The 70,808-nt window shown below is 33.5% G+C and overlaps 10 protein-coding genes and 1 pseudogene across 12 annotated transcripts in view; 4 read left to right on the top strand and 7 right to left on the bottom strand.

Moving 5' to 3' along the window:
* Nucleotides 1-815, top strand: part of LOC18607905 (polyadenylate-binding protein RBP47B) — a 4,676-nt gene extending 3,861 nt beyond the window's left edge. The window contains exon 6 of the mRNA XM_007042315.2: nt 309-815. Within this exon, the coding sequence (XP_007042377.2) occupies nt 309-449 (141 nt within the window). The 3' untranslated portion in view covers nt 450-815. The remainder of the gene's footprint in view (nt 1-308) is intronic.
* Nucleotides 1,885-12,403, top strand: LOC18607904 (annotated as a pseudogene).
* Nucleotides 16,025-17,494, top strand: LOC18607903. Its single transcript, XM_007042313.2, has one exon. The coding sequence runs from the start codon at nt 16,174-16,176 to the stop codon at nt 17,335-17,337; it is 1,164 nt and encodes a 387-aa protein (XP_007042375.2). The 5' UTR covers nt 16,025-16,173; the 3' UTR covers nt 17,338-17,494.
* Nucleotides 22,315-25,184, bottom strand: LOC18607901 (zinc finger protein ZOP1). Its single transcript, XM_018116614.1, has 5 exons — nt 24,842-25,184; nt 24,373-24,573; nt 24,207-24,288; nt 23,175-23,270; nt 22,315-23,064 (listed from the first exon to the last, which is right to left on the bottom strand). Exons 1-5 carry the CDS (start codon nt 24,848-24,850, stop codon nt 22,700-22,702), a joined length of 753 nt encoding a protein of 250 aa, XP_017972103.1. The 5' UTR covers nt 24,851-25,184; the 3' UTR covers nt 22,315-22,699.
* On the top strand, nt 25,941-29,179 carry LOC18607900 (putative nuclease HARBI1). Its single transcript, XM_007042310.2, has 2 exons — nt 25,941-27,862; nt 28,646-29,179. Exon 1 carries the CDS (start codon nt 26,459-26,461, stop codon nt 27,839-27,841), a length of 1,383 nt encoding a protein of 460 aa, XP_007042372.2. The 5' UTR covers nt 25,941-26,458; the 3' UTR covers nt 27,842-27,862; nt 28,646-29,179.
* Nucleotides 29,248-32,700, bottom strand: LOC18607899 (pentatricopeptide repeat-containing protein At5g39710). Its single transcript, XM_007042309.2, has 2 exons — nt 29,934-32,700; nt 29,248-29,825 (listed from the first exon to the last, which is right to left on the bottom strand). The coding sequence occupies exon 1, from the start codon at nt 32,448-32,450 to the stop codon at nt 30,213-30,215; it is 2,238 nt and encodes a 745-aa protein (XP_007042371.2). The 5' UTR covers nt 32,451-32,700; the 3' UTR covers nt 29,248-29,825; nt 29,934-30,212.
* LOC18607898 (CDPK-related protein kinase) lies at nt 32,802-39,234 on the bottom strand. 2 transcript variants are annotated; one of them, XM_018115463.1, is made up of 11 exons: nt 38,318-39,231; nt 36,223-36,353; nt 35,904-35,945; nt 35,689-35,797; nt 35,224-35,302; nt 34,846-35,142; nt 34,648-34,760; nt 34,046-34,150; nt 33,820-33,882; nt 33,544-33,711; nt 32,802-33,347 (listed from the first exon to the last, which is right to left on the bottom strand). In XM_018115463.1, exons 1-11 carry the CDS (start codon nt 38,810-38,812, stop codon nt 33,207-33,209), a joined length of 1,743 nt encoding a protein of 580 aa, XP_017970952.1. In that variant the 5' UTR covers nt 38,813-39,231; the 3' UTR covers nt 32,802-33,206. The 2 variants fall into 2 exon arrangements, with proteins under 2 accessions (XP_017970952.1, XP_017970951.1); XM_018115462.1 differs by having other exon boundaries at nt 34,846-35,302; nt 38,318-39,234.
* On the bottom strand, nt 47,172-49,165 carry LOC18607897 (sodium channel modifier 1). Of its 2 annotated transcripts, XR_001926363.1 has the most exons (4): nt 48,929-49,165; nt 47,776-48,219; nt 47,482-47,616; nt 47,172-47,335 (listed from the first exon to the last, which is right to left on the bottom strand). XR_001926363.1 is itself a non-coding variant. In XM_018114725.1 (3 exons), the coding sequence occupies exons 1-3, from the start codon at nt 49,103-49,105 to the stop codon at nt 47,569-47,571; spliced, it is 669 nt and encodes a 222-aa protein (XP_017970214.1). In that variant the 5' UTR covers nt 49,106-49,165; the 3' UTR covers nt 47,172-47,568. The 2 variants fall into 2 exon arrangements, 1 of the variants encoding a protein (XP_017970214.1); XM_018114725.1 differs by having other exon boundaries at nt 47,172-47,616.
* Nucleotides 60,491-62,310, bottom strand: LOC18607896 (alkane hydroxylase MAH1). Its single transcript, XM_007042306.2, has one exon. The coding sequence runs from the start codon at nt 62,268-62,270 to the stop codon at nt 60,717-60,719; it is 1,554 nt and encodes a 517-aa protein (XP_007042368.2). The 5' UTR covers nt 62,271-62,310; the 3' UTR covers nt 60,491-60,716.
* LOC18607895 lies at nt 65,940-66,944 on the bottom strand. The gene is made up of 2 exons (XM_007042305.2): nt 66,642-66,944; nt 65,940-66,399 (listed from the first exon to the last, which is right to left on the bottom strand). The coding sequence occupies exons 1-2, from the start codon at nt 66,904-66,906 to the stop codon at nt 66,140-66,142; spliced, it is 525 nt and encodes a 174-aa protein (XP_007042367.2). The 5' UTR covers nt 66,907-66,944; the 3' UTR covers nt 65,940-66,139.
* Nucleotides 69,409-70,362, bottom strand: LOC18607894. Its single transcript, XM_007042304.2, has 2 exons — nt 70,075-70,362; nt 69,409-69,983 (listed from the first exon to the last, which is right to left on the bottom strand). Exons 1-2 carry the CDS (start codon nt 70,322-70,324, stop codon nt 69,724-69,726), a joined length of 510 nt encoding a protein of 169 aa, XP_007042366.1. The 5' UTR covers nt 70,325-70,362; the 3' UTR covers nt 69,409-69,723.

The following is a 70,808-nucleotide window of genomic DNA, read 5'->3' as shown; positions in this document are numbered from 1 at the left end:
TCTGGCGCTGGGGAAAAGGAATAGAAGAAAGTTACTTCATATTCTGCACGTCCTTCAGAATGAAAAGTAAAATGTGGAAGTTCTTTGCTAAGTCCTAATTAATTTGCCCTTGATTGTATATTTTATAGAATAGCATGAGTTATACTACAGTCTAATAAAGGTGGAAATGCAGCCTTCCTTTCTTCCCCCACCCTTTCTGCAATTGTTTTTCTTTGTTTGTTTTCCCCTGAGTAACTCAGCTTAGCTTCTCATCCAAGTTTTTGTTTGTTTATATATCATAGCTTACTTCTTAAAACTGGTTTTGACAGTGGAGAGGTGATTCTGGTAACCAGTGGAATGGAGGATATTATCGAGGGCAAGGCTATGGGGGTTACGGTTATGGCTATGCTACACCACCAAATCAGGACCCAAGCATGTATGCTGCGGCTGCTGTTCCTGGTGCTTCTTAAGAAGGGTGGTTTGACAACTACCAATATCTTGTAATCTGAACTTGCCGGAGAGAATTTAAGTTTATTCATCAGATTCATTATTTAAGTAGGATGGGTTTTGCTTGCTGCTTTGGCTCAATCTTCACAGAATTTTGTAGCTGGATTTTATTTTAAATCTTGGAGTTGTTTTAGAACTGTATTAATATGTCATTGACAACTTCGGTTTTGTGCTTGAGAGGTGTTTTTTTTATGTGTCGGGAAGCTTCCTTCTTTTTATTTTTTTTTTAATTTTCTATTTGTTCAGAATTGAATTTTACAGACAATGAAGAAGGGTGGACTTAGTCACCAATTCCTACATGTTGGAGCAAATACAAATCTATGTTCTTATGGTGTTTGCAAGTCATAGTCTTTTACTTTTGTTGCTTCATTGAGGGGCTTGGGTTGGGTTTCTCTGTGGTGTTGCAGCTGTCATTTGTTTAACATTACTTTCGATCTCCTATGCTCCATGACCATGTTATAGGCAGCCTCATTCTATGTACAACACCAATTTGGTTCCTGCTTTTAGTACTTGCTTTTTACTTGATGAAAAGCTACTCTCGACATCTTTGAATGTGACCTAATGAAATTTAACATCCAACATATTAAATACAATATTACAATTTTGATAATCTAATTGCTTGAGTATACGTCTGACGTCATATATCTAAAACTAGTATTATCCACACAATAAAAATTCAAAATTGATTCCAGAAAATTTTACAAGATTCAAGTTTAAATTATAAAATATTCTAGATCAATCTAACAGCTTACATTTGACCACGATGGTATGCTTATCAAGGGATTAGTCAGCCATGAAACCATAAAAAATTTTCATGCTTTAGTCAAAATATGAATGATACAATTTTCTTAGATGTTCATTTAATGATACAGTTTTGTTAGTAAATTAATCTCTCTATACCAGCACAAATCACGATTAAGGTTATATGAAACCTTAACCGTTATGTTGTAGATGTTGCAGGTAATTTACATTTGTGTCCTAAACTTTTTGACAAGAACATTAAAGTTGGTTAATGCATAGACAAAAAAAATGTTTCTTTAAGCTGAACAGACTATTGTGATTGCCATAATATATTAGTACTGGATAAATGTGAAATGTCCATTTATGTTATAGTGTCTACTGTCTAGAGGATTAGGTTTTGGTTAAGTCAGTTCACATCTCATGTAATGAACATGATCAGTTGAAAAGTGATTTAATTATAAAAAACCCAGTGTCTCAAGTTGTTCTAAAACTAGAAATGCAATGTCTTTTCATATTGGGTGTTAGGTGGGTTGGCCAGATGACAAAATCAATTTCGCTTAAAATGCAATTTTCCCTGCTACACAGACTACTCTAAGCCTTTCAAATAGACTTTTTTGTTCACAAGATCTTTGACATAGATAACTCATTGCTGAACTCATGAAACAGAATTCCCTTGATTTGGATTCAGCAGTTACTGAGATGGTTATGTGTTAGTGTGAAGTTATGGACACCATCTTAAAGAAAGTGCTCAGCTCATCTTGGCATTAATTTCTGAGAAAGTTTTCATGTACCCATGATCTTGTAGAAAGCTTTCTTCTTTTCGTGGCTTGTGTTACTTGAAAATATTCCTAGCAGAAAAGACTTTTTATCTTTACTCTTTATGGAAAGTTGAAATTTTGCAAAGGATTTCATTACTTTTAGTTTCTTGGAAGATAGCCTCTCATTGCAGATTATATTCTTGATGTGTAATGCGATTACCATTCGAGCTTTTTACTTGACTTGTCCAGATGACAGGCTCTCCTAAGTAAATATGTTCATTTGTCATCATCATTATGCCCTTGCTTACTGACATTTTGTCTTTCAAAATCCAGGTTTCTTCTGTAAGGATTATACGCAATAAGCAAACTGGTCAGTCTGAAGGATATGGCTTCATTGAGTTTTACTCACGTGCAGCAGCTGAAAAGGTTTTGCAAAGCTTCAATGTCTCTCTAATGCCAAATACAGAGCAGCTTTTTCGTCTGAGTTGGGCTTCATTCAGTGTGAATGAAAGGCGATCGGATGCTGGTTTTGCAAATCTATATTTTTATGGTGTTTACAAGTCATAGCCTTTTACTTTTGTACTTCATTGAGGGGTCTGGGCTGGGTTTCTCTGTGGTGTTGTAGCTGTCATTTGTTTAACATCGTTTATGATCTACAATGCGCCATGACCATGTTATAGGCAGTCTCATTCTATGTAGAACACCAATTTAGTTCCTGCTTTTAGTACTTGCTTTTTACTTGTTGAAAAACAGATACTCAAAAGTAAAATCCTACTATCTGGTTAAGGATAAACAAATGGTTAAAGTTCACACTACTAATTCGAATATTGTGTTGAGATAAAAACTAGCTTGAATTATATTTTGGAGTGCTTTCAGAATCAAGAAGTGGACATGTGTCCATTTTGCTTTGCTGTACTGGTTTAATAAACCAGAACCTATGCTGCTCTTGATGTTTATGAACGTGTAAGCTTTGCATGTTAACTATAATGCTTTGTTAAGCACTTGGTGTTATTGTACAAGTGTTAATCATGCATATTGTGTACAAAAATGCTTGTATCTCTCCTGAGTTAATGATCAGCTCGATGTCTACAAAGTCATTTTTCCTCTTAACTTTGTTCTAAGTTCTCTGCATTACTGTTTCATAATCCTTAATGATTTGAACATCTGTTTTTTGATATCAACCATAACATATTGTTCCATATAAATGCAAAAAGCTTGCTTTTTATTATTTAATAAAGTTAAATTTCCAATTTTTATTTTTCAATAGTTTGGTATTATATCAAGCTGTACTTTTTCTTTCTTATGTTTAGAAGAAAAATAAGTTGTGAAAGTAATAAGCTAGGGTTTAATTTTCAGATTGAAGATGAACAGATAATCTCCAAGGAAAAGAAATGGAGGACAGGTCTCACAACACATTTACAGTAGAGGGAAAAAGACTGAGAAAGTCTTTCTCTAACCATATATATCAGTAATTAGTGCAACACCTCTAGAAATTTCAAGGCAAACGACTTGCCATTGTCAAATTTTTAGGCATCCAACTTCTTCCAACAACTCTAGTGCAGCAGAGACAAAGCATTTGCTGGATTTGGCTCAAGCTAACTGATAAGCTCACTTCTTCCTACTCTGTGTATTCTTTTGGCACTTGTTTATCTTGTCTAGATTTAGATGGCCAATTAGTAGCCATCCGTTCCAATTTACCATTTTAGCTGTAAGCTTTGATAAGATTAAGATGAAGCACTAATGAAATATCAACATTCGATTGAATATATATCACCAAGCTGCATATTCAACGGGGCCATCATTATTTCATTCCACCGCCAACAGTTGAAAAAAAAAAAAAACAGATTATCACTAAACCAACTGCGACTTCATATTTTGCTGCTTATACAAGCAACGTTCAATGCAAAAGAAGCATGCACCACAAGAAAACGAAGGCCACACTCTTTGTCTTTGTCTTGCTTTTTTCGTGTTTTGTGCCCTTTGGACTGTGTTTTGGGGGGACAAGATTTGATCCTCTTGATAAATTCATCAAGGCTCGACGATCGAAAGGGGTGTACATGTCTTCTCTGTCTTAAGGATACAAAAATTTCAAATGTTTATGTCGGACGTCAAGATGGCTTGAAGGATGCCGACAAAATGAATGCTCTGCCAGGCCAACTTGATGGATTCAACTTCAGTCAGTTCTCGGGGGATGTGACTGTTGATCCTGGAACTGGGAGGGCACTCTTCTTTTATTTTGTTGAGTCTCGGAAGAAACCTGACACGAAACCTCTTGTTTTTTCTTAATGGTGGTAAAAACTTTTCTCGTTACCCTTGAAATATTTCCAAATACTAAACTTTTTCTATGGTTAACAAAGGTAAAAATCGTTCTAATCTATGTTCTTTTGTAATCTTCATCAGGACCTGGTTGTTCTTCATTTGGCAATGGGGCAATGTTAGAACTAGGACCATTTAGAGTTAATCCTGATGGTAAAAATCTTTCCTACAACGAATATGCATGGAACAAAGGTAAATCCCGCCCTAATTACTTGAATCTCACTAGAAAAAAAAACCTTGTTATTATTCCATAATAAACGAGATTTCCATCGTTACATTAAACATATATTCATTCATTTTGACCAAAACAGTGGCAAATATTCTCTTCTTGGAATCTCCGGGTGGTGTTGGATTTTCTTATTTAAATACAACATCTGATATTTATGATCGCAGTGGAGATAGCCTAACAGCGGAAGATAAGTATACTGTCCTGATTATTTGGCTGGAAAGGTTTCCTGAATATAAAAATATATAGAGATTTCTTCATAACTGGAGAGAGCTACGCTGGGCATTATGTCCCTCAGCTGGCACAAAAAATCCTTCAAAATAATCAAAACACAAACCATTCTGTCATCAAGTTAAAAGGAATTGCTGTAAGTTGTCTGAATCGGCTCTAATTAATCTTACTACTTTCCCAAGACCTAAATGAAATTAATTAATTTGACGGCCTAAGAAACAGTTATTAAACTAAATAAAGTAGTCACTTTTTATTCACTATGACGGATGATACGAGCATGTGGTAGTTGCAGTGGTGATGTTATAATACCAAGTCACCTCGAACATGAGTTATCATGTTATCACGTAAGTTACCATATGATTTCATTATTAAATCACATTATATATCAAGTAAATAAAAAATGTCTATTGATATTTTATATAAATTAAAAAATAAAAAAATTAAATATAATAAAAATAAAAGCTTAATATCATAAATAAATATAATTCAAGAATTCTTTTTAATATTTAAGCTTGTGTATATTTTATACAGAATTGTACCATTACACTATTATACTAGACAAATATGTCTCTTAAAAACTTACAAGGAAGTGTTATTATATTTTATTTTCAGATGGGTAATGCATTAATCGACTCTGAAACTTCATACAAGAGGATGCAGGATTTCTTTTGGACGCATGCTCTTATATCAGATGAAGTTCATGAGGGAATTACTTAGAGTTGCAGTTTTTCTTCCCCAAAAAATTCAGAAGACTCTGACTTTTACGATGGTGAAGTTGGGAAGCATCTCTCCAACAACGACATCTACAACTTCTGTGCTCCTCTCTGTTTATCTAACAAAACACGACGGGCATTTATGAATGACTCTTGGGACATATAGCAGAACAGTGCCATGTTATTTTCAACTCATTCTTTTGTTTGAAACAGGGCTGCGGATTTGATCCATGTTCAGAAAATTACGTTGATTTCTACCTCAACACTCATCATGTACAAAAATCTCTTCATGCAAATGTTAGAAAAATTAGCAACAAAGGAAAATAAAACAAGTAAAAATAGTAATTGGTTTGAGGCGTGGTATCACTGTCCTTAAAGATAATTTTTATCCTTTCTGAGTATAAAACTTTGTGTAGCAAAAAGTCACTTAGGCACAACCCACATGTATATTTTCTAAAAGTTTAGCCCAATTTTGTGTGCGCATGAGCCTATTCCGTTTTCCTTATTTGCAACAAGCCCATGATTGGTTTTCATATATAAAGCATTCACCTTTTATGTATCTTGACAATATGAGATGTTTGAACCTTATGAAATACACTATTTTTCAACAATCTTTCACATATTTCATAAGGTTTTAGAAGAAGTTTCGTTGGATTAAATTTCATTTGAGTGTAATGCATCGTGACTGGTGCTTTTTAAGCTATGAACCACCCATAGAAAGAATAAAATATAAGTAACAGAATTTTGGTGAAATTTGTAACTTATATGAACCAAAATTCTTTATGTGAAATATAGTTTTCATCAATCGCATTACACCTCCACAATTTTTGCCGTTCAACGCGATTTTGCGCAAATAGGCCATGCGTGTGCCTGGTTATTTATAAGTGCTCTAGAGAATTTACCATAATTCTCATAGGAGCGGCCCCACTCCACACTTATATAGGTTGATTCCATCAAGTGCATACTGCAGTATAATATACGATCCAAAAGGGATATGGAATGCATTAAAAATTTAACTCAACCTCTCTTACATTGCAGTTTTGCACTACTTACACACTAAATGAGGGACAATAATTTCAATAGTGCATTAATTTATCAACAAATAGCTTGTTATTTCCTATATGAACCTAATTCATGGGATTTCCAATCACATAGGTTGGGTTACTATTATTTGTTGATTTCCTCATTTGGCTTAAGTCCCATTCCCCTAGATGTAACATTAATTAATTTTCTTCCCAAAGGCTTAGTTTGAGGATCGGCCAAATTCAGCTTTGACTTCACATAATTAATGGATATAATTCCATCTCTAAGCAGCTACTTTACTACACCATGTCTCAAACGAATGTGTCTATTTTTACCATTGAAAGTTTTATTCTTTGCAATGGCTATTGCCGCTTGGCAATTACAATGCATGGACACAAAAGGTGTTGGTTTCATTCTCAACGGAATATCTGCTAAGAAGTTTCTCAACCACTCAGCCTCATTGCCAGCCAACTCTAAAGCAACAAATTTTGACTCCATTGTAGATTTAGCAATTATTGTTTGTTTGGCTGATTTTCAAGTTATAGCACCCCCACCAAGGGTGAATACATAACCACTTATAGATTTTGTCTCATCTAAATCTGAGATCCAGTTAGCATCACTGTATCCTTCTAATACAATGGAAAATCCATTATATAAAATACCATAATTTATGGTGCATTTCAAATATTTCATCACCCTACTCAAGGCAGTTCAATGATCCCTATTAGGACTTTGTGTATATCTGCTCAATTTACATACAGCATAAGCTATATCTGGTTGAGTATAATTCATCAAATGTATCAGACTCCCAATAATCTGTGCATACTCAAACTGAGCTACACTATCACCTCTATTTTTTTTTAATCGGATGTTACTATCATAAGGAGTACTCACAGGTGTGACATCAAAATGTCCAAACCTTTTAAGTAGCCTTTCAACATAATGCTCTTATGTTAGTATTAAGCCATTATCACATCTCATTATTTTAATACCCAAAATAACTTTGGCTTCTCCCAGATCTTTCATGTCAAATTTAGAAGCTAAAAAGCATTTTATTTTATTGACCACATCAATGCATGTACAAAAAATAAGCATATCATCAACATATAAGCTAATAATCATACATCCACTATCAACAGTTTTTGTGTACACACATTTATCAACTCCAATAGTAGAAAATCTATTACTAACAAGAGCTTGATCAAATTTCTGATTGCATTGTTTTGGTGCTTGTTTCAACTCATATAATGATTTAATCAATTTACAAACTTTGTTTTCTTGACCAGGAAGAATACATCCCTCGGGTTGTGCCATATAAATTTCTTCTTCTAAATCAACATTTAAAAAAGTGGTTTTTACATCCATTTGATGAATAATAAGTTTGTAAATTAAAGTTAAGGCAAATAAAACACGAATTGATGCAATTCTTGTTACTGGAGCAAAAGTATCAAAATAGTCAATATTTGGTTTTTAAGTAAAACCCTTTGCAACTAATCTAGCTTTATATTTATCAATAGAACCATCAGGATTAAATTTTCTTTTAAAAATCCATTTGCAACTAATTGGTTTGGCTCTAGGTGGTAAATCAACTAATTCTCAAGTTTGATTTTGTAAAATCGAATCAATTTCATTTTGTATGGCTTCTTTCCAAAATAAACTTTCTTTAAAAAAAATTGCATCAGCATAAGTTAAAAGGTTATTATATACAAGATAAGTATAAAAATCATTACCAAAAGAAATTTCCTTCCTTGGACTTTTACTCCTTCTCAAATCATCATTTTGTATTTTAAAATCATTTTTATTAAAAGATGCATGAGAAATTGTATCAGCTTTTAATGAAAAAATATGTTCAAAAAATTCGGCATTCTTTGTTTCAACAATTGTATTACAATCAAGAACATCACTTTTTAATACAATAAATCTATATGCAACACTATGTTCAGCATAACCAATAAACATGCAATCAGATGTCTTAGAACCAATTTTTCTCTTCTTAAATTCAGGAAGCATTACCTTAGCTAGACACCCCCATACTTTTAAATATTTTAAATTAGAAGAATGACCTTTCCATTATTCATAAGGTGTTTTACCAGTTTCTTATAAGGTATTCAATTTTGAATATAACATGCAGATAATAAAGCTTCACCCCACAAAATTTCATGTGCATTGGAACTAATAAGCATAAAGTTCATCATTTCTTTTAATGTTCTATTTTTTCTTTTAGCTACACCATTTGATTCAGGAGAATATGGAGTAATTTCATGAATTATTCATTCTTTTTCACAAATATCATTAATCGGTATATATTCACCCCTTCTATATGATCTAACTCTTTTTATCTTTTTATTCAGTTGATTTTCTACCTTAGCTTTATATTTAATAAACATGTCAAAAGCTTCATCTTTATGCCTAAGTAGATAAACTTTAGTAAATCTAGAATAATCGTCAATAAATGTAACATAATATTGCTTACCACCTCTAGTCACAGTTTGTTTTAGATCTCCTAAGTCTATATGAATTAAACTTAATAATTTAGATTCCTTATTTACTGAAATACAAGTTTTCTTAGTTGATTTTGTTTCAGCACATATTTCGCATTTATTAAAGCATCCATTTTTAATACTAGAAATTAAACCCAGTGATTACATTTTCTTAATATAAGGAATGCTAACATGTTCTAGTCTACCATGTCATAAATCAACAGAGTCAATCATGTAAGCAGAAGAATTGCCATTTTCATTCAAAACATTGGAAATGTTAAGTACAAAGAGTCCCTAATTACAATAACCCTTACCCACAAATACATTATTTTTTGTCATCACGATCTTGTCAGATTCGAATGACACTTTCACCTCAACCTTGCCTAATAAGGCCACAGATATCAGGTTTGCCCTTATATTGGGAACATAAAGAATATCATTTAGAGCTAGGGTCTTGTCAAATGTGAGCTTGAGAATGACTTTCTCTTTACCAAGAACTTGAGCAGTTCGAGAATCACCAAAGTGTATTTTCTCTTTTCCTTCCCCTACAGGAGTATAGGAGGTAAAGGCATTTTTGTTTGCACCAATATGCCTGGTAGCACCTGAGTCTACCACCCATTCCTTCACACTAGCCACCATATTTGCTTGTGAAATGACCGCAACAATCATATCATTGGATTCATCTACTTTGACCAAGTTGCCTCTTGGATTAACAGGTTTGTCATTTCCCTTTGCTCTTTTCCTGCATTGTGCTACATGATGCCCTGGCTTTCTACAAACAAAACAACTACTCTTCTTTTTAAAGGTGGGATGATAAGTTTTGAGTTTATGATCAGGTTTGTAAGGGTACCTTTATTGACGCTGGGTTTTGCCTTGCACCAGATTGGCTTTAGTTGCAATTTCCTTAGCTTTGGAGGCCTTAATCTCCCTGCAGGTTATGTCTTCAATGATGATGTGCACAATCAAATCTGCAAGTGACAACTGCTTTTCCTTGTGTTTCAGTTGTTGCTTGTATCCATTTCAGGATTCTGGTAGCTTCTCAATCAACAACCCAGCAACGAACTCTTCTTGCAAGTTGATTTTTTCAGCCTTCAAATCATCTACCAGCTTGTGGTATTCATTGATCTGACTCTTAATGTCCTTATCATTTGTCATCTTTCAGTGATAAAAGTTGTCAATCACGAACTTCTGTTTCCCAACATCTTCAGCAGTGTATTTGGCTATCATTGACTCTCATATTTGCTTTGCTTCTTTGTAAAGGTTGTATACATCAAACAACTCATTAGAAAGTGTGCTAATGATTATATATCTGCATACCTTATTTGCATGCATCCATGGTTCCAACATCTTGACATCATCTAGCTTGAAATCAATTAATGCAAAAGCGACCCCATGAACATCAAGATTGAAAAAATCCTTTCTTGCCACCTTTTGAAATTTCTACCATCAAAGATTTCTATTTTGAAAATATCTGAAAATGGTTTGGCATATGAAGCCAAAGGCATAGGAGGAATGGTTATCGGAGTCGGAGCTATGGGGGAACCGTTGATAGTGGTGGTGGCAGTAGGGACAGAGGTAGCATTAGGAACAGTGGCAGCAGTATTATCAACGTGGGAATCCATTATCCTTAAGAATGTTAAAAAAATTAGCAACAAAAGAAAATAAAACAAGTAAAAACAGTAATTGGTCTGAGGCGTGGTATCATTATCTTTTAGGATAATTTTCGCCCTTTCAGAGTATAAAACTCGATGCAAAAGAACTGTAGCAGTTATCCTCCAAGATTCAATAGACCATTCCTTATAGTTTGCACAAACAATTAAGGGATGACAAGAATAGCAGAAAAGTGAAAACCCAACTAGAAAAGAGAGAAGGCAAAGAAAGCTTAAGAGAAGAAAGAAGGCAGAGGAAATTAGTCGAGAAAGCTTAAGAAAAGAAAAGCTTTGGTGTGTGTTGTGAGTGAGGGTGTGAGGCTGTATTTATAGGCATGGAGGGAAGTGAACGTTACACCAAATAAGGTGAATGTTGCACCAGATCAAGGAGTTGAGAAAAACCTGGTCAGCATTTAACTAAGTCAGATAAATGTTGGAGCAAAACTAGGATAAATATTGAGCAAAACTAGGAGAACCAAGTAAGCATGATAGAGTTTGAGTTTGATTTAATCAAAGGCTGGAAAAGAGAGCAAAATGATGGTGAAGAAGAAATTCTTTCATTCTTCGTTAAAAGGAAGAAAATATCACCAGTAAACTATTTATAATAGTTTGTTTCAAGTAACTGACTAATGACTAGGCTAACTACATAATTACTTTACAGTGGAATGGTAAAATAGTAAAATATATATATATATATATATATTTACATTAAATAGTCACATGACTTGCACATGGCTCTTGTTACTAAGCCTTTAATATACTCTGGCATTTGGTATTCAATCCTCTAACTTCTTAAGGCTTTAGTCTTCTAACTTCTAACTCTAGTTAAGCAAATTCTCCAAGATGAGCTTGATTTAATCAAAGGTGGGAAAAACTTAAAAATTAAAGCCAAGGTACAAAAAGTCACGTAGGCTATATATTAGCAAACAAGAGGAAAATTTTGAAATTTCTAAAAGTTTGACCTAATCTTGTGTGCACACAAACCTACTTTATTTTCCTTACTTACAACAAGCTTATAGTTGGTTTTCATATATAAAACATTCACCTTTTATATATCTTGATAATATGGGATGTTTGAACCTTATAAAATAAACTATTTTCCAACATCAAATCTCACTAGGATTCCATATCGATGGCAGTCATGCAGGTATTAAGCTGCCTTATTCAAATACTGAAGAACAAAAGCCTGTGAATGGTATCCAAGTACTAGAAAAGTTTTTTGGGTATTTTTTCACAGCCGCAGCATTAATCAAGCTTGGGGGGACTCACCCTTAACAGTGTTGCCCACCATTCAGCGGTTGATGGCTAGCGGGATAAACGTTTGGCTCTACAGGTAAACAGTCTCTGATGTTTAAATTTTGCTCTGAATCCATTAATAGGTAGTTCCAATTGTTTGAACCTTTTCTGCAGTGGAGATGCAGATGGCAGAGTGCCGGCATCATCAACTAAATATGCAATAGAACAACTCCAAAAAATAGATCATATATCAGTTGAGACTCCCTGGCATCCCTGGTACACCGATGGTGAGGTAAAACATGGCCTTACTTTCATTCCTAATTGCTTTAATCGATTCTGTTAATCAGCTTTTCAATACTAATATATATATAACCAAGTATGAACTCAATTTCCTTTCCTTGTTAAGGTTGGAGGGTATGCAGTCGGGTACCAGAATCTTACGTTTGTGACCGTAAGAGGAGCAGGGCATTACGTTCCAAGCAATGAACCAGCTCGGGCTCTTGCTCTATGCTCATCCTTCTTGAATGGAAAACTTCCACCTTAATTTGAAACTTAATTAACTAGTACCACTAATTAATAAAGAGTGAAGTGAATATCCTGTGTGAAAATGGATCTAGAATAATAGGTATGGTATTGAATGAAACAGAAATATTAGATATATTCTCATTAGTGAGTTTATCAGCAAAGTTATATCATAGTTTATAATTTTTTTAATATAAAAAGAGAATTTACTATAATTTAAATATAAAATTTTTGCGGTATTCTTATCACATGAGTTAAATCCAAATGACATCACGATTACATTGCTCATGGAGGATGAAAATTGTTGGACTAAGCCTCAAATTCCAGTTCCTTAAAATGAAAGTAAAGGAGTTGAGCTTTGTATATCCCCGTAGTTGATCAAATTTGACATTAAAAATGTTCAGAGTTGACATAAAAATAAAATCACATGTTGCAAAATGTATACATTACTAAGAATGTTTTGTTGAAGTCAAATTGGGGATTTGATTAAATGGATTGTTTGGGTAGGAAAAAATGGAAACCACGTGTTGAGAAGCCCAGCAGCCAATACGGGAAGTCAATCAAGAGGAATGTACGTTATGTTGATTTCAAGGCAAACAATATTTAATTTTCCTGAATTATGTAAATTATTTCTATCAAAATATAATTCCGTTAGGTTTTCATTTTTATTTTGAGATAAATAAATTTTTATATCTAATAATTAATTATTTATTTTTTAATTAAAATATTATTTATTATTATATATTATGTCATATGATGTTAATGTGATATATTGACATGTTATAATGATGATAATATAACATGTTAGTGTGACTATGATAATATAATTATATGATTTTTTTAATTTTTTATTATCTATATTAAGGTCATGTAAGTATAAAATAATTAATGATATTTTAATTGATAGTATTTAATCAATTATTAATTATAAAATTATGTTTGATTTAAAATAAAAACACAAAAAATTAATTTAACATAATAAAAAAATAAAATTCATTTAAATTTTTTGAAATAGTTTTAAAAAATTTTCCAATTATATATCATGATATTTTTACCACGCCGATGAAGTATCTATCTACTAGTATATAGATATATAAAGAGAAAAAAGAAATTGCAAGTTGGGTGTCAAAATCACAGACTATAGCTATCCTCATGGTAAGAGCGGTCACAAAAATCAAATTAAGAAGCAGGACCAGAATCAATTGGGTGGAAACGGGATCTTACAGGGCAAAAGACACACATCCCAATTTCTTGTCTATAATTACTGCGATTTCACTTCGGGCCCAAGACAAGCAAAGGGAAAACCCTCCTGTCCATAACAGGACAAAGCATTTCTTCCATGTTGTCATGGTGGACAAGGATATTAATGTCTGTCTGTAAGCAGAGCCATCTTGTTTGATATTTCCTCATGTTCTAGATTAGTATGTCGCTGGAAACATTAAAATTAGACAGCCAGTACTAAATTGTTTTAAAAAAGTTGAGGAAGGTATGAAATGGGTTGGCCGCAATTTGGAATTCCACTGGGTCCTTGCAATGCATGTGGAAAACTGTTAATAAGAGAGAAAATATTTCATTGGTAGACTAGTTTTATAATGGTGAAACAAAGATTGCATCAGTCTGTATATCATGTTGCGGCCTGAAAATTATGGTAATTACAGCTTAATTGCCGTTGCAAATAATATGTTGTTTCTATGGAAACTCTGCTGCATGCTTTGAGCCACATGTTGAGATGCCATGAATGCCAACTTAGAATTTTTGGGTTTTCATTGTTGAGTCAGGATATTTTACAGTGCTTACAGCTTTGACTAGCTCCTATTGGAAGCCTAGTAGAATTGGGTTGTTCACTTCAAAATATAAAATTTTTCCAGCAGAATTGCTAAACACTGTGACGTTGAACATGCAACAGCAATTCAATGTCTGCTACCACTTATGGCCTGATGGCCTTTTGGGCATGTGATTGGCAAAAGGTGAACATGATGATAAAATCTTGTGAGGGAAGTGAGAACAGGGGATGGTTGTGGATGACTTGACTCCATTACCCAACAAACTCCAACAGACCAGAAAGTCAAAATCTTGTCATAAATGAAAAATCTGCTGGCTAAGGTCTTTCTGGTCTTGTCTGAACTGCGTGAACTACAAGATCAAATTAAGTGAAGATTTTAACGAGATTCAAGTACATTAACAAAATAAATGAAAACAGTTTGCCAAGAGTATTGACTGCAAATATGTCGTAACAATTGGATGGGAAAAAAGTATCGAATAATCATATAGGTAGGCCGACCCCTATTCACAAAGCTTGAAAGTAAACTAAAATCTAGCAGGGTCCATAGCTATCAAATTTTCAAATGATTTCTAGTTGTTACCATGGAATATGGACCCTCTAATCGCCCTTTTTAAGAGCAGTAATTGAGCAGGACGTGCATGATTCAACTGTTCATGGAATGGTAACCAGTTTTTCTTCATTGGCTGCAGCACATGACAGGAAATGAGATTTTAAGTGTTAATTTGATCTAAATACAAGATTATTATCAAGGTGCCTTACACATACTTAGGCCTGTTAAATCCTGCAGGAGCCTGGATTGCCAGTTTGAGTGCTTGAAATGAAACTCTTCCGGCCATAGCTAGTTTTCATTTTTGGATCAATCAAGAGATGTGCCAAATGGCACTCATTTTGTCCAACCTAATGAACCCCATTCCAGCCAAATGATGCAGTGAAAGCCCAGGCTAGAATAAAATCTTCTTTCACCAAGGAAAAAGATGTTCCAAACCAATTATATTTGTGATTCGCATACACTGCACGATGATGGATGCTCTCACCTGTCAAAATAACAAGTACTCATCTTATTACACCAAATCAGCATTTTAATATTTAATAACTCAGGGCCTTACATGGCTGCCTACTTTTTAAACGTCGTAATCAAATTAATCATCATCTTTTCTCCATTTAATTAAATCCACAATAAAAAAAAAACATTAAAGGGGAAAATAAACAAAGAAATATTATGCGGCCATTTTTGGTAGCTTTTGATTTTTTATAATCGAACCTTAACTATTATCAATAACCATTCATAAATTTGATGTTTTAATTTGGGTACGGCTCCTTTCGTTGCATTTTTAGATAAATATTTTTTAATATAACAATTATCCTATTGACATGTGAAAAATTCATGATTAATAACTTAAATCTTACATATACATGTGAATGGTAATTGTTATATTAGAAGTATTTATAACAAAAAAAAATGTGAACAAAACCCAACCCGTTTCATGTGGTATAAGGAGAACTAAGGTCCAGGTAATTAAATTCAATTTTAATTATCATAGGAGAGCTAAATATTAATATATGTTGATTTAGAAATTAAACCCATGAGCTAAAAGTTATTTTATGGTAATCTTGAGTTAAAAGATAAAACAAAAAATGTAATCCCAACATTTAAAGAAAGCATTATCTTGAACCTGAAAAAGGTTCTTAATTAACTCATATTTTAGTCAAAAATATAATGAAAGGAAGGATGGCTAAAAAAAAAAATGAATGGTGAGAGTTGAAGCAACAATGCAAGCTTCAACACCTAGATTAGAAGACAATAATTATTATATCACATTTAACAGTAGGTAGATTTATAAAGGCGGCTCCTCGTGAGTCATAACCAATTTCCCCTTAGTCAATTTTTCTCCCCCCCTCCTCCTTCCCCTCTCCTTCCTCCCTTTCTCCTCCTCGCTCCTTCCTCCCTATCTCCTTATAAATTTCCCCCATTTCTATCTTTACCCTGGTTCTCAAAACCCAAGTAGGCAATGGAGATGGAAGTGGTGGTGCCGGTTCCCGCAGTGGACTTCAACTTCGATAGCACATGTTCATCTCCATACATGACTGCTCCTTCAAGTCCTCAACGCTTTGGCAATTTCTTCTTCAGTGCTCCAACCAGCCCCACTCGTGCCTCTTCTTTCTATCGTGACGATGTATCTCATGCCACCAGTTCTTCATCTGCGGTTCCTTTCCAATGGGAGGAAAAGCCTGGTACCCCCAAAAGAAAATGTTTCGATGGCAGAGTCGACAGAGAAGATAAGAGCAACAATGATGATGATGATGGTGATGGGTGTGAAGATTTCGAGTTCAACTTTAGTGGGCAGTTAGAGAGAACTTCTTTGTCTGCTGAGGAGCTTTTCGATGGTGGAAAGATTCGGCCTCTGAAACCCCCGCCTGGCTATGAACAGTTTTCAAGTACCGTTTCTTCTCCGAGGTCTCCAAAGTCTCCAAGATCAACAACTTTTCGGAAGAAAGATGTTGATCCATTTGAAGCAGCGATAGAGAAGACTCGTAGAAGAGGGCTAGTACTCAAAGAACCGCCACAACAGAAGCAAGAACAGGAGCAAAAGAACATACAATCACAACAACGAGGGAGAGAAAGAATTTCTGGTTCGTCTTCATCATCTGTGAGCTACAACTACGTTCACAAGAAGAGCAGATCTTTGTCTCCTTTTAGAGTGTCTGACATTATGTTCGAGCAAGAGGAAAATTCATCACAATCCGAAAAGACTATTGCTTCCACCACAAGCAATCCTAAATCTTACGTTTCTTCAATCCTGTCCGCTATTTCATTTTCAAAAGGTAACAGAAAATGGAAGTTGAAAGACTTTTTGTTGTTTAGGAGTGCATCAGAAGGCAGAGCAACAAGTAAAGATCCCCTTAGGAAATATGCCCTGCTGTCTAAGAAAGAGCCAGAGGATGTCAAAGCTGCGAGCTTCCGCTCCACTGAGAGCCTTGGTTCAGTGTCCAGTTCCAGGAGGAGAGCACCGGTTTCGGCTCACGAGTTGCATTACACGGTGAACCGGGCTGTCTCAGAGGAGATGAGGAGGAAGACTTTTCTGCCTTACAAGCAGGGCCTCCTTGGATGCTTGGGGTTCAACCCTGGAATGCATGAGATTTCCAGGGGTATTGGGTCTTTGACACGTGGATGATCAAGATTTCCTGATCTGGTGTTTCTTTGTTGAACATAGAGTTTTCAAATCTCTTTCTTTCATGTTTCAAAAATGAAAAAAAAAAATTACATATGGTTATGAATCACAATCTATTTGTTTGTTTATACAGTGTCTCTATCCATGAATTGGACCTCAACTCAAATTGTATGAAATTACATCACAGATAAAAAGGACAGCTATAGATTATATGTCTTAAACTACTTCTTTGTTGGGTTTATTCGGGTAGTTATGTATTAATGTTTAAACAAAAGGCAAAACCTTGTTCTTAACTGTTCATCATCAAGTAATTAACTTGACGACCTGCCAATAACATTTTCTTTTAATGTCAACTATAGCAGGTGCTAGTATTTCCAAACAGAGCCAACATTAATGGCATTTTCTATATTTGAAAGCAGATGTTAAAGATCTGCTTGTCCTTGAGCTGAGGCAGACTTTCAATGCATAGAAACCAGGCTAGTTTAAGCAGCCGCTGGTTTGGTTGAGTTGATCGGTTGGGTTCCAAATTGCATATCTGGTAGGTGTGAACTTTCAATTTCAGATTAATCAATCTACACCGGGAAAATGGTTGCTTGATTAGTTTTCCTCTTTAATGAAAACGTTAGTTTACGCATTCCAAGCTAGATCTCAGGAAAGTTGAAATGTTGGAGAATAATATCACACAGCATGGCTTAGCCAAAAGATAAGGGGAAAAAGGGGGAGGAAAAAGGAATATTAGCACCACACATGGGAGTGGGGAAAGCTAGTTCTATACCATAATCATTAGGTTGTGGAATAATGATGTTTATACAGTGTAAAGTAGTGTAATTGGGTTTTTGCAGTCAAACAAAAGGTGGAAAGAATCAATCAAAACAGATAATCCAAACTACCAAAACCTGCCTTTTTCCCTTCATTTTGTGACCATTAATATGATTTTTCCATTAAACCCCAAGCAGCAATGATGAACTGTTGGCCAAAACGGCCTCTTATTTTAAAAATGGCTCAACGCATGTGCGTTGCCTTAAAAATTCAACCCATTTAACTTGCTTTCGTCCTTGGTACTTAAAAGTTTCAAGGAAATAAGAACAAATTGTGTGTAAAGAATGGTAAAGCAGGCATTTGAAAAATTTGCACAACATCATCTCAATTTGCCTTAATGATGGTGAAGTGTTTAACTTCTTTTGTGATGCTTTCAGTTCGTACCATTCTCTGTTTTAAAACCAGAAACAAAAAGGACATATAGAAAAGTAAAATTAGATAATAAAACCTCCAGAATGGCCACCATAAAACACTTCCCATTAGAAGTACAGGTAGTTCCCAGTTCCACCAACCTTTGAACACACAAATGTAATCATTTAGCAGCTACTGGCCAGCAACTGGATTTTATTTATATATAATGCAATAGGCTCAAGTGGGTAAAATTCGACTTGCTTGATAGTTCACCTTCATTTTTGCATCGTTTTAGTTTTTATCAGATGTTCATAATTAGGATGACGACAGTTCACATTCAGCTCCAAAAAGGGTCTTTAATCAATATAGCATGCAGCCTAGTCATTATAACCGGTAACCAAATCATAGACATGACTGCGATAACTTCATTTTCGCTTCTTATTACAGTCTGATGCAATGAATACCAATTAGAGAAATGAGAACAAAAGTTAAGTAAAGGAAGAGGTAGATAATTAATCTACAGTGTTCTGCTTTTGTAAGGGATTTATATCTCACTGTAGGGAAAAGAAGGAGCAACCAGCCATGCATACAATGCTAGCTTTACAGAAAGTCTAGCCATGTCGATTATTTAGGAGACCCACATCAAATCCTGCAATCATGGTGGTTAGAGCGGAAAAGGTTAAAAAAAAGAAAGGAGAGCTAGGATGGCTGTTGCCTATGATATGTGATGCAATAATGGCTCTAACCCTACTTCATATTAATATGCAAAAAATTTCCATATTAGAAAAAAAGAAAAGGTTTGTCTCATTTATGGTAATGATAATGACAATGATGTTGATGAACACGATGTTAACATCGCAAGGTTGGTGCCTGTTTTTGTTCAGAGTTCTTGGCTTGCATTGCATGGTTGTTTGGTGACAATGATATTGATTCATGATTGTAGCGATGACTGCATGAGTAGTTTCAAGTCTGATTAGGGGACTGCAATTTTGTTATGTTTTATCATATCATTTACAAGCACTTGAACGATCAATAAGCCTGGTCACACCCCTCTCTACATCTCTGAAGACACTTAGCTTTTTCTTGAGAGCTAGAGCAGATTAATTAATGGAAATTCTTGTTATTACCTTGAAAACCTTTGAAATTGAGAATCATATACGGGATGGACTAAACCCTTTCAAGGACTTTGTTTTCTGATATTTCTAAATGCAGTCATCATTCTGCACTTTTTGTGTTCCCCAAGAAACGTCTCTTACTTGATTTACCTGCTTAAATATGTATAACCTGATCATTTGAATATTATTTATGCATGGAATATTTCGTATGCAAGCATTCTTTTCCAAAGAGAGAGAATCGTGTTTAAGTTAATCAAGCGATTAGTAAATCTGAACGAAATTTCCCAAGAACCAATCAATGATACGGGAGAGAGCCTTAGTGAAAGTGACAAACTTTAGTCAATGGTGAAAATGGGGCACCCCTTATTATAACAAAAGCGGATCATTAACTTAAATTTATTTATGGCTCTGCCTGTCTACATCTACTTTAGGTATATGAAGAGCTAATGCATTTTGCACCAAATTCTTGCTTGACAAAGCAAGACATCTACACTCATGCTTAATTAACAAGTACGTTCACTCGACTAAGCTTTACCTTTACTTCCATCAAATGTTCATCAATGCCCCTTGTTTGGCGTGGAATACAATCTTTTGACTGAATTTTCTTGGGCGACTTTCTTGGAAAATGATTGATCTTCAAGGGATTGAGTATGGGTGTTCTTGGAGAAGCGTGGGAAGAGAAAGAGAAAAGGGATTTGGAAAGTTAACAAAGACCAAGTCAAAAGTAGTTTTTTTGATGCAAATTTAGGAGAAGATGAGGAGAAGCAAGACATAAGTACCCTACCCCACAGTTCGTTTCATTTCTTTGCAAGATGGATCGTTAATGGAGGTTCATCCCCCATTCTCAATGGTAGTTACCCATTTGACTGAGTGATGATATTGAAAAAAACACAAGCAGCAGATTCAAAAAAGTGAAAACTTTTTTTTCATCATAAATGGTCAATAAACAAAGTGCAAATGATAGTGATAATGTATAAAATTATGAATTAATGGTGCCCCAAATATGTACAAGTTTCAAGGTTGCATTAATAGAGCTGTGTACATTTGCTCGGACGCTGGTTGACTCAAGGCACTATGTTTTTGACTCAAACCAAAAAGGGGGTACCATTGTATGCCACGTGGTCAATGTACACCAATATTCAATGTCATCTTACATGTCCTTTGCCGATTTCCTTGACTTCACGAGTCAAAGAAATGGGCCAAATCAAGGTGGGAAGAGTCAGTAAGAAAGGAACTTGTCTAGCAATTTCAAGCATTTTCATGGAAATATATACTTCATTTTCATTAATAGTACATAATTTTCATTAATTAATTCTTATAAAAATTTTCACACAAAGGCAGAGTGGGAGAAGAGCTTCCTCCATGAGCAGCAATATTTTCTTCATTTCACGGCTTTCAACAACCAAATATATTAAAATTAAAGGGTGGAGCAGCAAAAAGAGATGGCTGAAAACGCTGAAAGAGGGGCCTGCAAGAAAAGAAAAGCAGCTAGCTCAATTTAGTAACTCGGTACACATCAAAACATTTAACTTATTAATTCATACATAATCCCTTACTTAAAAAAAAAAACATCGATATCCCTTCTCTAAATAAAATAATTAATAATCCGGCACTTTTGTAAATAATGCCTTGTATTGAGAAGTCAACGTCATGTTACGTCTGAAATAATCGTTTTTCTGTCCTTCCGGGAACAAAAAGCCCAGCAAAGTCCTGCTTCATAGCCCAAGCTGGATCCAATAAAACAAGTTTCTCTACTGCTCAATGGTTTTGGGTGCACACATTTACTGAAGTGGCAGAAATTATCAACCAAGGCTAGGCAGGCAGCCATTCATCAGCTATACATACGCATTCCTGTTGAATCACAACCATCTCGCTAGGCTCCATTCTGGTTTTAGTGGCCCTGCATGAGATCTAATCTAGGTGCCCCGGCTTAACCACAATGGTTTCACCCATGCTCCAGTAACATAAGACTATATTATCTACAGCTTTTCCATAACGAGCAATATACTGAACTCGGGTCTTAAGGGTTGAGTGAGCTTCTAGACTCTCATTAACAAAGATACATGGAAAAATTAAATTCCCATAATTATATAAACAAATACACAAATTTGGTTCAAATTTTCTTGGTTAAAATGTTGTAAACAAATTCCATAAAAGTTGAAATGCAGCTGATATTCCAAAATAAAAGCAAAAGCACAAAGAAGGCACAGATGTTACAAGCGTAGGAGAGTTTTAAGTTACACATTGCAAATGACTGGAGAATCACAAACACTTGTTGAATTCACTGGCTGTTAGCACACACCACAAATTCCTATTAAAATCAATATTCCACAATAAAAGGAATGTGATCAGAGCTGCCATATCGGTTCATTACTTCATTTTTTACACACAATGCATGCTATGCAAGATATCTGTGACCTGCTAATACATGTTCCTAGTATCTGCAATGAAATGCAATTAAAGTACGTCAACCTAAGACCATAAACCAGTTTGGTATTTCTAGTTGTAAAGAAGAAATTAAAAAAAGATGCATGTTAAAGAACAATGTCCGCTTATCTCTCCATCCCATTCTTCTCACACAAAAGCCTAAAGCCCAGGGGGTCTGATCTCAGTACTTTCCCCTCTGAAGCATAAATTATTAGCAGCTACTATTATAAGACAACCAAAAGCTACTTGAACTTAGCTAACTAAAAGACACGTTCAATTTTGTCTCCAAATTTCCTGCTTAAAATATCATACAATCAACACATTAAGGCAAACAGCCTGGGCAATCAATTATGTGGCTACAATACAAGCTAATTTGTTTCATCTGCTCCTTTAAGACACTTAGTTTCCATAGTGAACACAAAAAAGGATAGATGTTAAAAGGCACAAGCTTCTTAATAGGGATCTAGCAGAAAGAGAGATTAGAGTACAAGACTTCAATTATAGCTCATCCTGTTGTTCAACATTTGTAGAATGTGGTCAAATTTAAGTTTCCCCACTCCCAAATTGGGAGAAGAAAAAAGAAGTTGAATAGCATGCTGAAGCATACCCTTTGTATCAAGAAGAGGCAGGATGCTTGCTTGAGCCAGTCCCAATCAGCGAGATCCATTGTACAGACCAAGCAATGGTTTTTCTCTCTTTTCAACTCTCTTCCTTGCAGCTTCCCTTGCTTTTAGTGCAGCGTCCTCTTCTTTAGATATAGCCTTGGGCTTCTCATCTTGCCTTTTTCTCTTAACAGCAAGTGATGATGGAGCACCTTTAGCAGATCTCATGGGATTTAAAGAAGCTGAAACGACAGGCCCAGGTGCAGCGTCATTTGGACTTTTAGCAGCACTTTTGCTTTCTGCAACTGGTCGCACCCCTGAAGTTGGAAATGACTTTTTCAAACTAAGATCTTTTGATTTAGGATTTGATGAAACTTGAGTCGTGGAGTATGCCTCTTCCCGTGTCACCCACCTCCCTGTTGCATTCCCTCTAAGTAAAATATACCACAAATAACATATAATCTAATAGATTATCTCAGAGACGAAAGAAAGTGAAAAACTTTAAAGTCCAATTGCAGATTCATACCTATAGCATCAGAATAGTAAAAGCCTGACTTTGGATCATAGTATAAACCATTGCTTTGATTGTAGTAATAGCCTGAACTACTGTCATAGTCCCAGTCTGCATCAAACTATATCAATTAGAACAGCACTAAACTCAATGTAAAAATGATACAGAAACCAAATAATATCATATGCATTCAGATAATAATAATAAAAAATGCCCGATTTGTAAACCAAAAATAAGACATTGGACCTGATAGGGATTAAGGCCACATATCCATCAGGCCTGCTTCTTGGGCATCAACTACCAAGTTAGCACAAAAACAAAAGTTAAGCAGGGTCTGCATGGCAGCTTTTGCAGTGCGATAGAAGACTAAACCTAAAATCTAAAGTAAGTTTTGTACCAAATATATCTAGAGTGATTTTTGGAAAAAAAAAAAAAGCATGGCAAACCACCAAAGACAAAGAAACAGGCAAAGTGACTTTGGACCAGAATGCAACCAATGAAATTTTTTTACTGTTCGAGCTCAGGTATCTTGAATCATGTCTAGGAAAGTATCGGCACAACCGAATGTGTTGAACAAGACTCATGCTCATGATTGAAAGAAGTGTAATAAATAAACTAGCTTAGACATTCATTTTTGTGCTATAATCCAAACTCCAAAACTCCACTGTTAATCAAGTAAGTTTAGTAACACAGCTGCATGAAGAATGCCTCAATTTCATGTACCTGTTTATCTCAGCTAAACTTAGGTTTGACATTCTCCTATTTAAACGGAATACAATAATGAATTAAACAAACTTCTCACTCCTCTGTGAGTCATCCTCATGCTCAGTTTCTTTAATAGCCCAAAGCCGAATAAAATGATTTTAAGACCATAAAATCAGGCAGGTAATGACTGCAAATAAAAATTTCATAAAAAACTTACTAACAAAGACAATAGTCCATGATCTGGATGCAACATAATCATATGCTTAACATATTCCAAAAACTTGGATTACAACCATAACAAGTATCTTAAAAGATTGGAAGTTGAAGATGACTTGTACTTACCTTCTTGACCATCTAATGCTTGAGCATTAGAATCTCTTGCCTCAAAATTTGCAACATCCTTCTGATAACTCCGCTTAGCTTTCTGGCAAACATTGTTAAGTGATAATAATTATTAAAACAAGCAAAAGGCATAAAGCAAAACCATATAGAAGGTTAGGTTACTTACAGCTTCAATTTGTTCAAGTGCACGGACCGCTTCCTTCTGTTCTTTCTCTTTGGCTGCACTCTCTTTCCGCATAGTAGTAAGCCTCTTAGCAACATTTTCTTTGTGCCGTTGACCCAGCTCATGGTTTCGAATACTTGATGGGTTATTCGATATGAAGATTTTGCAGAAATCACACCATTTATTACCCTGACTCACCCAATACTGAACACAAGAAGAAAAAAAAGAGAAAATTAATGCAAATACAAGCAAATAACTGGGCAAAAACAAAAGAACTACAAAACAATAAAGGCACTTAATCCATTCAAAATTTTACTGTAATTTAATCACGACACACAATGTATAAAAGAAATCAGGGGAATTCATCCATAATCTCAAGCATTAAAACAAAAAAAGAGTGAAAAGCTGAGGTTTCAATTTCCTAATTGATTGTAAGCGAATAAAATTAAAAGAAGAAGGCTTTGGGGAGTACCTCAGTCATGGCTGCGACAATCTGAACCGTTAGGATGCTAATTATTCAAAATTTGGGTGCTAATTATTGATGATTTTCGGAATTGCTGTCAAACCCTAGATTCTTTCTTCCTTGTTTCAAAAGGGAATTGAATCGAGCGGGTTTGCTTCCTGTTTAACCGGTGACTGGATCCAAAACCGACAAAACGGATATCTCGCTTCAACCGGGTTGTTGGGTCGGCCCTTTTTCTTATTTTCCGTTGGCAATTTCATAAGAAAGATAGCCGTATCTTCTTCCTTTCGGCAATAAATAAATAAATAAATTTGATGACAGTATTTTCTGTATTAAGGCTACTGTCTACTGTAAGTTTATGTTATGTAAGGTCAGTTAAATAAATTAATATTGAATATAAAAAATTAGGATATCTCATGATATATCATAATATGATTTTAAAATCCATATATTGTGATTTTACTATAAATAAAGATTTGTTTATAGTGTTTATAGGAAAAGTTAAGAAACAAATATAAGCTCTAATTACTTTTATATGATTTTTACTTTTTCCGCATTACATTTTTTTTATAAAGGTTAAATTCTTATTTTTATCAAATAAAATTAGGAAAATACTTTTAAATATGTTAATAATATCATTGAGTGAAATTAAAAATATAATTTTATTTAAAAATATAACGTATCTAGAAAATATTAATAAAAAAAATCAAATTACATGATGCGATATAAAAAAAGTTTAAATCACTAAGAATTTATGAGCAGTTTATCTTATGAAAATAAATTGGTTGTTCCCTGCTTCTTTTTTTTTTTTTCCTCTCAAATGTTTATTTTTACATGTATATTCATTGAAGTAGATTTAATTGAATTTTAGTTTGCTATATTAAACTTAATTGAACATTAATTGAATAGCTTTATATATTCATCATAATCAACAAAATTTATCTCAGACTTTGTTATGTTTGACACACTGTATTTGAAGTACAATAAACATTTATAGGAACAAAAAAAAAAAAGAGAAAAAGAGATGGAGAATAAGTAAATGAAAAGAGTTTGGAATTGGATATTTAAAAGAAAAGGCATTAACAAGTGGGAATGTAGTAATGCATAGAATCTGATAATTTAGTTCCATAAAAGAGAGCAGGTAATGAACAATGGGAATCTTAATTGAAGATTGTACAGATTTCAGCTGCATAAATTTAAACACCCAAAGTGAAAAACGAGGTTTGTTCTGAAACATGAATGATGTTCCGATCAAGTGACAAAGGAAAGACACTCTGTTGCTTTGACTCCCATGCCACACCAGCTGTGAGCCCACTCCTTCACTAGATTTCCCCGACAAGGTGACCTAGCTAATCAAAACTCTCTTCACACCCTCCGGTTGTTGCTTCGGCTGAAACCAAGTTCCTTTTCCTTGCCTCCCTCTGCAGAAAGATTTCAGAAGGAAAGGAGGTAAACATAATGGTGTCAAAGTTGATGTTTTTCTCCGCATTCAAGTGAAAATAAGACCAACCCCAACCCAAAACTCACACCCAAGTCCCCCATCTTCGTTTTCTTCCCCAAACCCAAAAACCCTAACGCTCCGAAATCCAGAATCTGGAGAGTAAGTCGCCCTCCTTTCCTTTCTCAATGGATGAAACTTTCTTGCTAATGTTATCAAATCTCCTTCACCTCCACAACTCTCTTGACCCCACCACTTCCCTCCTTTCCCCTGCCTCCTCTTCGCCTCCTCCCACTTCCTCCCCTTCCCCTTCCTCTCCTTCCTCTCTGCTTTCCTCCTCTTCCCCTGCCCCTCTTCTCTTCTTCACCCTTGCCTCCCTCCTTTCCTTCCTCGCCACTTCTTCTTCCAAGAAAGGATCCAAGAATTCTTCACCTTCGTCAGAGAACAGAGAACCCAATTCCTCTCCTTCTCCTTCTCCTTCTCCTTCGTCTTCCTCCTACTTCTCCATCTCAGCTTTTCGTGCTCTCTCTACCGACCACATCTGGACCATGGACGCCCAATTCCGTGACGCCCTATGGCGGTCCTTGTACGGACTCTCCTACCCCGTTTTTACCACCGTGGTTGAGAAGCTCAAACCTTTTATAACCGCCTCAAATCTTTCCCTTCCCTCTGATTACGCCGTAGCCATGGTTCTTTCCCGTCTCTCCCATGGCTACTCTGCTAAAACCATCGCTTCACGCTCTTCTCTGGACCCTTACCTCGTTTCAAAAATCACGAACATGGTGACTCGTCTCTTGGCCACTAAGCTCTACCCGGAGTTCATTAAGATCCCAGTTTCTCGCAGAAGGTTGATCGAAACTACTCAGGGTTTCGAGGAACTTACTTCACTGCCCAACATTTGTGGAGCTATTGATGGAAGCCCGATGAAGGTCCGTGGCTTGAAACTTGACAGGAATTTGATGAATTGTTATAAATCCAAATACGGGTATGATTCAGTTTTGCTTCAGGTTGTTGCTGACCATAGAAAAATTTTCTGGGATGTTTGTGTTAAAGCTCCTGGTGGGGCAGATGATGCTACGCATTTTAGGGATAGTTTGTTGTATAATAGGCTTACTTCAGGGGATATTGTCTGGGATAAGATGATCAATGTTAGGGGTCATCATGTTAGGCCTTATATTGTTGGAGATTGGTGTTATCCTTTATTGTCATTTTTGATGACACCCTTCTCTCCGGATGGGGCTGGGACACCGGCACAAAATTTGTTTGATGGGATGCTGATGAAAGGGAGGTCTGTGGTGGTGGACGCAATAGGGCTACTGAAAACAAGGTGGAGGATTCTTCAAGATTTGAATGTGGGACTCAATCATGCACCGCAAACGATTGTTGCTTGTTGTGTGTTGCATAATTTGTGTCAGATTGCGAGAGAGCCTGAGCCTGAGATTCGGAAGGATCCTGATGAAAATGGGGCTCTGGCAAGGGTGCTTGAGAGTGAGAAGCAGTTTTATTATTTTGGGGAAAGCTTGAGACAGGCATTGGCGGATGATTTGCACCAAAGGCTTTCCTCCCGATAATATGTTCACTTTTGAGAAAAGGTTGATTTTTTTAACCTTGTTTATCTGTAAGAATATGCTTTTGTGTACTTCTAACATGGATGAGATAACATGTGTGATTTCACTCACTATTTTTCATATTTTTCTGGTAAGCAATAGAAGTAGATTTTGTGATAAGTAAAGTTGATAGTTGATATGTAGGGACTTTATCATTAACTGCTGTGGCAAACTAACCTGGCATTGCAAGTTGAAAATAAGAAAGTTATGAGTTTAAATCTGGCAATGCCAAAGTTTTAGTTTCATCTTATTAATTGATGGATGCTTTTCTCATCTTTTGCTTGATTAGTTATTATTTGCTTTGATGTACATAGTTGTGACTACTATGTTAAGTTGACCCTATAGCATTTGATAGAAAGAATTCTTTTTCTGGAGTTCTAGTTTAAGGATATATTAAGAGCAATCTTGTATTGTGTTCCCATCTGCATTAGCTTTTATTCTCTGGCATCTTTCCCTGTCTGCCCTGTGCTGCAAGTGCATTTGCTTTCTTGCTCTCTCTTGTTTTTTAGTATGAAATGGTCATTTTTGGCATGAATCTTCATGATATATGATGTTCTTTTGCTCCTCCTCTGTTGGACCTTGTACGGAGTGCGACAATGTGCAATAGGCACATATTCTTTTCTTAGGTTCTGTAAGAGGGATTTTGTAAGCTTTTTCTTGCCCATGCCTTAGTCATCTTTAGTGTTCATCATATTCATCAAAAATAAACGGCACCATGCCTTCCTGCTCCTATCCTATATCTTCATTTTTCTCACATCTTTCTTGAAGGTCTAAGGTCTCTAGTAGGTTGATCAGTGAAGACATGCGCTGCTAGAGTACCAGCTGATCATTGCTTTAACTTGAGGTGAAGCTGGAGTAGCAACTGCCTAGTTATGGTCTTGTAGGTTTCATAGATCCTAGTTTACAAGACCCTAATGTAAATATGCTTGAATGATTCATCTGGATAAAGCCAAGAGGTACTGGAGGATGTGCGTAAGTATATGGGAAAGCAACGGAGCTCCATTGACCTACATAAGTGGTATAGATGAAGAGATACATCCTATACATGTTGGAAGTAAAATTGTGGTAGTGTTCTTTTCTGTCCTGTTGTAAGGAGATGTATTTTTTAATAAAGTCCTTGAGGAATATTTTTGGAATCCTGGACAAGTCAATGAGATACTCTTTTTGATTCAGGTTGGGCTAGAAGTAAGATCCACCCCATGCTTGTCCTCTCCCTTTTCGAATCTATGTGCCTGAAAGTCGAAGACACTTTTCATGTAAATGCTTACCTTATTCTTAGTGCAGTGACTCTTTGGAAATTTCTATTCGAGCGTACACAGTTATTTACAATGACTAATTACTACATGTTCAGCACTAGAAGAGATAAAGGATTCAAAACAAACATCTCCTTTGCTTTTTGCAGTTTCTTTACTAAGAAATCTTGTTCATTCATGTAAGGTGATATTTATTTTGGTAAAAATGAAATATGAAGAATTCAAGTTAAAGAAAGAAAAGGCAAAATATAAAGGCTTCAATAAATCTATCCAACGACTAAATGAATGTGTAAGCACTTCACAAATTACAAGTGCCAAGGGAGTAGTGCAGACTGCAGACAACAAGTTTGAACGTTCAGCACCGATATACTGGATTCCATGGGAAGAGTGTCCTTCGTGCCTTGTTGAAGAACCGCAAATATTTTTCCATTTAAAGAATGGATTTGCCAGAAAATCAGCAGTTACTTCAAGAAACCCCTGGCTTCATCTCACGGTTTTGGAACCCTTCTGAAAGAGTGCGGAGATTAGTTATCATTAATCGAAGTCTCCCATTTGTTGTACGTATCCAAGCTGCTCTTCTTTGTCAACTTAATAATAACCTTGGTCAAATTAACGTGAAAACAGAATCAATCTTCCCAAAGGAGCTTCAAGAATAACTTGTAGAGTTGTCGTGGACATCCACACATAGTGTGCCACTGATGAACATAGAGCAGAAAGTAATTTAAACAAAATGCAGTAGAATTGCCATAATTTTTGTTGTTATAAACAGCTTAAGCATGTACAGTATGATGGAACTTAAATACCTCTTGAGTTGCTGGCAGTAACAGAGATGTAAAGTCCCAAAAAATGTAATCCCAACAGTGTGCTTCAAGGGCTTTCGGCATTATCATGATAACAATTAGTAGCAGACATGACAAGCCTCCTTCGTATTTGAAGATTACTGAAACCAGGAAAGCTATGCCATTCAGCCCGCTTCCTACATAATGCCCTCTGTGTATGAATAACGTGCATGGTCATTACCATTTATCAAGGGCTCATCGATTTATATTTCATTCTGCCCATCCTTCCCCAGCAAATGCAGTTCAGCCACTGTTTGGAAGAAGGCCATCCTTGGCCATTTCAGTAAGGACATTGAAAGCTGCATCCATGTTCCCTTCTTTATGGTTTATCTCAACAAGTACTTTAGCAAGCTCAGCATCAATAAGCTTACAGCTTCTAATTGTGTTTGCTATGACTTGACTTATCTTGTCAGTCTTACCATCCATGAATAGCGCTTTAACCAGAGCAATAACAGTCAGAGTATGAGGAACAAAACCTAAATTCACCATTTCTTTATACAGATCATATGCCTTCTGAATATTTCCACCTCTACAATGACCATGTATAATAACATTATATACGGCTTCATCAGGTTTATAGTTTCTCTGAAGCATCGACTCAAAAACTCGTTCAGCCTCTTTCATCAAACCATTCATACAGAATCCCTTCATAAGAGCTAAAACACTTTTAAATTCAATATTCCTACAGTTCTCTATCAGCGTATTATACATGACATCACTTGGGACAGACTCATCATAAAACAACTTGAGCAAAAGCTTTTTTGCTTCCCTTGTCCTAGTTTGTTTATTGAGACCATTGATGAGCACACTATAGGTAACAACATCAGGAAGTAAGCCCTTCTGAACCATTTCATCATGCAAAAGAAAAGCCTTCTCTATATCCCCTTCTTTGCAATAAGAATTAATTAAGGTAGTATATGTAAATTCATCAGGAGTGACACCAGCATTCAGCATCTCCTGGAAAAGATCACAAGCTTCAGTAAGTCTACTCTGCTGACACAGACCTTGAATCAATGATGAATATGTAATTGCATCTGGTAAAAATCCTTTCTCAACCATCTCCTGCTTCATTCGGAATGCCCTCTCCAAATCCTGGCTTTTACAAAATCCAGAAACAATTGTACTATAACTTACTAAATCTGGCGCCAACCCTTTTCCCACCATATCCTGTATCAATTTTAAAGACTCTTCTACGCTTCCAACCATACAGTGTCCATTAATAAGAGTATTATAAGTAACTAGCGAAGGTGAAAATCCGTTCCTACCCATTTCATCTAGTAACCGATAAGCTTCATTTAAATGTCCTTGCTGGGAGAACCCATCAATCAAAGTAGTATAAGTTCTCTCATTTGGACGAAGTCCTCTAACATGCATCTGATCAAAAAACTCCATTGCTCTGTTCATATTCCCAGCCTTGCACATACTATTAATCAATGAAGTATAAGTAATGACATTTGGAGTCAAGCCATTCCTCACCATCTCTGCATGCAAAACCAGTGCTTGATGAAAGTTGCCATCTTTACAATACCCATTTACAAGTGTATTATAAGTAATCTCATCCGGAGAGAAACCTTTCCAACTCATCTCCCGAAGTACCTCACTTGTTTCCTTCATCCTACCTTCTCTACACAACCCATTGATGATCACATTATAAGAAATCAAATTTGGCTCCAAACCCTTCAATCCCATTGCCCTCAACAACTTAAATGCACCATCAATCTTCTTCAACTTACAATGTGCATCAATTAAGGTATTATAAGTAACCACATTCGGCAAACAACCCTTTCTCTCCATTTCACTGAAAAACCTTAAACCCATATATAAATTCCCCGCCGTGCAAAAACCCCTAATCAAAATGTTATAAGTAAAAACATTTGGTGTTACCCCATGTCTAATCATCTCGGCAAAAACCTCCTCAGAAAATCTAACCGGCTTTTTACACCTAATCACCGCGTCTAAAATAGCATTATAAGATAAAACCCCAGGCATAAAACCATTAAATTTAGCTAAATTAACAATATTAAGAGCCTTAACAATCAATTTCAAACGGGCATAAGATTTTACCACCAAGTCAAAAACAGAGGAGCTTGAAGCACACGAATGGTAGGTTTCCTTGAGGCATTGAAAGACGAAACTACCCTTTTCATCATCGGACGTATTAACGGCGAGGTCCTCTGCTAGGGATTGTGCTGATTTGTAGAGCTTGAATTTGGTGAGGATGTGGAGAGTGAGGCATTTGCACTGAGGGGTGAAGAACGGGTGGGGTCGAGCCCATTTTAAGAATTTCAGGATTAGGGTTTGATCGTTTTGGGACTTGAGAAGTAAACAGAAAGCTGCTTCAGGAGTGAAATTGGAAGTGAGGGAATTTAAGTGGTAAGGGTGGCGCTTGAGGAAAGTTAGGGCTTTGCCCGCGAGGAGGGCATCGGCGGGCGAGGAGGAGGAAGAGAGTGAACGGTGAATTTGGAGGTTTAATAAGGGCATTTCGGGGAGAGGCAAGGTTTAACAGAGGTTCAACGGGAAGAACCAGCAGAGCCGTTAAAGTTGGAAGCTCTCTCTCTTGCAGGGTTGTTTCTACTCCAACTTTCAAGTTTGTTTCTTTTTTCTTGTTCTTATTTTATATTTGTTGGGGCTAGGAAGGGTTTATGCTCATCTTCCCATCCATGCCCCCAAGGAATTTTTCATTTTTAAATTGCCCACATTTGTATTTATTTCTTTTCCAGCTGTAAATGGTTTTCTATTTACTTCTTTGTAGCATCGAGATTGCTTACCAATATTGTTGCCATTGTTTAGCTCCGGTATTACCAAGTCATGAAGAAAATATCTGGTCTTCCATTGGAAACAAAGCAAATCCTCCTTTAAAGCAAATAGTTCCCTGTCTGGGATAAGCTAGAATTGGGAAAATAAAAAATCGAACATATATAAATAATCACAACGTGTAACAAGACAAATATGTTTGGCCCATTCAGGCAAGCTAAACTATATTTTTACATTGCGATGCCAATGATATCTTTGCTGCCTTTCAAAGGATCCCATGACTTCAAACTCCTCAAAGAATTAGCATGTAGTTAAAGCCTCACACCATCTGAGCTGAAGCTGGATGCAGGAAGCATGCCTGTGGAGTCTCCCAACTTAGAAAGATCAATCCAATTACAGTATGCTGATGCCGCATCTCATTGAATCTTGAGCAAACATGACATGGTAATACTTCCTAAAGTCACCAAAATTCCTTTAAAGATATCATTGCGCCTTTGCAAGGGCTCGACTGGATGGACCACGTAACAATTTCACAAACCCAAGGAAACTTAACTTCCCATCAGTATGCCTTATCCAGTCATTAAGAACAGCATGAACTGGAATAGAGGGTCCAAGACCAAGTTCCTGAAAGATTAATTTTCACAAAAGATGGTATCAATTAGTAAGTCTAATTTGTTCCAAGAACTACTGAATTTCACAAACTTTTGTCACTTCGAGTACAGTGCCACTTCAGTTTGCATGCGATGATTCAATTTCTAATTTAGTATCATCACACAGATCATAAGCTATTCTTTAATATATAAAAGAAATCTGAACTTACAGAAGCAAGTTCCTCAATTACAATAGCCCTGTTTCCATCCTTCTCAAAAAGCTCATATGCACAGCGGGCATGTTGTTCCCAGCGATCAAGTGCCTCAAGTTGATGGACACTTAATGCAGCTGCACAAAATTCTTCAAAATCCATTCTTCTGTATTGAAGTGTATTTAGCTGTGGTGCAATGGAAATTAAATGAAATGTACTTGGATAAGCTACTATTCTATAACCAAATGGTCAAGGAATGGCTACATAAAGAAAGAATGACAACTAAGTTCATACCGAAAAAAGAAAATCAGGAATGTGAGACTCCTTCATTGCATCTGTTGCATTTTTCATCAGGGCCTGTTAGCAAGAAAATAAATTATCAGAACAAGTTCTTTATTTACCAACACAATGTCAAACCTTTATTTCTGTTTCTCTTTTTCCGTTTTTCTTTTTTCTTTTTTTTTCTTTTTGGGGTGGGGTGGGGTGGGGTGGGGGAGTTGCGACAGGGAGGAAGACTAACCGTCTTTATGTTCTCCAAGGTTATGCTACCATTTTTGGGCTCCAATAATGCAAATTGCTCTCTCAGGTAAAAGAGTTCATCCACAGTCAATGTCTTAGACAATGCCTGCAGGAATGATATAAGATTGCTATAGGTAATAGAATGTAAAAACTGATAAAATCCGTTAAGAACAATCCATGTATCAGATCTCCCCACTAAATATCATAGATGACATACTTATGGATCAAGAAACTAAGAAAAAGCACTCACTGGAGTTGATTTTAAAGGCTTATTTCTTAGTAGCAAAAATAAATTTTTAAAAGGTCTTTGATTCTCCAGGGCTTTGTGGAGTTCATCATTTTGGTAAAAGACATGCACAAGAGATCATTTATGCCTTCTTACATCACACTAACAAGTTCACTTAGGTATCAAGTCATCAATGTGTCATGCTGTATTGAATTTGCATGACAAATTACTGGGAGAACGAAGTAATAATAAGCAAAGAAACAGAAAGTACATTTTTGCAAACAATGATTTGACCATGAGCATAATGGTCATACGACCAGCTATCAGAAGCGGTATATGTAGAGTACAAGAAGAGGATCTTTCTCATTAGCACACACCTTTAAAGCAGCCTTACGCAAAGTTGACGATCGCATATATGCCTTCATGAGCCTAAATATTAAAATATCAAGAGGGACCTTAACATAATTATGATTCTGGATCCAAGGATGACCTGTAAAAGGAAGACTAAGGTCAGCTACTCTAGCGCAATGATTTCAGCAACCTAACATTATTATGAGTAAAAATGATGCACGCACTCAGGGCCTTAGCTGCTGTCATTCGTTTCCTGGGGTCTTTATTCAAGAGGCGCTTCACAAAGTCCTTAGCTTCTGAAGACAAGGAAGGCCAAGGTACTTCGTTAAAATTTGGATCAGCCTTTAGGACTGCTCGGAAGATTCCAGACTCAGTCCTGGCCCAAAATGGACGACTACCACATAAAAGAATATATGCTATCACGCCTATGCTCCAAACATCAGCTTCTGTACTATAAGATCTATGTAGAACTTCAGGGGCCACATAGTATGCACTTCCCACAATGTCATTAAGTCTTTCATCTGGAAACACCATAAAGCACAAGAAATTTAGAAGAATCCCCAGGGCTGAGCAGGAGGAAGCTGAGTGAGCAGAACACAAACCTGGTCTGACAAAATCCGACAACCCAAAGTCTATGGCCTTCAGCAGAGAGTTCTCATCCTTCGATGTATATAGAAAGTTCTGGTCCAGAAAAGTGCTTACTTAGATTGCAACAATTAAAAAACACATAAAAATTCTTAATTTATTTAGCCAATTCATGTCCAATATCTACCATAGAAATATGGTAACAGACTCAGGCATGATAATGTGGCATGAGAAATGTCCTAGAATTTTAAGCAGAGAGTAGACATGGCCTTGTCCAGTTCGAGAATTTCCCCCAAAACCCTCATCGGGTCAATTTTCAGTGTGGGAAATCATCAAATATAACTCCCATTACATCCCTGTTATGCTCTGTGTTTATAGAAAGATATCCAGAATGTGTTTAATCTTGCACCCTTTAGAGATCACTACCTAGTCATGCATCTATGCTTTTACTATTGAGTAAGAGAAAAGAGAATTTGCTCCACCTCTGGTTTAAGATCTCGATGCACAACACCCTGAAGATGACAAAAAGCAACAACATTTAGTATCTGTACCATTACAGCCTTTGCATCATCTTCTGAGTATTTTCCACCCCTACAAACATAATAAACCTTCAAGTTAGAGCAAACAAATTAAGTAGGTATGAGAGCTACAATAAACAATTCTCAAAATTTGAGCCATCCATTACTAGAATAATCACCTTGCAAGTATTCTATCCAAAAGCTCACCTCCTTCACACAACCTGCATTTTCAATTATGTTACTCAAAATTTTATCTCAGATCAGAGATCAACAATAACTTATAATGAACCAGCAAGTAAGAAGACCAACGGCCAGATTATTAAATATTTAAAAATATTTATAAGTGCCAGAAAGCAAAAAATGAAGATTAATAGTTTGTAAAGAACACCCAAATGAAATAAATGCTAATGCTTCTTATTGACTTTTCCACATAAATCAATATTGCTGTGCAAAATTAAAATAGGATCATATGAATAGCAGTGCATGTTTCAAGCTTACTCCATTACTATGTAGACATTATCATGATCTTCAAATGCATCGTAGAATTTCACCAGATTGTTATGCCCCGTCAAGGCTCGCAATATTTTCACCTCCCTTCTCACATCCTCAACTGCAATAGCTGTTGTCATCTGACAAAAAAGAATAAACTGTCATGAGAAAAACACATAGAAGATGAACCAAGAGAATAAGCAAAATTCAACATCATAATGTCACTTCCTCGAACCTTCATTACCTACACATAGAAAAAGAACCAAGAGAAAAAGCAAAATACAGCATAAGATCATAATCTCATTGCCTCAAGCCTTCATTACCTAGAACTTCCTTCTCCCAACAAACACAACTTTATCGAAGACAACTAGACATAGAGCGTTTTTCTTCACACTTTATTTGATATTTTCAGATGAAGAAGTAAGAAAATGATAGATAGAAGCGACCTCTCTCTTCAACTTCACATTGTCAATATAATTTTCATGGTTGACAGACAAAAACTGACAAATGCTAACCACTCACATTGTCATTATAATTTTCATAACATTTGTCCGTCTTTATTTCCCAGAATAAGTGGATACCTTTGACTAGAAAAAATACAAGTGCTTTTCTATGAAAAGAAATATTTTACAGAAATGACAATCAACTGAAATACTTTCCCTCTTTGAGACTAAGTCACATGGGAGCAACTGGAAAAAAAAGGTCAATTTGAAGAAACTTTCATCAGTTCTATTCTATTGCATATTGTAAAAGGAAATTCATCCCTATCCCTTCCTCCAATACTTTCTTTTTCCATTCAGTCACAAGGTGCATCAAAGATCAAAGATTAACATATGAGAAGAGGAAAGCAGGCAATACAGCGACTTATTAGCTATTACAAAATCTTAAGCCATCTTGAAGAAGGGGTAAATTCAATCAACTTGTCCTTGTCATAAGACATTGACCTGCAGCTAAGATTTAGTCAGCTCTCTCTCAGTTGAGAACACTCTTATCACGAATCATCTAATATTTGGTATCAATCAAAGCATAAGAACGAAATGATTCAATGTTTCTCTCCACCATGTAAAGGTTCAAAGCACCTCTTCAAGGTCAATTGACCAAATAAAAATTAGGGCCCAACTACATACCAAATCCAGATAATGCTGTGCAATCACACTACAACCATTTGTTTGTTCGGCTGGGCTGTATGTATAAGCATAACAGAACATAAGGCATTAGTTGACCAGTTCTGCACGACCCAGACTAAATTACAGGCCCAAAGTTAAGACCCCATTTAAGACCATAACTCTTTTCAATAATTCAGTCTATTCATAACCATTGGATAGTAGTGCTTCAGTAGCAGCTGTCAATTCTGAGGTGCAGCAAAAGTGATATGTCAATAAGTTTACTAGAGAATTTCAACAGTTTTTTTATCATACAATATTCACTTCCAGCAGCTTCCAGCCATACAACTTAGTGATGCAAAGGTGCACTTTTTTGGGCCAAGATGTGATTTAGAACTAAAATATCGAGGTAAGGCGCGGTAAGCTTAACACATCAAATAATCCAGGGGGTCAGGTGGACCTACATAATAAATTATCGATCATAACCATGGACCCAGAGAAATCAATAAACAAACAAGTTGGTCACTTTATGAGGTATTACACTCAAAATCAGAAACGTATAGTACTGAATTTAACCTCGCATTTTCTCCATCTAGAAGGAGTAAGTTCCCCCACGATTTCTTCCTCCTTCAAGATTCTATTCACTTCATACCAAATTCAGACTAAAGTCTTCAACCCACGCACCTTGAAATTAACATTTAACAGAAAATGGAAACAAAAATACAAGACTAAAATGTAAAAAATAAAAAAAAATAAAAACAAATAACCCCTCTTCGGAAAAGGAAATAAAAGATCACCATAAACAAATCGAAAACTAATATCAGCCAAAACGGAAATCTAATACTTATGAGAAAGTAAAGCACATGTCCCTTAAATTCAATCTTACAAAAGAAAAAAACCATTTTGTAAGCATATAAAATCAACATTTACAGATACATAGATTTGATATGCATTGTAAAAATGTATAAAATTTAAAAAGAGAAAAGGAAACAAGGACCAACCTTGGACTTGGGGATGACTTTAACAGCAACCTGCTGGCCTTTGAACTCACCTTTCTTGAACTTAGCAGAACAAGTGTACCCAAAATGCCCTCTGCCAACCTCCTCTCCTACTTCCAACCTACTCCTCAACTCCTTTGAAAACCCAAATCTTTTATCCAACTCAACTCCTTCCTCCTCGTCCTCCTCATCCTCCGCAATTTTCGCCTCATTTTCCGGTTTCTTGTTGGCCTTCCGCCGCCTCAGCACAGCCCGGATGTGCTTGGCGGGAGAAGGAGGAGGAAAGGGTCTCCGGAAAAACCGGAGAGGAGTTGAAGGAGTCTTGGGTTTGTTGGGGTGGGCAGGGCTTGGGGTGTAGATGGGGAGGAAAGGGGTGGTTGGAGGGAGAGGAGGAGGAGGGGATTTGGGTGGTTGAGTAGGGGCAGGATAGTCATTCTGCTGGTTCTCTCTTGAGGCAAATGGGTTTGGTTTTGGAGGCTTTGAGGTGCAGGTTCCCATTGCAGAGGCAAAATCAAGAAATCAACAAGCAAATGCTGCTTGCATTTGAGAGATTTTTGAGGTTCAGCCTGTTGTAAGAGACAGAGAGAGAGAGAGAGAGAGAGATGAGAGAAGGAAAAAAAATATAAAAACAAAGAGAAAAGTGAGATTTTGCTGTTGTTTGTTGTTGTAAGAAGAGGAAGGAGAAACAAAAGAAGTGAAAGTGATTAACGTCAGCCGTACAAGCTTGCATCCACGTGTCATGCACATGAGCTTTTTGTTTTGCTTTGAATGTTCCTTGAGCAGTGTGTAAAAGTGTTTGTAAGTAGTTTGGTAGTGGCAATGCCCATACTTCATTGCCCTTAAAAAATGTATAATAAACCCTCCAAACAAGCTTTTGCTCTGTTAAATTCTACTAACTCACTTTGGAATCAATGGAACAGTTCCAATTTAGCTTGTCTTTTGTTGTTGTGATCCCTATATGATCTATTGCTGGGAGCTTAATCTTTTTTTTCTTTGCTTCTTCTCTTTTCTTTAGCTTATCCATTCATTTATAAATTTTTATGAAACATAAAGTACATTATTTATCGATCGAGATAACATGTAATATTTTTTTAATCATAACAATCGTTGCCAAAACAAATACTATAATTCCGATTGCTTTACATGTTAAAAAAAATATTACGAGAATAATTATTTAAGTATTTAAAATAATATTCTTACTTTTTAGAGATCGAAACCGCTTCTCATAGCTTGTTATTTAAAATTGCCTTAATCCGATCATTTACTTAAAAGCACAATCATATGCTGGATTATTGAACTCGATCACTTTACCAAGTTTTGCCCATTTTGTTAAATGACCAAACTTCACATTTACATAACTTAGTTGAGAAGTTTAAGGATCCTTTTTTCTTTTTTACATTAATAAAATCTTTGGTGTGCAACAGCTCATAATTATGGACAAAGTGAGGTAAAAGGGATTCATCTTCATTTACTACTTTGGGGGTTTGCAGCCTTAGTGCCTTAGATTTTAAGGGTTTAGCAGCTTAGCCTAAGTTCATCCACTGGGACCACTAGACTTCTGGTTCTGAGACCTCTGGAACTCACTGTCAAAAATTGTACCATGTTAGTTGCCTAGAAAGAAAACATGCATTGTAATTTTCTCCTTTTTGGCATGTTTTTTTTTTTTTCCTCACACCTTTTCTTGTAAAATTCCTCTCCCCCACTCTATGAGATCATGGGTGCCTGTCATTTGATGGAACATGAAAGCTTACTTTACTCAATCTAATCAAAGGTTAACGAAAGCAGTATAGCAAATTTAAATTTTGATTTGTGGGGTTAATTATTCCATGCTCTTTTCCCACCCTATAATATAACCCTAAACTAGTAAAAACAATGTCTTTGTTTCTTCCCTTCTCCCAACTAGAAGCTAAAATATTCTTTTAAATGATTATATATATATATATCTCTCTCTCTCTCTCTTAAAGAGTTTCAAAACAATCCGAAACAGATACAATCCTTGCAGTACTAGCAATGCAGCCAGCAACATAAATTGACTTGCACGTACAAAGAAATTTAGTCAGTAAGGAAACTCTCAGCTCTGATTATTATTTAGTTGAGGCTTATCCAGGTCACCAGTCTCTTAATTATTTATACCTTGGGTTATAGTTGAAGCTTTGAATGAAAATATCTCAATAATGCATGTTCCTGTGTGTGGAATAGGATGGATATCATCATTAAAATATCAGCAGAAATCATGGGTTTCATGGATTAATAATGTAGATATGAAAGATTCGTATAAATGTAATGTATCATGATCTGATTGACCATAGGAGGTTAAGAGCACTAAATATACCATTGAGGCTTAAAAAAAGCAAAGCACCATAAATAAAGTCACATGGAGTCCATGCCTTTTGTTGTTTTTGATCAAAGGGTATTTGCCGTTGTACCAGCCATATATAGCATATATTAAATGAGACTTATGGTTTACCTCCTTTTTTTATTTTATTTTTCAAAGGGTATTGGTCATTTTTGAGGTAGTTTCTCGTCTTGTGATGCCTTCTGACAAAGGTCTAATGATAATTAAGGTAAAATAAGATTTAGTAAACGACAAATTAGACCTTTAATTATTGTATAAAGAGTTCTTAATTATTGTAACGAGTAACGGCTTTTATATATATATATATCAACCCTTTTCCTTTTGAAAGAGAAAACAGATATTAATGCAAATGAAAGAAAACATTGAAACTAGACCTATGGTTAGAACTTTAAATTAAATTTGTTATTATCCAAATTGATATGATAGTCAAAGAACTACGTTTCTTTGATATTAATGCATTTGATTCTATATTTATTGGAAACCCTTCAGTCAAATAATAACTTCGAGTAACACGTTGCAGAAAAATATTTCAATTGTTAGATATTATAATATTTTATATGAAATTAATTTAATTAGTTTCAAACATTGAGAATAGAATCTATTAAAAGATGATAGTGTAATACGTCCCTAAAAAGAGATTTTGATACGTATATACTATAGAAATTAAAACTCATCTAAATAATTCTTCAAATAAAAAAAAAGACCTGGGTTCTTGGCAAAAAAAAAAAATCCATTAATCACTTAAAAGTATTGATTTTTTTTTTTAACATGTCATGAATATTGCAATTGAACTTCAATCATTAATCTGCCAACCAACCAACCATGATCATTTTAGCAATAATTTATCTTGAAAACTCTCTATTACGTATACAATATTATAAAAATTTTGACTTTTTCCACAAATTTTTTTATAGAAAAAGGTGAAAAATATGTTGGAATTGAAATTTTCTTCAATGAAAATTTCATTGAAAATACTATCGATAATGCTATAGTAGTTGAAAAAAAAAAGAAAAATTAATCGATAAAATTTTAAACTATTCGATGGAAAAATTTGTTGAAAAAAATTTTAAATATAATAAAAATTAATCCATCGATAATTATAATAACAAATTCGTCAAAAAATACTAAAATTATTAATAAAAGTTTGTTGATAATGACTAAATTAAGCAATTTTGGCAGATGATGTTAATCGTGGAAAGCAATCTCGCAAAGTTAATTGCAACCAAAGTCAAGAAAAAAGGTAAAAGCTTTTCCAATATCTAAGAGCAAAGAGAGAATTCGTCGACCATCCCCACATTTGTTTATGGTTTATTTCTTTATTGTTCCTTAAAGAGTCCTCAACGCTATTCACTCAAGAGGGCAAAAAAAAAAAAAAACTAAAACCTTTTTGAAATTTCTCATCCCTTGTCTGAGTCTCACCGCCATGATTGTGTATGAAGAAAAACAAGTGGGATCCCCACTAAATGGTTAAAGAATGCCATTGTTGTTTCTCATCAAGATGTTTTTGACATGTAGGGACGCCATTTTGACCATTCAACTGAAGCTATCAATCTGTATATATTCACTTAATCAATGGCATTTCCTGTTACTGTGTGGTTTGGTCCCATCTACATGCACTACCTTTACTTTCTCAATTCTCAGTATTTTATTTTGCATTTCTTTTTCCTTTGTTTTTAAGTTAGTATGAGGATGAATTTTTGCATTTCTTTTAGTTATTAATGCATAATTTTTGTTACTTATTCTTGGTACAATCTTTTGTTATTCCTTATTAGGACCTTTTGTTATGTATATGTTATAACTTGTTGTTTCTCATAGTTATAACTTTTTTATACTCCCTGGTTACAATTTTTTGTTAGATTTCTTATTACGTGTTACAACTATTTGTTAATCCTTATTACATTTTTTTCTCACGTGTTACAATTATTTGTTAATCTTTATTATAACTTTTCGTTATCTTACGTTATAACTTCCTGTTAGTGTTAAATTAATTATATGTTTAGTATTCTAATCATAATGAAATTGTTAATTTGATATTAGAAAAAAAATTCATAATTAGGTATTTGATCTTTGTTTCTCTTAAGCTAATTGAATTTTTGATTGATTCTTTTAGTCAAATGAGCGATATGTAGGGATGTCAACGGGTACCCTATTATAAGGTACCAGTCGGTACCCCACCTTGTTACACCGGGTGAGAGTACTCTATAAGTGATTTCACTATCCGAATCAGGTTTGGGTAGGGTTCGGGTACCACCCATTGAGTACCCGTTACCTGAAACTGATTAATATTTATAAATATTTTATTATTATTTTAATAATTAAATTAAAATTTTACAATTTCTATAAACTTTACAAGCAATTTTTTTTATTAAAAACTAGCAAATATATGAAAAGTATGGTTACTCTAATTATTAATATAATGACATTAATATATTTAAATTAAAAAATTATTCGATTGTTAATTATGTTTAAATAATTTGAATATTATATCATATTATAAATGAATATAATTACTATTATATATGTACTTTTAATATACATATATTTACTTTTTATTTTGTATTAACATTACAAAAATTATGACTTATAAAATTATTAATTATAATATATATATCATTATTTATATAATCTTATANAATAGTTTTAGAACCTAAATGTTTTTTTTTTTAATTTCATGAAATTAAGAACAAATCCTTATAATTAATTAAATTAATTCATGAAACTATTATTATTAATTAACCTGTAATGTCTTTTAATATATATAGTTTATATATTGTGTTAATTTACAAGAAACATAATTACTATTTTATATATTAAAATATTTTTTATGTATGCGTGTGTGTATATATATATATATATGTACTTTAAATATAAATATATTTAATTTTTATTTTGTATTAACATTGCAAAAATTATAATTCATAAAATTATTAATTATAGTATATATATTTTTGTTTATAAAAACTTATAACATATAAATCTAAAGAGAAGTTATGAGATTAAAAAAGTTAATTGGGTAATTGGGTACTCATGAAGAAAATTTTAATAATTTTTTTATTTAATTGGGTTAGGGTAATTACAGGGTAGTAGGAATGTATTAGGGTTAGAGTTAGGGTAGTTAATTTTTAACAGGATTAGAGTTCGGGTACCTCGAAATTATAGGGTACCCGACCCGTTGACATCCTTAGCGATATGTCCAAAAACATCCAATCATAATATGTCATAAATTAAAAAATTAAAAAAACAAAAAAAAATTCAAAAGAAAACCATATAAAATAAAACGAAATAAAAAAAAAAGATGGAAGGGAAATAGCAAGAAAGGGAAGAGAGAGAAAGACTCATTCACATTCAATGTGAGATGTGATATCATAATCCTATCAATTCAAATTCTTGATATCCTTGTTAAAATCACACATTATAATCACAACCAAAGCTGTGATTTACTTGGCTCAAGACAGTTAAAGGGGACACTTAAAAGATCTCACCAATCCAATGTAGACACTAGATACCAATTATAACGATTCAAGTCCAAACACCACTAATCTAGTAACTTTTCAAACCTTAATCACGTGATTTTAAAAGATTTAAGCTTATATTGCTTTTAGTGATTGACTTAGATTTTTTATATAAATTTTAACAATCTCATCTACATCCATGTGAGATGTGGTATCACATCCTTTCCCTCTTTCTTATTTTCTTTTTTTCCCTTTCTCTTTCTTTCAATTTTTTATTTGTTTTTCAAATCCTTTTTAATTTTTTATTTAAAAAATTATCGATAATTTTTTTAAAAACAACGTAGCTTTTTGTAAACATATGATGTGATATCCAATCCTACATCATACATGAATGTGATTATTAACACTTATATAATAGTTTAAATTAACCATTATTAATAATAAAAGTCTAAGTTTCTTAAGTCCGCATGATTTAAGTTCAAAAAATTATTGAGCTAGTGGTGCTTAGACCCATATTGTTATATTAGCAGACGAGATCATAGTGCTGAATTGACAATTTCAACATCATATTACAGATCCTTTTTAAGTCATTTAGGATTAATCTTTCGAATTATTAACGTTTAAGTTAATTTAAATTCAGATCAATTTGAATTTGGATCATTTTATATTTAGGTTGAGTTGATTTCAGATAGATAAAGCGGATTAATCTTTCGAATCGTTAACATTTAGGTTAATTTAAGTTTAGATCAATTCAGATTTGGATCATTTCATATTTAGGTTCATTCACATTTAGATCAATTTGGATTCAAATTGATTCGAATAGGGATCAATGCAGAATTATGTTTAGATGAGTTTAAAGATCAAATCAAGTTGAGTCAATTTCATACAGATAAAACAGATTTTTAAAATTTAAATTAGTTTTTGACACGTCTATTTGGTAATTTCACTACTCTATGTATCTATGAAATTTGCTTGCCTAACTTTTGGTGAACTAGTTATAAAAAATATTACTACTTATTAATTAAAGAAAGCGAAAAGGCTGCTTGATTTTTGGAGCATTATGAAATACATTAATTGGGTTATGTGGTAAGAAAAGATGGCATTTAATAGTGCTAATCAAGAATTGTTTTTTTTTTTTGGATCAATTCTGAGACTGGAAGTGATGAATTTAATTAATTATATCTGTTTTTTTGGCGATACGAGTAAACAAGAAAAGTCTTTGCCAAAACAAGTTGTTGTCATTTGCAACCTGATCTGAACTAGTAACTAATACTAACCTGAAGAAATTATTAATATGCGTTCAAGGCTTATGCAGTCTCAACTGCTAAATTGGGAACAGTACTTCCGAAAACAACTAGCACCGCCACCGTGGATGGCTGACTAAAAGAGAAAAACTACATAATTAACAAAAGCAGACGACAGTCCACGTCTACTTAATTACGTAACAAGATAGATGATGTTGGCCATTCCCAAACGTCGACTGTCTACTTTTGGGGTGCCCACACGTCTCTATGTGATGGCCATACGTGTAATGCATAATGCATACGTAAATCATGCATCATAGTCTCCTCTTTCTCTTTCTCTTTCTTTCTTTCTAATTTTCTCTTTGTTTGTCACCTGTACTGAATTATGCATCATAGACTTGGTACATCCCTACGGACTGATATCATCTTCTTGCATTCATTGCAGTTATATATCAGTCACTCTTTTCAGATTGCATCGATTACCCTTAATTGGTCCATATATATACCTTTTGCACGCGTTGATATAAAATAACCCTATATGTCAGGCAGATGCGAAAACATGTTCATTTGGTTATTCATGCTATGATCAGAAGATGGTATAACTCTAGTTGATTTGTTTTGTAACTTGGAACTGTGAAGTAGAAAATTTTCAGGGTCTGGGAAGGAAAAAGAAGGGATAAGTACAATGTTAAGTAATTAGAGTTGGGGATGACTGATAACACGTTAACGACCGATAAAGAAAAAACGAGAGGTGATACAATGATTTATCATCGGAGTTTCTACCTTTATTGGGCCAGTGAACAGCTATTGAAAAGCTGAACTTGACAGCTCATTGACCGTGGTCCTTAGGCGGAGCCGTATCCATTTGATGCTCAAAGCTACATGAAATCTGAATTAGCTTTTGCAGCGGTTGGGCGAAAGCTAACCACAGAGAGAACAACGACTAATCAGTTTGTATATATACAAAAGTACAACAAAACTTCCAAAATGGTCCTAAACATTTTGGAACAATGAAAATAAAGATATTCTGATAGACATAAACAGCCATCAGAATGTAGACGTATTCATTTAATAGAAAAGAGATGAGAATGACATTACAAGCAATGTCTATTTATGGGGAAAATATCACATAACAGTGTCGTTTTTATGTAGTTTGTGGTGAAATTTGTGCTTCATTGGGGTCAAAATGTCAATATTGCTTGCAAGTGATGGCATGGCATCCTTGGCCAATCCATCAGGAGTGTCGTTATTGATTTCTCGTCCGCAACCTATCCTTGGTTGTTAATTTATTGTCCGATCCTATCCGAACCCATTGCATGTCTCCTGAGCTTGCATACAGTTCCGCTTTCATCGTAACTACAGTGATGGTTTGTACTTTAGAAGATGACCCTTTTGGTTCATTAGAAATTAAATGGGGGATAACTGATGACAATTTTGCCTCCGATTCAACATTTACAAAGAAAACTAGGACACGAGAGTAGAGATCATTTCAGCGTCCTATATTTCATCCATTGCAGGTAACATGGTTCCCTGATAAAAGCAACACCATTTTTCTTACAATAATAAAGAAAGAAGAATATTATGAAAGTGAAAATTGCTAGTTTCATTCGATTAATAAAAAAGGAAAAAGTAATATTCATAATCCATGAGCCTTAAAAGCATGTGGTGTTGGATTTCTCATACCAGTTCTACACTGATTTCATGTCGAAGTTCAAGCTATACTAAATCCACCAGAGGTTAGCTTAAATAATACTACAATGCCTAATCCCTCCTCATATGAACAGAGTTCAGAATATGCCTTGATCAAATGAAAAATCCAAGAGTATTTGTATAGTTCTAATAACGAAAAATACTTCAGAATTATAAACTCAGCTATTTGCCTTTCATTTGACTCTTACAACTCCTGCCATATCAACAGTGAAATACAATGTACCGCATCATGGAACTTGGAAGTAGATCCATCAGACAACTGCATTGTGAAGATACAGAGCATGATTCAATAGCTATATCCAGTACATTGCTCCTACTGCCCCAGAGAGGCATTAGCATAGAAACAAAGGTTTAAGAAGGGTTATTGAGTATTGTATAACACAGCCAGCACTCAATTTTGCATACCAAGTCCTCAAGTACTGGACTGCTTCCAATATCAACAAGATTGCTTATCTGTAAGCACCAGTTTTCCAATGGGTTCCCAGTCAATCTTCAATCAAGTAACAAGTTTGGATCTTCTTCATCTGAGTCAAATTCAACCTGGAAGCCAATTATAGCATAAATGGTAATTATTCAACAGTCATAGACTTTTATTCTTTCCTTCTTCTTCTTGATTTAAAATCATTTTATCAGCTTCAAAATTTGAAATCATAGCTAACAAGTGACAACACACAAACAATGAAGTAATTAGAAGCTCACATTTTCATCTTTGTACCATTTACCATGGCAGTCACGTTTCCAACCTGCAGATGTAAATTTAAGTTCTCTCTCTTGACGTTCCTGAAAATCCAATGGCTTCTGTAATGACTTGTCCAATGTTTCCTTTGTAGGGAAAGAGTGATTCTGACAAAAGTCAAGTGTCACATTTTTAACATCATTCTGCCTCAGCACCATGTCATGGTAATCATTTCTCAAATTGTGTTCAGGTGTTTTATCAGTAAGTGTCTCAGAAGCAGCCCTTTGTGCCATTTGAATCAATGGTTTGCTACCTAAATGAGCATTTTGCATGGTGGTACTAGAGTTAACAGAGGAAGTAGGAGGGTTTGACAAAGCTATCCTCTTGTTCATTTCATCTAGTCTCATATGTTCTTTTTCCTTCAGCTTGGACTCTGCAGCCCTATGACGTGATCCTTTGCAATGCATCTGCAAAATGTTTTTCAACAATCAAGAACTAGTTTTTGAGAAAAACCCTTTGAACCAACAAAAATCAAACAAGCGAGCTATATTACAAGCCACCAGGAAGCAAGGAAAATATTAAAACTGTCAACTACATATCGAACTACATAACTGAGCCTTTAAGATTGATCAGTTAGCTGCCTTGAGAACAACCTCCTCCACCAAAATCCCAAGGAAACACCAAAAAGCTATGAATTCTAAACTCCCAGTTCATTCAAGCAGGCGACTAATTCAATGCAGGAAGGAAAATGGAAAGATGGAAAATTGCCTTATCAAATGGCTACCCTACAATATAGGAAAGAAGGTGACATAGTTGTAACCATTAGATAAAAAAAATTTCCTTCCACCTAAGTTGCCTCAATTCAGAAGCTCTCAAGGGGTATTCTTTAAAAAAAAAAAAAAGAGAAAATGGGTTAACTATCGAATACATTTATATCCCAAATTCATGATAGTAGGCAACAAGATGCCTTCTAATCAGTTCACGGGAATACGCTACCCGAATAACCAAAATACCAACTTTTTTTTTTCTTGCTTTCCAATTATTGATTATAGACATGGGTTTTCAATAATCTGTTTTCTTTTTTTTCAGTAGAAACCGACATATAATTATGGAATAAAGAATGAAGCGAACTGAAGGAGAATTGAAAGGAAGAGAGTGAATAAAAGTGGTTCGTACAGAAAGCATGAGAGGTGAATCGAGGATGGGATTGTGAGGGCAGACAATACAGACGTATTTGCCCGTAGAGAGCTTCTTATAACATGACCCATCAACCCCTTCGATAACAACTTGATCTATTCTTCTCTTCCTGTATTGTGCTTCTCTTCCCCAGCTATCCCCTCCGAATACACTCATCTTCTCGTTCCTTCCACCCTTTCTCTTTTGTTTCCATACCGCTCTTCATTCTGGGTATATCAGCAAGAGAAGGACGATCCGCCCCATAGGCCTTAGTCAAGTCCTTTGGGCCTAAGTTCAGATCCCTTAGCCCTTTTTGTTTAAAAGAAATATTAAATCATGAACTTAATGCAAGAGATAAAATTCATATAGAATAAGACAAACACTGTAAAGCTGAGTTAAAACACTTAGACAAACTTGAATTTTCTCTTATTGAACGAAAATTATTAAGTTGTAGACTATAGTTGGAATGTATAGACTCCATTTTTAACTTAAAAAACTCACCCTACATATTACACAACACGAAAACTTAAAGAAAATCATCCCTAACAAAACACATTTGTCTCAAGCAAAGCTTTATTGTTTATTTCCAAGCTCAATTTATAATCTCTAGTAAAAAGTATAAAATAAATTTGACAAACAAAAATATCAATCCATATAATAATTCATATTCACGAACAAACTTTTATAAGCGTCACTGCATCTTTCCTACTGTGATCATCTCCATCGATCAATGATGACATAAATATTAAATTTTAGTTATTAATTTATTAATTTAAAAAAAATTATTTTACAACAAATATAACATTATATGGAGAGCAATTATAATAATCACAATAAGTGAAACAATTAACTATGTGAATAAAATTAGTGAAAGTAACTTGAAACAAATAATAAGATTCATAAGTTATTATTCTTTTGAGATGATTTGAAAAGTTTGATTTGATGATTCAAATATGAAGATAATTAAAAGACCTTCTTGTACTCAAGAACAAACAAGTCTCACCACATTATTGTAACGTTTGGGATGACACACCAAGCGGGAGAAGTGAGGTGGGGGCAGGGGTCAGTGACTGATGAGTGAGATTAATGGTGGTTCTTATTGCAATTGGTTCGGTGCATCTCCTGGGGCAGGTTTTAATTTCAGCATGTTGTGGACTTGACATTTGATTGCAGGCGGAGGGCCTGTTGATGTTCCTCTGGCTTCGGAGGTGGGGAGAGTTGCTAAAAGGGTTGTCTGAAGCTGGTGGAAAGGACAGAAATTAAAGCCCGTCTTTAAGTTGGTGGGAATTGTGCGTTTATTGTATAGGTTGATCCTATTTTTGTGATCCTTTTGCTTTTGACCTTCTAGGACTGGGGCTGTGAATACAGGGATATACTTTGGTAGAGGACTCAGTGTTGCTCAAATATGTAATTCTGAAGGTTATGCCATTTTTTGGAACTGCGCATAGATCTTAAAATTGCAGCTCTTTTCTGTATTTTTAATTGGAGTTTAACTAATGATTTTTTTTTAAATTAATGAATCATTATAACTTTAAAAAAAAAATTGTTATCGTTTGAGAGTTTTTGAGTAGAGGCACATTGACTTTCACTCTTAGCTTTGTTTCTTTAATGTTCTCTCTCAAATTCTCTGTTGCTTAACATTTCTCTCTCGTATTCTTAATCTTATTTTACCACTAATTCTCTACATCTTATTCATCACCATATAAATGTCACAACATAGACTGTATCAATATTTATTTCTGTTCTATCCGACACATCTTTTTATTTATTTACAATACAGGAAGCTCCATTGTTAGCAAGTAGACGTACGCTGTGTGGAAATGTGGTGTTGCTTGTCGGACCATAATTGAACATTGCAACAATAATGTCATTAATTAGAATAGAATATGTATATAAAAGGTTTTAACTGTTATAAAAAATAACTTAAAAGAACAAATAAAGATAATTGAAAGAACAATTAAAGAGAAGAAAGAAAGTATTTAGGGGGAGAAAAGATATCTTATTGAAGTGTATATATTTTACAAATGAAGTGAATGAGTCTATTTATAGGCTAACAACCCCTTGAATTATAGTTATAATCTAATTCTACTTAAGAGTTCAAATCATATTACATTTCTTGTATCTTACCTTTTATGCTGTTTAACTTGGTCTACACTTCTTGGGTCATAATATAATGGACATTCACATATTTATTCATAACACTCCCTCTTGAATGTCCATTATATTAAGAATATGCCTCGTTAAAACCTTACTGGGAAAAAAACCTCATGGGAAAAAATTCGAGTGAAGGAAAAAGAGTACATAATTCTTTTCAAGAATACACTTTTGAAATACTGTCTTATTAAAAACCTTATCAAGAAAAACCTAGTGAGAAAAACTTTGATGAAGGAAAAGAGTACAGTGCGTATTTTACTCCCTCTAATGATTGCATTATAAAGATCTTTAAAATGATGCATTTTAACTTTTCAAATGTTACAATAAGAAGTGCTTTGGTGAACAAATATGCTAGATTGTCACTTGATTGAATTTGTTAAACACAAATTTCACTCTTTTCTTGAAGGTCATGAATGAAGAAGAATTTAGCGAAATATGTTTTGTTCGATCGCTTTTAATGTATCCTTCCTTTAACTGTGTTATGCAAGCAGTATTATTCTCATATAACATTATTGGAATTTTTTTATTGGTTGACATGCCACACGTTTCTCAAATATGTTATGTTACAGATATTAACTAGACACATTTATAACTTGCTCAAGAGTTGCTAAAATTTCTGCATGGCTAGAAGAAGTAACAACTATAGTTTGCTTTATAAAATGCCATAAAATAGCCATACTTTTATATATGAACAAATAACCTATTTGGGATCGAGCTTTGTGTGGATCAGATGAATATTCTGCATCTGCATAACTAATTAAATTTTATTTTGATGCATTTGAATAACATAAGCTTATATCTATTGTTCCTCGGAGATATCGAAGTATATATTTAATTCCATTCAAATGTCTTCGAGTTAGAAAAGAATTATGTTTTGCTAATAAATTTACCACAATTGATATATCAAGTCATGTATTGCTAGCAAAATACATTAGTACTTCAATTGCAATAAGACACGGTACTTCGAGACCAAGAAATTATTCGTTATCCTCACGAGGTCAAAAAATTCTTTTTGCACATCTCATAACCTTACAACCATTGGTGAATTCAATGGATATGCTTTCTCCATATAAAATCGTTTTAGCACTTTTTACTATAAAATTATATTAATGGACAAATATTCTATTTGTCAAGTGTTTAATCTAAAGACTTAAACAAAACTTTGTTTTTTCAAGATCTTTCATCTCAAATTCTCTCTTTAAGTAATCAACGGCTTTTAATAACTCTTAAAGAGTTCCAATAATGTTCAAGCCATCAATAAAAACAATAATTATAATAAATTCATATCTAAACCCCTTTTATAAAATACATGGGCATATAGGATTATTACTAAAACCTTCTTTCAACAAATTTGCACTAAGGGGATTATACCACATGTGTCTGAATTGCTTTAATCCATATAAAAATTTATTTAATTTAATCGAGTAAATTTCTCAAGAGTTCAAATTTTATGCTTCAGGCAACTTAAATCTTTTAAGGATTTTCATATAGATATCGTTATCAAATGAGCCATATGAATAGGTTGTAGCTACACTCATTAAACACATTTTCATTTTCTCATTTATTGCTAGACTAGTTAATATAAAATTGTAATTGTGTCCACCACAGAGAATATCTCTTTTCATATTTAATACTAGATATTTGGGTAAAACATTGTGCGATAAGCCATGCTTTATATCTCATAATCTCATTTTTCTCATTTCGTATTCGCACAAATACTCATTTATATCTCATTAGTTTTATATCATTTGATGTACAGACTACAGGTCCAAAAACTTCACGTTTTGCAATTAAATTCAATTCCACTTTAATTATGTTTTTCCACATTGGCCAATCATTTATATGTTTACATTCTTCAATAAATATAAGTTCAAGATCCTCATTTTTCTTTCATAATAGTGAGCTCTATATTATATACAAAATATCGTCGATGTTTATATACCGGTTCCATCTTTTTCCATCATGACATAATTGATAGAGATCTCTTTATTTTCAATGATTTCAAGTACTTGAATTTCTTTTGAAATTTTTTATCAATTATGTCAAGGGTCTCTTCTAGAGTTTCTACTTCCTCTTTCTGAACATCTTAAATATTTTGCTCCTTTTCTTTTTCGAGGATTTATCTTTGGAACCGATTGATTTCCACGCTTCTGGTGTGCCTTGTCCTACGGGGATATCAATGCTAATAAGAGCATTTGCAGCTGGTATATAAGATTTAGTTATTCCCTTTAGGTCAGTAAATACGTCTGGCAACTGATTTACTATATTTTGTAAAATAATTATCTTTTGAACTTCAAGTTCATATTGTTTTGTGCGAGGATCAAAACTAGATAATGATAATTCACTCTAAGAAATTTCCTCTTTCAGTTGCTTATTTTCTCCCCTTAATGTTGAAAAAATTGTTTCATCAAAATAACAATTGACAAACTTTGTCATGAATAAATCTCCTATCGATAATTCTAAATATTTAATTACAAATGGAGATTTACATCTAACATATATTCCTAACCTCTTTTGAGGATACATCTTTGTGCATTGTGGTAAAGCAATTGAAACATATACCGCACATCCAAAAAATTCTTAGATGGGAAATAGTTGGTTTCTGTCCATAAACTAATTATATAGAGAGAATTTATAATAACTCGTTTGGTTTTATGCATATAAATGATGCTACATCCAAAATGGCATGTCCCCCCCCCCCCCCAAACAGACATTACAATCAGTTGGAAGTGTTTAATAAATAATTCTTTTAGACCATTTTGTGTATAAGTATAAGCAACAAGCTGTTCAATAATTATTCAAACTAATATGTAATATTAAAAGTTTGAGATATAGATCCACCAGCAATGTCAAGACAAATAATCTTGATTATATAACTAGGAAAATGTGCTTGCAAACGAATAGTTGCAAATGTCAAATTGTAAATTGATAATAAATACACATATGACCATCTAGTCGATGCATCGATTAAAACTGTAAAATATCTAAATGATTCACATGGTGGATATATGAATCCACATATAACCTTTAATATTATTCAAAAACGTAAGAAATTCAGTCCCAACTTTAGTTGGTAGTAACCTTATAATTTATTTGCCTTCAGAGCAAACAGCACATAAAATTCATTAGATTGAAAAATTTTATGGTTTTTCAATAAATGATAAATTTTCAATCATTTTTTACATCATTATTGATCCGAGATGATCCAATCAGTCATGCCAAACATTAAAATCATTAATAAACTTTTAGTTTACTATGAGTTTCAATTATTCTAATATTTGTATAGTTTAATTCTGAGGAGAAAGCGAGTAATTTTTTTTCAACACACACTTTCTATTTGAGATAATTGCAATATAGAGGTATTAAATGTTTTTTTCATTCGTTGTCTCAATATGATATCTATTCAAACAAATATCTTTAAAACTTAATAAACTTCTTTGAGACTTAATAGAAAATAACGCATCCTCTATTACTTTATTCCTCAAGGTAGTAAAATATTAGCTCATATGGAGCCTTAAATTAATCTTGTACTACCAGATATTGAATTGACATTATTTTTTTTTGTCAAGTAGGAAAAATATTTCTTGTTTTTAAATATAGTGTGTGTTATAGTAATATTTGCTAGACATATATTTACATTATTAATCTTAGATCCAACAAGATCAATATCTATATTTTCTTCAATAAAATAAAATATATACAATAAGAAACTTGCAAGTTAACATAAAAAAATTTTAAATATAGAATTAAAACACATAATAAGAATATATCATAATGAAAACAATTAGAGCATCTTCATAATATAATTATACTAAATATACCAATTACTATAAATATACCAATTACTATTAAGTTCATTCTCGGATATGTCTATTACCAATCAAATGATCAATTCTTTTTTCAGGACAAGAAAATTAATAATAGATATTTTTATTACCAATCATGTAATCAATTTCTCTTTTAGGGTTGACAAATATCTTGATGTGCTATATCAACTTGACCATGATTCAAATTATCACAAGATATTTTAATTTTCAGTGATACTTGAACAAATTTAAGATGTACAACAGGTACGTGATCAATGATCTTTCATACCACATCAATAACAATACGTTTTCTATATTCATTTTATTCTTTTCATTATTTATCCACTTCTGGTGGGTTACAAGTATTCATCCACTTTTTGATTGGTTATCCACTTCTAGTGGGTTAGTAGTTTAAGGTATCCATCTATTTTTTGTGTGTTGAAAGTATTCATCTATTTATGGTAGGTTATAAGTATACATCCACTTTTGGTGGGTGATCCACATATGATTGGTTATCCACTTTTGGTGGATTATACATTTTTTAGTAGGTTACGGCATTCATCCACTTTTGGTGATAAATTATTCATTCATTTCTGGTGGCAAAATTATCCTTAGATTCTGATAGTAAAATTATTATCAACTTCTGGTGGTAAAATTATAATTAGAATTAAAATAGTGATAGTATAAATTATTATAACGACCTCTTCCATATCCATGATCATAATTATTTAATAATGTGGCATTCACTTAAGGGAATGGATAAATTTATAATTTTTTTTATTAATACCTTATTTGCTACATTCACTTTAAAAAATGGACATTATGATTTTTCATTAATAGTTATACTTTCTAATCAAGGGACAGAATATAATATTTACTATATGATAGTAAAATTCATATTAAAGTTGATTTTTAGAGAATAAAAATATTAAAGAGATATCAAGTCACTTACTTGATTTATTACAACCAAAACAATTAAAGATCAACCATTGAAATTCTTTCAAAGCTTGGAGATGATGAAAACAAAATAATAGCAATAGTTACCTGATTTGCTAAACTATAAATCAAAACCAAATCGTTGAAATCTTTTTGAAACTTGAAGATGAAGAAAACAAAATAATTTCAAAACTTGAGAGATCAAAGAGGATCGTGCTGATAACATGTTATGAAAAATAACTTAAAAGAACAAATCAAGGGACATAATATAATATTTACTATATGATAGTAAAATTCATATTAAAGTTGATTTTTAGAGAATGAAAATATTAAAGAGATATCAAGTCACTTACTTGATTTATTACAACCAAAACAATTAAAGATCAACCATTGAAATTCTTTCAAAGCTTGGAGATGATGAAAACAAAATAATAGCAATAGTTACCTGATTTGCTAAACTATAAATCAAAACCAAATCGTTGAAATCTTTTTGAAACTTGAAGATGAAGAAAACAAAATAATTTCAAAACTTGAGAGATCAAAGAGGATCGTGCTGATAACATGTTATGAAAAATAACTTAAAAGAACAAATCAAGGGACATAATATAATATTTACTATATGATAGTAAAATTCATATTAAAGTTGATTTTTAGAGAATGAAAATATTAAAGAGATATCAAGTCACTTACTTGATTTATTACAACCAAAACAATTAAAGATCAACCATTGAAATTCTTTCAAAGCTTGGAGATGATGAAAACAAAATAATAGCAATAGTTACCTGATTTGCTAAACTATAAATCAAAACCAAATCGTTGAAATCTTTTTGAAACTTGAAGATGAAGAAAACAAAATAATTTCAAAACTTGAGAGATCAAAGAGGATCGTGCTGATAACATGTTATGAAAAATAACTTAAAAGAACAAATCAAGGGACATAATATAATATTTACTATATGATAGTAAAATTCATATTAAAGTTGATTTTTAGAGAATGAAAATATTAAAGAGATATCAAGTCACTTACTTGATTTATTACAACCAAAACAATTAAAGATCAACCATTGAAATTCTTTCAAAGCTTGGAGATGATGAAAACAAAATAATAGCAATAGTTACCTGATTTGCTAAACTATAAATCAAAACCAAATCGTTGAAATCTTTTTGAAACTTGAAGATGAAGAAAACAAAATAATTTCAAAACTTGAGAGATCAAAGAGGATCGTGCTGATAACATGTTATGAAAAATAACTTAAAAGAACAAATCAAGGGACATAATATAATATTTACTATATGATAGTAAAATTCATATTAAAGTTGATTTTTAGAGAATGAAAATATTAAAGAGATATCAAGTCACTTACTTGATTTATTACAACCAAAACAATTAAAGATCAACCATTGAAATTCTTTCAAAGCTTGGAGATGATGAAAACAAAATAATAGCAATAGTTACCTGATTTGCTAAACTATAAATCAAAACCAAATCGTTGAAATCTTTTTGAAACTTGAAGATGAAGAAAACAAAATAATTTCAAAACTTGAGAGATCAAAGAGGATCGTGCTGATAACATGTTATGAAAAATAACTTAAAAGAACAAATCAAGGGACATAATATAATATTTACTATATGATAGTAAAATTCATATTAAAGTTGATTTTTAGAGAATGAAAATATTAAAGAGATATCAAGTCACTTACTTGATTTATTACAACCAAAACAATTAAAGATCAACCATTGAAATTCTTTCAAAGCTTGGAGATGANTCTTTCTATGTGAGCCATTTGTCGAGCGTATGCTTTATTTTGTCAAGCTATCGATTAACTTTTCAGAAAACTTTTCACTTCAGAATGCTATAATGCTTTGCTCCTCGTTTCTTCTTATTATAACATTTTTATATTATCTTATTATTAAAATAATAAAATATTATTTGATGTGATATTTGTCTTTGAAATTAGAAAAGTTTTAAAATTTAATTATTTTTTTAATTATGTATAATTGAGGATAAATTTGTATAGCTAATTAAATTAATTCATAAAATTATAATTATTAATTAATTTATAATATCTTTTAATATATATACTTTATATATATATATATATATTAGATTCATTTATAAAGAATATAATTACCGTTATATATATATTGAAATATTTTTTATGTGTGCGTGTGTGTATATGTATATTTACTTTAAATATAAACATATTTACTTTCTATTTTATGTTAACATTACAAAAATTATAAATTATAAAATTATTAATTACAATATATATACTTTTTTTTATATAAACTTATAATATATATATCTGAAAGGAAGTTGTGAGATTAGAATAGTTTGAAACCAAGTTATGTTTTTTTAATTTCTTGTAATTAAAGATAAACCTATATAGTTAATTAAATAAATTAATGAAATTATGATTATTAATTGACTTGTAATATTTTTTAATATATGTACTTTATATACATTAGGTTCATTTATAAAAAATATAATTACTATTATATATATACTAAAATACTTTAGTATATATACACTTTAAATATAAACATATTTATTTTCTATTTTATGTTAATATTACAAAAGTTATAACTAATGAATTTATTAATTATGTTTGAGATATTTGTTTTTGATTATATAAATTTAAATTTTATTATTTGTGTGTTTTAATTAATTTAATTATTAATAAATTGTATGAAATATGTAAGAGAAATATTATTATATATGGATTTGGATTTGGATTTGGGTAATTAAGTACTCATGAATAGTATTTTAATAATTTTTTGTATAATCAAGTTTTTAAATGAGTTAAGGTAATTATAGGATAGTAACATGTATTAAAGTTAGGGTTAAGATAATACTTTTAAAAAATATTTAAATAATTAATAGAGTTCGAATAGTATATTTTTTATAAAATTTGAGTTTAAATATTTTAAAATTAACAAATATTCTGTCCGTTGACATCCTATGCGAGCGTGAAACAAACCCTTTGCATCTCCACTAAAAACATAAGAAAAGACGTGTTGGGTAATGGGTTGGTGGAGATTTTTTTTTTTGTTTTTATGAATAGCAGATTTCATTGAAAGAAGCAGAGTCACACAAATCAGTGAAGACTCCACATAGAGATACAAGAGCTGTACACAAAATTCAGGCTACACATCTCAAAATAAGGCAGCAAGCGAAGCCCCAAAACAGCAAAAGAGGAGCTGCATGCATGCCAGACACAGGAAAAAAAATGCACAAAACACAGTTATGCGTTGGTGGAGAATTAGTAAAATCTCTTTAATTAACCCGGAATGGATGAACTTTGTTAGCATAATAATAGTCATATTTAATTTCTGTTGAGTCTTTTTCTTCATGTGTTTTGTCCACCACAGTGTCGCCAGTTGACCCAAAACGGACTGTGAACCAGCCACCACTACAACATTCACATGGGTACGCGGACGAAATTGGTCATACGTTGATGTGATGTTACAATGACAGTTTAGCATTAGATCATGATCGATCTTTATCTTTTGAAACGTCAACGTTGTCAGTTGAAATCTGGTAATTTTATTTTGGGTAAACTTCAGTGCCACCCCTTGTGGTTTTATGTTTTCTCACTTAACACCCTATGGTTTTGTTTCTCCCCCTTAACATCTTGAGGTCTTATTCTGTTTTCACAATGGAGTAACGGTGTTAACTTAATTGGAAAATACACAAAAACCCTAATCTTTAATTTAAATTTTCAAGGGTTTGCCATTAAACTTATGAAAATTGAAAACTTGAACCATAAATTACAAAAAATCAATTTTCAAATTCATCTAAAGTTTTTCAGTTTATTAAAACCTCTTTGATGCAATCACAAAAAATCTCAAATTCAAACAAGCTTAAAGTTGCTCATCAATGACGCTAGCTAGCAATCAAGATTAAAATTTTGTGTAAACTCGGTTTTTTTGTGTTATATTTCACCAAAATCAACCAAAAAAATTTAATTAAATCATTTATGTCATATTTTAACTCCATCTATGCAATAATAGCTATTCATTTTTTTGTACAGATAATTAGATTAAAATTAGATATCAAAGTGGAAAAAATCAACATACAAATTCTCCAAATAATCCATTAACTTCACCCATCATAAAAATAGAAAAAGACAAGAAAAATTTAAAGAGAAAAGAGAAAACAAAGGAAAGTAGCTCCATAATCCTTTTTCACCTTGTTTCAAAATTAGGCCTAAAAATTACGTAAGAGAAAAAAATACAAGGAGAAAGCCACATGGTAGCATGTCAAAATCAAAGACAAAGGGCAGAGGGAGAAAGAGCATTGCAAACCAAAAGGTTTTGAGAAGAATAGAAAAGGAAAGAGAAAGCTTTACTAAAGAGAGAAAACTAAAGCAGTTGAGGAAAGGAAGAGGCGAAGTAGAAATAGTGGCATATCATCAAAAGAAAAATGGAGCCGAATGGGAAGAGATGACGCTAGTTGTTGGAGAAGATGAGGGGTTATGTTCTGGAAAAAAGAAAGAGAAAGAAACGCAGGTGAAAGAAGAGAAAAAAAATTGAAAATTGTCAATAAGAAACATTGGGTATAATTAGAACTTTAAATTAATTAATTTAAGCATGTGATGGAAATTTGAGAAATATATACTAACGCCTAATCCCATGATGGGAACAGAATAAGACCCCAGGGTGTTAAGTGGGAAACCATCAAACCACAAGTAGTGTTATTGAAGTTTAACCTTTTATTGGAGAAACAGGTTTTATAAGTACACAGTACCTAAGAAATGAGATACAAGAACACACTTTCTTTTGTGACAATTCATCAGAGGAGACCCTTTGATGTAAAGCCACCAAACGTTGCAAACAGCAGCAGCAGCAGCAGCAGCAGCAGTAGTAGTAATAGTAGTAGTAGTAAAGCTCACGCCCACCTGTTCTTAACTCTAACCATTAAGCCATGCTTCATATGAAGAATTATGCTGTGTTTTGGAGTCACGTTCTGACCTGCAATCACATGGACATTATAGTTGTGAATTATTGCCGCTGCCGTAGCCTTCATTATAATGAAAGCCAAGTTTTTCCCCAGACAGATCCTTGGTCCAGCATTGAAGGCTAAGAATTTGCTTGGCAGCTCACGTTTAATCTTTCCTTCCTCAGTGATCCACCTTTCGGGCTTGAATTCATTGCAATCCTTTCCCCATAACGATGCCATCCTTCCCATTGCATGTATGGCCATTACGACTCTTGTGTTTTTATCGACGAAATGGCCAGTTGGAAGAGTGTTCTTTTGAGTAGCTGTCCTAAATTCAAAAGGAACTGGCGGACATAACCTTAGTGTTTCATATAAAGCCGCGTGGAGATACGCCAGCTTATTCAACTCGTTTAAGGACGATGGTAGTTGACATTCCCCCACTTTTTGGGTTGACAAGTTTTTCTCCAATTCTTCTCTGATTTTAGTCTCAACCGTAGGGTTCTTGGAGAGGTGATAGAAGAACCAAGAGAGAACTGTACTGTTGGTGTCATCGGTGGCGAACATGATATGTATAAGGTTGTCCCTTATAAGGCTATCACGCGGTGTTGGTCCTGTCACCTCATTTCCTGTCAAGTAACACTTTAAAAAATTGAAATTCACTTCATCATCGTTCGATGCCATTGATTTGTTGGATTTTTCGCGTTGAAGCGATATATATTCTGCTAGGAGATCGTCCAGAGCTTTCCAAGCACGGCTTCGTCTCTTCTCTTTTCCAATCTGAAGCCAACTTAGCAGCTTCCACAGTTTGTCAGGCATGACATACCGATAAAACGCAGTCTCCCAAGCATCACTCATGGCATCGTGGAATCGGTTTTCAGGATATTCAAGGGACAGCAACTGAGGGTTACAGCCGGTAGCCATCATGCAAGCGATATCAAACGCATGCCTCGCTAACAAATCTTGCAAATCCACCACCAGGTCTCCTTTAGAAACATGCTCTAGTACTTTAATAAGCCCTTGCTCTATACGATCCGGAATGAGCTTTGCCATTGATTTGTGGAACTGTGGGTGGTTCAAGAAGGCATGGAAAATTTTCCTTTGTTTTTTCCATGCCTCACCATCGGAATTGAAAAGCGCTTCTCCGAAAATATCAAATTGCTTCATCCATTCGGATCCTTTCAGATATATTGAACTGTTTGTGCTCAGTACGTAACGCACATTCTCAGGATCACTTGTACCAAGGAAACTTGTATTGGTAAACCAGATTCCTTTGTACATAAAAGTGCCCTTGCTTTTTTCCAGGACTTCAGGAATTTTTTTATGTATCCGATGAAAGTGGAGAAGCATTGTGGGAAGCATGCCAATAAGTGGCCAGCTCCGGGGTAGACCATTGTTATCAAGGAAACGAAGTAGAAAACGAAGTAAAATGAGCGTGAAGGCAATGTATACAACATAGCCGGACACCGCCATCTTGGTTGGGTTTAGCGAGGCTAGAAGTTCCATAGACAGGCCACTTCTGAACCAGGGCTTATATTTATGGTTAGGCAAGGTGGGGTATGTATTACCTCTAATTGCATAAGATCTTTGTGAAATCGAGCCCACATGCAACGCAATTACTCTCTTCCCAATTTATCGCTTCAAATACCGAGAGGTTGTTGAGCATTTATAATCACGAATTGGTCAGTTGCCTATGCTCTAGATTACGGTGTCTCTTCAATGACAATGACGTTAACTTTTTTTTTTAATTGAGCGAAGGGATTCAAACTTTGATACAATAATTAATAAATCAAATACTCGAATGCTATAATAACTTTAATTATCAAAGCATATTATATATATAAACCATAAAACTCTATCTTTATTTATGATTTGTTGAAAAAAAAAAAGGAAACTAATTAAGATTAGAAATGGTCATTTATCAATTGCATTGAGTTTTGGATTGATTAAACTTGAAAATCTTCTTTAATTAAAATTTTAGTTTGTGTATAGTGGAATAGTTTTAAATTTCTTGTTTGTTCTCTTCTTATTTTATATTAGATTTTTATATTATAAAATGGGTCTCTAAGAAATAGCCTATTTAGAAGCTTTAGAGATGAACACTTTATAATTTTATCTTTTGCTCTAGATGGAGCTAGAATGGGTGTGAATAAGTGTTCTTATAAGGATATTGAGAGAAGATGTGTACAACATGTCTTTGGATTGATTTGAAAAACTATTAAAATATATTTTATTGCACTTTAATATTTCAATAGTAAAAGAACTGTTTTACTCCACAATATAAACGAAAGGCTGAATCACATAAATTCTTATTTTTTTATTTATTTGATTATTTTGGATCTTATATTTGTTATTGGTTGGACAATTTTCATAACAAATTATTGTGAGAAAAAAAAAGTTCAAAAGTTTGATAACCCTATAATAACTTAAATCTTTGGTTATTGTAAAAGTGGTTCTTGTGATAGAAGAGAAAGCGTTGCAAACAAATAAAAGGATGTGTCAGAAGCAGCAGAAAAGAAGATTGAAGCAGTTCTTGAAGTACTGAGTGTTGTAGCAGGTGAAAGACAATAAGAAGAGAATTAAGAAGTAGAAAAGAATTAAAGAGAGAATTTAGAGAGATAAGCTCCAAAGGATCATCTGTTAGCTCAGGGGAAATAGCTCCTTTAAATGAATTGTGATGTTTTATATATAGTGTTAAAAATAGTGATTACTCAAAAATAAGCTTTAATGTACCTTATGAATGATATTATTGTGAATATCTTTAATGTGAGTAACCGTTATTGTAATTAGTATAATAAGACTTGTTCTCAAGTAAAAAGTAATAGAGAAGAGGTATACGTGAAAAGGTATAAGAGAAGAAGCTATATATGAATAAATATAAGAGAAAAAGGTATATGTGAACAGGTATACAAAAATAAGGTAAGATAGTAAAACACTTGTACTTTAAGAAAAAATTACGAAAAATATCTCTTAACTATCTCCATATCTGAGCCACTAAACTAAACTCTCTAAAATATTTTAAGATGAAAGTAACTTATGAACTTTGCCACTGATTCTGAGTTGCTTTCACTGTCATTTGTGTGAAATGGTTGCTCTGTGCGAAGTAGCTGTTCTACTTGTATTAGTTATTTTATATGGAGTAGTGCTTTACTTATTTTAGTTATTCTACGTGAAATAGCGTTTTACTTGTTCTAATTGTTTTGCATGAAGTAGTATTTCATTTGTTTTAGTTGTTCTATATGAAGTAGTGCTTCACTCGTTTTGGTTATTCTCTATACAATATTATATTGTAAAATAATTTTTTAGAGAATATGTATTAATCAAAATTAAGTATCTACAGTTGTTAACCATCAAAGTTTTACATAATATCATTATTTAGCTTTATTATAGTCGAAGCTTACTACATTAAGTTCAAGATGCATTTATTAGTTAAAAGTTAAAGCTTAATTCGTTTTGATAATTACTAAGTATTTCTAATAATCAAGTAAAGAAAAAGTTAATCATAAAAACTTTATTAACCTTTTTCCATTGATTTGTTAGGCAACAGAACAATATTATCGCTAACATTAAAGTGTGAGATTTGAATTGTAACAATTACAATTTTAAGGATTAATAAATAATTACAATTACAATTTATTTTTTTTCTCTGTATATAAAAAGTGGATGGAAAGAAAAGATTTGAGGGCATAATTATTATAAAATGATCGATTCTGTTTGGTAACCAAAAAATAACTTGTTGGGAGAAATTTTTTTCTGTGTAAAATATTTTAGAGGAAAATGTAATATTTTTTATTATTTGGATAAACTGTTGGAAAACTTTTCTACTTGTTTGGATCATTATGTGAAAATTATTTTTCACCATCGTTGTTGGAGTTGAGTGTTAAAATGATAAATAAGAGTTGATTACAAAATAATGATGTCATTTGATTCTTACTAATTTCTGATCAAAATTAAGAATAAAAATGAAAATGAATAAAATAAATAATAATATTTTTCAAAGTATTTAATCACATATCTCTAATGAAAGTAAACCCTAAACACTATAAAAATATTAATGTTTATCAATTGTGTAAACCATCCCATTTTATATTTATTAATGTGTATTCATTAAGTGATGGTCATTGAAATATGTTTTATTATAATTATTAGTAAAATTGATTCAATTTATAAATAAAAATTTTAATTGCATTGAATGATTTCATTAAAAAATATTTTTTAATTTTTAATAGTATTGACTAATTTAAATATTAATATTTTAAGTCAAAAATTTTTAATTTTCTAATATTTTAAGTTAGATATTAATTTTTTATATTTTTTAATATATTAAGTTAAATATTAATACTCATCAAACCTATACTACTATGTTTAGTATAAAAGTATTTTTCTAATTTTTTGAAAAATGTCTTATGTCTCTCAATGATGTAAGACATTTTACATGGTCAATGCATATTTTTCTTATTGGGTCGTAAAATATTTTATATCTGGACAAAATTTTTCATCTTCTAAACAAGTATAAGTTTTGAAAATATTTATAGAAAAGTATTTTTCGTCAAAATAAACAAATCCTAATTTAAATAAGTTTTTTTTCATTTATCTGAAAATTAGATTTTGAGACTATAAGAAAAAAATTGTTAATTTATGTAATTTTTAATTAAAAATGGATAAATTTATATATTTTTTAATTTGAATTTTTAAAAAATAAAAAATTATTTCACTTTATAGATGCAAGTACAAAATTAAATCAAGTAAATTCTTATATATATATTTTTAGCAATTATCTTAACATTGTCAATCCTCTGCATTAAATAGCCGTGCAGGTGGGAGTTTGCCTTTAATTACCTATTTGGTACTTTTTAGGAACTGACCATAGCCAATTAATAAGCTAGTGGCAGGGCAAGGCATTTAACACCACCAAACCATCCCGTGTATGTGACAACTTCTCCAACTTTCTGCATGGAATTAAATAAATTGACTGGGAAAGGATGCGTCGAAGATTCGTCGGCCGGCACGCCAGCCTTGTTTTGGCCCAAGAAATAGCATTCATGTTTTTTTTTTTATAAAAAAAAAGTAAGCTTCTTTCATTAAATGATGAAAGAACGGAGTTGCTTGGGTAAATCTTTGGCTCTTATCATCTCTCTGAAACAAACCTAAAATTTTATTCAAGAATGTCTTATAAAGAACACATGCACTGCATCCTTATCTTATTTTCTGTAATCATAAGAAAATTAAAGAAAAATAAAACTAGCTGTTCGAACAGATTAAACAAGGATTATAATTGTTTATTAGTACATTAATTCTGTTAACGAAGTAAAATAGGACACTAGGAGATTAAGCAGTGCTGTATGGGATCTTCTTTATTTCTCGTCTTCCGTGGATTAGTTGTGCCAACGGAGTAGTGGTACCACCATGAACCTCATGCCGCCCGCCTTACAATGGACGCCATTACGTTCACCGCAAGCGAAGTAATGGGATCTCCACCTCTTAAGCACAAACTCGAACCCATCCCCGCCTCCTTGCGTTGGGCTTGCAATCATCTTTGCTCTATTCAAGTCGCAATTCAGGTAGCTCCAAAAGTCATGAAATAAGTAGACGCTGTGAGGGAATGTGTTGTTGCTTGGTGGGTCGTACTTGAACACTGCAATTAAATCACTGTCATCAATTTCGACATTTACAGAAAGTTTTTACTTTGTTTTGTTTTATTTTTTCTTCTTTGAAAATTAAAGAGCAGCTTTTCATCAAACTTGGGAGAATGAAAAGGTTCCCACCAGTAAGAGGGACATAAACGAATACATGAAGAACGGGTATTGGTCGATATGCCCTGAGGCAAAGTTTTTATTTTGTTGTCAGGGAAGAAAATGGAAAAGAAGGTTAACTCACCTAGAGTATCATTGAAGTAAAAGGGTGCATTCTGGAATGCCCATTCGGAGTAGTTGAAGCCGTAGTGCCAGTTCTCTGAACCACCTACAATGATTTTGTTGGGGCCTTCTGTTTGATTCAGGGTTTGATTATTATGGGAGCCCCAGCCCCAGCCCCAACCAGTGTAGTTAGAGCTATGGCCCCAGTCCTTACTGCCCATGCTCCCTCCCAACATGGAAGCAGCTATCAGAACTAGGATGAGTCCATGTGCATGTGTAAAACCCATGTTCACAGCCCAAGTAATTTCAAGACCAAATAGTGAAGAAAAAGATTGTACAACTCGATGCTGTTGGCATTGGCAGGGTAGAGGAAGAGGTTTATATACGGGTGAAAGCAAGTAGAAAATGGTGCTAATCTGCCAAATTGACCCTTTGTCTGAATTCGGGTAGGCGAGAAAGTTGAAATATGATGCAACATGGTTTTTCTATACGAGTATTACACGTTTTCTCTAAGTCGTCCACACTTGTTCAATGAGTGATATCCAAGCCTCCCATACACCACAGAATGAAATCAATTATGGTTTTTGGGGCCTTTTGGCACTTGAAGTTGAAAAAAATTGAAGACAAAATGGTACATAAAATCAGTATATCAATAAATAACTCTTTTTAATTTTACACAAACCTTAAGAGAAAACGTGGATTGGTAGGCAGTTAGTGAAAACGTAGCGTAATCATTGCTGGCTATTCTTTCTATTTCTCTTTTTTTTTTTTTTCTTATCATGTGCTTAAAAGTTTGGTTTGTCAGGAAGTGTTGGAGTCAAACGTACATACCATAACCATTTAGCCAAAAAAAACTAAGTCAAAAGGTGTATAGATTATGCCACTTAGAGAATTGATAGAAACATTAAACATGCATAGGCATACGTTTACATGATGTTATAATGACGGTTTAATCAATTAGCAAATGTTTAATCGTTTTGAGAAACTAATTAACAAAAAAAATCCCATATTCAGTTTCTTTTCTTCCTTTTTGAAGAAAGAAAATCACATATTCTTTGAATTATCTATATAATATTTTACCACATCAAAATTAAGAACTAATTAATATTCTGCTAATGTATATAATGATAAATAATTACTATTCTTTTGTATTGGTTAACCTGAAATTATATGAAATTATTGATGCATTATTGAAATTCATAAAGGAGCTTACCCTTGCTTCCTTTCATATCTATTGAAATTTGCCCTTAGATATTAATTTGTCTCCGCCTATCACATGATGAAAATCAAGAATTACAGCAATGAATTTAAAAAAAAAAAAATGGGGCAGTGACCTTCAACCAGCAATGACACCGGTGTTTGTTCATGAATCATGTTTGCTTTTTGCTTATATACTATTCAATAACAATCATGGCCAAGTCAATAATCTCCTGCAACATGACACAACTATATATGCCAAGTTTCCTATCGACAATTGAACTATGCTCATTGACAAAAGAGTGTCTTAATGCACATTCTTTTTTAGCAAATTCCGAAAGATTGACGAAGTCTGCAAGAGATTTTCGGAGAAGACTAATATCTTTGGACTTAGATTGGCGGCTTAATGCCTTTTGGGTGGGAACCAAGGTTGGTGAAGTTCAACGATATTTCTTGCCTCATGGAAACCGTGGACTCATGGTCTCAGTTCTTTAGGTTCGTCATTGTAAAAATAACAGAAAAATGGAAATAACCCAATTAAATAAGCATGGCTACGGACCTTTATATTGACTCTCATTCGTTTTTCATTCTGACTTACGACTTTCGTGCATATCACTAACTTTAAAGAGGTTTGAGGGGATTTGGTACATGAACTGAACATAAAATGGACTACTGAGCGATGAGGTTGATAATATACTGCAAATATTTGAGCGTATAACTCTGTTTTGGGGGAAGAAGGGTTTCCGTTTTCCAATGCAAAAAACCAATGGATAGAGGGAATTAGTAGATTCTTTGTTGAAACAAATTGTTTTTGAATGATTAATGTGGAATTGATACACATTAATGGGACGACCTTGGGCCTCAAGATTGTTGCAGGACTCGCATTTGAAACAGAAAAGAAGTCACAGATCCTGTAAGAGACCAATGCAGCAAAACTCAAAGATGGTGTTTAATACTTTATAATGCAATGTGATTATAGGTAATGTGATTGTAAATAATGTGATTGCAGAGAAAATAATATTACAGTATTTGATATACAAACAAAATAATAATTAAAATATAAAGAAGATAACATTGCAACGTTTGGTTTACAAATATTTTACTGAGAATATAATGTTAATTTTTAAAATTTTCCTTATTTATTAAAATATAAGTTTAATATACTTGTATTTTTAATTGTTAATTTTATATAATATCATTTTTAAATATATTTTTAATGTCATATATTTTATTTTTATTTTTATTATAATGTTATATATTTTATTTTCATTTTTGAATATAATTTTTTATATTATATAATTTATTAATTTCTTTTACCTATATTATATAAATTTTAATTTCTTATATTTTATTTTATTTTTATTTCTAATTCTTATATTATATATATTTTATTTTACTATTTTTATTTTAATTATAACATAACAAAATATTTTTAATAAAGTAATAAAGTTGAAGGATAAAAATGTCTTTAATAACATTGCAGAGTACAATGTAATATGATTGCATTACAATCTTACATTGCAGTTGTCTATTGCAAAATAAACACTGTAATGTAATTTAATTAGATACATTGTAGAAAATATGCTCTAACTTCTCTTATACTAAACATTACCAAAGCACTAAATAGCGAATCCATGAGTACGAAAATATTTTCTTCGGGTCAAGCAATTGCATTAAATTAAGAAATTACAAGCTTATATTGAAGAACATGGCTGGAGACTGAAAGCGAAGAATTAGTGCCTTGGCTAGCGAACCTCTTATTCATTGAACATCATTAATCTCAGCTTATTCTTCTTTCAGGCACGCTAAAACAGGGAAAAAGAAAAAAGGCTCAATACAATGTTGTGAACAAAAATGATGTGGAACACAGGCACTGCATCTTCCCCGGATTCTAAGCCTTGTGTCCGTCAGTAGTACCAACGGAGCAGCGGAACCACAGCGAATTTCATAAGGCCATCCTTGCAATGGAAGCCATTACGTTCACCACAAGCAAAGTAATAAGGTCTCCACCTCTTCAACACGAACTCAAACCCATTTCCACCTCCCTGAGTTGGGTTTGCAATCATCTTAGCTTTTCTTAAGTCACAGTTGAGGAAGCTGCGCAGGTTGGGGAGCAAGTAGACACTGTGAGGAAACGTGGTGTTGCTTGGTGGATCATATTTGAACACTGCCAAACGTATATAAAAAAATATTAATTTCCCAGCTCCATTTTGAAATAAAAAAACCAACAGAATCAAGAATGTTAAGATCTAACTTACCTAGAGTATCATTGAAGTAGAAGGGAGCGTTTTTGAGAGACCAATCGGTGTAGTTGACACCAAATTGCCAATTCTGTGATCCACCAACAATGATCTTCTTGGGGCCATTGGTATGATTGTGGGGATGATGGGAGCCCCAGGCGGAATGGTTAAAGCCATAGCCCCAGTCCTTGTTGGCCAAGCTTACTCCCAACATGGAAGCAGCAATCAGCACTAGAACAAGTCCTTGAGCAAATGTAAATCTACCCATTTGTCAGTAAAGTTTAAAGAGTGAAAGAAAGTACAACAGTTCAATGTTGTTGGTGGCAATGGGAGGATGACCAGACAGGCTTTTATAAGGGAGACAGAGTGAGAGAAAGTTGTTTTAAGTGCTAATATGCCCAAATGAACCTTTTTCAACATTGGTAGGCAAAAATGGGAAAAGTGATATCACAGGTTTATGTTGACATTTTCTTTAAGTCATTCACATTTCTTTGTGGTCACTTTTCCCATTCTTGATCCTTTTATTCTTTCTTCTTCTGATTTTTTCCATTGTTTATATGCTACTTGGATGACCAAAACAATGTGTCATAGTCAATTTGTTCCCAAAAAAACTTAGTGTCAAAGTTAACTGTAGATAGTGGGTAGTGGATATCTAATTAAAAGTCTAAGATATAAACATACCAAAGCAAAACAGTTCATTTGATGGATTAACAAGGGAATAGAAAATATGATCATACGCTTACATGATGTTA

This window comes from Theobroma cacao, chromosome 2 (assembly GCF_000208745.1).
Source record: "Theobroma cacao cultivar B97-61/B2 chromosome 2, Criollo_cocoa_genome_V2, whole genome shotgun sequence".
Lineage (NCBI taxonomy): Eukaryota > Viridiplantae > Streptophyta > Magnoliopsida > Malvales > Malvaceae > Theobroma > Theobroma cacao.
Note: the sequence above shows the minus strand (reverse complement) of the source record. Positions and strands in the feature narration are given on the sequence as shown.

Excerpts from the sequence above, each read along its gene's own strand:
- LOC18607903 (XM_007042313.2), top strand. The coding sequence starts at position 16,174 with ATGGAGATGGAAGTGGTGGTGCCGGTTCCCGCAGTGGACTTCAACTTC.
- LOC18607898 (XM_018115462.1), bottom strand. The coding sequence starts at position 38,812 with ATGGGAACCTGCACCTCAAAGCCTCCAAAACCAAACCCATTTGCCTCA. Across the intron at positions 33,883-34,045 it reads CCTTGGAGAACATAAAGACG|GCCCTGATGAAAAATGCAAC; the intron begins GTTAGTCTTCCT and ends TCTTGCTAACAG. Across the intron at positions 33,712-33,819 it reads TTCCTGATTTTCTTTTTTCG|CTAAATACACTTCAATACAG; the intron begins GTATGAACTTAG and ends ATTGCACCACAG.
- LOC18607901 (XM_018116614.1), bottom strand. Across the intron at positions 23,271-24,206 it reads AGCATTAGATGGTCAAGAAG|ACTGGGACTATGACAGTAGT; the intron begins GTAAGTACAAGT and ends AGTTTGATGCAG. Across the intron at positions 23,065-23,174 it reads TTACTATTCTGATGCTATAG|GGAGGTGGGTGACACGGGAA; the intron begins GTATGAATCTGC and ends GGAATGCAACAG.
- LOC18607896 (XM_007042306.2), bottom strand. The coding sequence starts at position 62,270 with ATGGAACTTCTAGCCTCGCTAAACCCAACCAAGATGGCGGTGTCCGGC.
- LOC18607897 (XM_018114725.1), bottom strand. The coding sequence starts at position 49,105 with ATGAGTGTATTCGGAGGGGATAGCTGGGGAAGAGAAGCACAATACAGG. Across the intron at positions 48,220-48,928 it reads ATTCACCTCTCATGCTTTCT|ATGCATTGCAAAGGATCACG; the intron begins GTACGAACCACT and ends AACATTTTGCAG. Across the intron at positions 47,617-47,775 it reads AATGGTACAAAGATGAAAAT|GTTGAATTTGACTCAGATGA; the intron begins GTGAGCTTCTAA and ends ATTGGCTTCCAG.
- LOC18607900 (XM_007042310.2), top strand. The coding sequence starts at position 26,459 with ATGGATGAAACTTTCTTGCTAATGTTATCAAATCTCCTTCACCTCCAC.
- LOC18607895 (XM_007042305.2), bottom strand. The coding sequence starts at position 66,906 with ATGGGTTTTACACATGCACATGGACTCATCCTAGTTCTGATAGCTGCT. Across the intron at positions 66,400-66,641 it reads TTACTTCAATGATACTCTAG|TGTTCAAGTACGACCCACCA; the intron begins GTGAGTTAACCT and ends ATTTAATTGCAG.
- LOC18607894 (XM_007042304.2), bottom strand. The coding sequence starts at position 70,324 with ATGGGTAGATTTACATTTGCTCAAGGACTTGTTCTAGTGCTGATTGCT. Across the intron at positions 69,984-70,074 it reads CTACTTCAATGATACTCTAG|TGTTCAAATATGATCCACCA; the intron begins GTAAGTTAGATC and ends TACGTTTGGCAG.
- LOC18607899 (XM_007042309.2), bottom strand. The coding sequence starts at position 32,450 with ATGCCCTTATTAAACCTCCAAATTCACCGTTCACTCTCTTCCTCCTCC.